The sequence below is a fragment of the Podarcis erhardii genome (genome assembly GCF_964252035.2).
Source record: "Podarcis erhardii genome assembly, chromosome: 9".
NCBI classification, from domain to species: Eukaryota; Metazoa; Chordata; class Lepidosauria; order Squamata; family Lacertidae; genus Podarcis; species Podarcis erhardii.
The window spans coordinates 6955150-7007777 of NC_138512.1; the positions used below are offsets into that span (position 1 = coordinate 6955150).

Genomic DNA, 52628 nt, shown 5'->3' on the forward strand with positions numbered 1-52628 from the left:
CATGGTCGGCCAATTGGTGCCAAAGGATAGAACATTTTTTATGTATGCAACAACAGCAGAAAGAATACTCATCGCAAAGTATTGGAAGACTCAAGATTTACCCACCCGGGAAGAGTGGCAGTTGAAGTTGATGGACTACATGGAATTGGCGGAAATGACTGGCAGAATCCTAGACCAGGGAGAAGAGGTGGTGGAAGAAGATTGGAAGAAATTTAAAGATTATCTACAGAAATATTGTAAAATTAAGGAATGTTAGAAAGATGATGGAATGAAGTTACATGGCTTTAGCGGAAATGTTATAAAGAATTAAGTACAATAGATTGTAAATGGATTAAAGGAAAAAATAATGTTAGAAGTTGTCAAGTTAAATGATAGGACAGAAAATTGAGGAAGATGGAAAGAATTTGCTGAAACAATTAATCGAAGTGGAATACAAAAAAAGGGAGGTGTGAGGAGGTCGCTGAAACAAGTAAAAGAAAGTTAATAACATTGAAAGTATTGGATGTGTTTTTTTAATTGTTTTTGTTTTATTTTTGTTATGTATATGTAGTATTTTTGTCTTTGTATTGTATTGTATGGTTTTGTTATGTTTAATTCTTTTTCTTTTCTTTTTTTTTCCTGTAACTTTCAAAACTTTAATAAATATTATTTTAAAAAAAAGAGAGAGAAGGGGCCTGAATGCGACATGCTGTCACCGTCTGGGAAGCTGAGGCTGTAGAAGAGGTGCCTCCAGCACCCAGAGTCAAGAGAGTGAAGGCATGCAGCTGAAAAATCATGCCCAAGCAATTGCAGGAATGCTTCCTCACACACAAGTCCAGCATGTGCGTGACAACAAGAATTTGGAACAAAGCACCTTGCCTATGCCAGGCAGGGCTGGGTACCTGCCGTGCCTCCTCCTGCCTGCTGGGTATCAGGTACCATCCTTGCGTGCCAGGCAGCTGTAGCTCTGCCTTACCCACTTGAACACACCCTGCTGATCTCCACCTGGGACTCTGGGCTCTTGAAGATAATTCTCTGCCACGCAAAACGTGCGCCACACTTCTCTCACAGCAAGAGCAAGTAAACAACATTGAGGGCTCCACTTGGAGTTGACTTATTTTCTCATGGGTAGTCACTGCAGTCCAGCTGGAACAAACAATCCCTTTCATGTTCAGTCTAGTAAATCAGGGCCAAAACAGGCATGGCAGATTTGTGATTGTATCTCTCTATTCATTAACATTATAAAGTTTCCAAGCTATGGTGAATATTGGATGGCATGCAATGATGTTTTACTCAGAGTGGGCCCGATGAAATTCATAAGCATGGCTAAGTTGTCCCTTTAATTTCAATAGGTCTACTCTGAGTAAAACTTTGTTAAACACCATCCTTTTTTTGCATGTGCAATCATGTGTTAATTGTTTTCTTATCTGCTGCAAGCTATGACTGAAACATTCAAGGCTGACTGTTCCTGAATGTAACTAAGCCCACAAAAGTGACTGGCCTCTGGCAACTTCCAGAGAAGGGCTGGGGAGAGGATTCCACTTGTAAGAACGTGTGGCATCTTCACTGGGGCAGAGAAGCCCTCTGCCACTCCCCTGCCGGTCCAGCTCTATGGGGGGCTCCCCTCGAGCCTGACCCAGAAGCTGCAGTGAGTGCAGAATGCTGCAGCATGATTGCTGACAGTTATGAGGCCTCTCCAGCATATCACACCTGTTTCATCTTTACTGGTTGCCAGTTTGCTACTGGGCCAAGTTCAAGGAGCTACTATTAGTATATAAAACCCTTAACAACTTAGGACCAGTTTACCTACAAGATTGCCCTACCCCACCTGTGGCCACTGGACTGCTTTGATCAGTGGAACTGGCAGAGTTTCAGGTCCCGCACAATACCCTCTCTGCACTTTTAAGAACTCGGCTGGCCATTTAGTGCAGCGGCACCTACACTTTGGAACTCCCCGCCTCTTGATACGAGGCACTGGCATCTTAGTGACATTCTTTGGATTGGACAACCCTACCCAGACATGTAGAAGGGATGTGAGTTTCAATCTGTTTTCTTTTTTAGTTTATTGCTGATGTTATCCTTTGAATGTTGAATCCTTTGAGAAGGGTTGTTTTTTTCCTGGCAGTTTTTTTCTCTTGGCAAACCGCTTTTGTAGCTGTCAAGCGGTTTATAAATTTTAGGATTATTTTTTTTAGGGCATTTTCAGAAAAAGCTGCTGGTGGCTCTCAGCTGTTCCCTCTCAGCTGCTCGCTCCTAGTTTGTGGGAGGCTGTATTTAAGGCGTGACGCGGGGGGGGGGGTTGCGTGCGAAGAAGGGCAACCTCTCCCCACTCCGCCGCTTTGCTCCACCCTGGCAGGCTGGCAGGCTGGCAGGCTGGCAACACGCGACGCGCTCCGAGAGGGCCTCCGGATCGTCCCCCGGGCTGGGCAAGGGCTCCTTCTCACGCAGCGGCTGTTGCGCAGCCTCGCCGCCGCCCTTGCTCCTTCGCGTGCGGGGAAAGGCCGCCGGCAGCCCTGGGAGCGCCTCTCTCCGCCCCTTCACACGCAGCTGTGCCAGCCCAGCAGGCAGCTCCCATCCTCCCCGAGCCCCGGCCGGGCTAGCGGGGGTTGTGAGCCACCTGCAGGGAGCGGGGGGTCCTAGCAGGCTCCCTCGGAAGGTCTAGGTTGGATGGCCAGCTGCGAGGAATTCTTAAACTGCGATTCTTGCCTTGTAGCGGGTTGGACTAGATGACCCTTGGAGTCCCTTCCAAATCTAGGGTCCTATGGTAATCCGTGCTCTGGATTATGATCATCATCTGTTTGCCAGTTTTCTTAGCCTCCTTTCTTTAGAGGAGTCCAGCATATATGAACAACAGCAATACGAAAAAATGCAATCCTTCATAAAACTATAAGAATAAATTTTTAAGCGTTTTTGTAAAAAATAGAGAGAGAGAGAAATAATATAGCCTCTTTAAAATTAATCTGAAAAGAGATAAGTCTTAATCTGGTGCAGAGAAAGATTGGCATGTGGACCCCAGTGGCACATCTCTTCCAAAGTTATTGGTTGGTTTGGCTTCACTCCAAAAGTAACAGGAGGATAATAAAAACCTTTATCAGGACCTATTAAAAATGGGATGGGCAACCTCAGGCCCAGGGCCCTTTGTGGCCCTCCCAGCTTCTATGCCTGGCCCTCAGGACTCTCCTTAGCCACACACCATCTCACGTGTTGATCAGTTTATTCTGCAAGAGTGATCATTGGTCCTCTTGATGCATTGCAATTCCGAAGTCTCAAGTTGCAGTTTCCCTTGGAAGTCCCCCCCCCCTTTGCTGACTTTTGAACCATGATGTCAGATTTGTGTCCTTTGGTGTAGAGACTGGCCTGTTTGTCATACAGAGAATGCCGAAGAACACCCGTTGACAGTTGATGCCACCTTGAAGAATGGGCAGCTGGATGACATTGTGGGTGGCATTATTAAGTCCCGTAAAAGTGTTGTCGGAACAAACGTAGAAACAGAGTTGACTCCTTGCAGGGGCCAGCTCCTGCACCCCCACCTCTTTGGCATTCTGTTGTTGCTGGTGAGCAATGAGGGGGCCGTTCACAAGCGAGCAAATAACTCAAATAAAATAAACAGTACAGGCCTATCACATTCCTACAGGCCTGCGAGAGAGAAGGTTCATGGTGTACGACACGCAGTGGGAAGCCTTTTTCAGGCAGAGGTCCGCATTCCCCTCTGGGACAGCCTTCGAAGGGCCACATGCCAGTCACACCCTCCTCTCTGTACTCCCCATCCAGGCATCAAAGATCAAGGACACATTTCCAGCCAGGCAAAAGTACTCAAGGAGGGTGCCAAGCAGGGCCAGTGGGAGGTTTGGCTTGGAGAGAGGCCTTTGCCCCCACCCCTGAAACCTAGGTCCCCCACCCCTGGTCTAGGATGGCCCATGAATCACTGGTGATACATTTGAGGAGCTGCAGCTGGGTCTGGGAACCGCAAGTGACAACCAGTGGCGTAGTGTGGGGGGTGCAGGGGGGGGCCGTCCGCACCGGGCGCAACATCTGGGGGTTAGGGTTAGGGGGCACAAATCCACGGGTTATGGGGCGCAAATCCATGGGTTAGGGGGCGCAAATTACTTGCCTTGCCCCGGGTGCTGACAACCCACGCTACGCCACTGGTGACAACGAGTGATGGTCAGTCATATTCTCTTCCAGGTGTGCTCTGTAATAGATCACTCCTGAGAATCAGTCTAGCCTTGTTCATCTGCTCTTGTTGTTTTCACTTTGTTGGGTAGTTTATTTACTTACTTATTTCATAAAATTAGGATATAGTGGTACCTCAGATTAAGTACTTAACCGACCCCCTGCTGAAAAAGTTTGCTGAGCCCTGCTCTATTCCATTTAACCTTGGCGAAGGATACAATCCTGAACGAAACATGTTATTTGAAGTGGTCATGTTGTTCCTCGACTGATACCTCTCCTCCCACCCTGACTCTGACACCAGTGTGAGAAAGAAAAACACATCCCAGCACAATCCAGTGTGATTCAGTCTCTTCATGTTCCTATGAGAAAGAACTATTGGGTATACAATGTTAGTTCTATTCAAGATAGACTGACTTAGGCTCATTAATTTCATTTTTATTTTATTTTTTAATTTTCTATATAAATATTACATACATGCCAAAAAAAGAGTACAGATATACAAATAATACAAGTTACCGAATACCAAAAAGCTACTAATAATAAGGAAAAAAAAGTGATACATATTGAAAAGAAAAGAAAAAGAAAGAAAGAAAGAGAGGGGGAAAATTAAAAAGGAAAAGGAAAATAGGAAAAGTTGACTTCCTTTGACCACTATCCAGTTTCTATGATCTCATATCTTTAGTTGTCTATAATCATTTTGCATTAATGGAGAGACTATTTGTTTTTGTTGTTTAGTTGTGTATGTAACCTGAAACGTATGTAACCCGAGGTACCACTGTATCATATTTTTTCAATTTTAATTGGTTATTTTCTTTTATTAGTAAGTCTTTACATCTGCCAGTTGGTATCTATATTCTTCCTTTTCACCCCCACCTCCTCCATTGGTGATAACAAATAGGGGGGTTTCCGTTCCAGCAGCAATCTATTTCTGTCCTAAACTTTGTATAGTGCTTTTCTGATGATATGGTTGAGAAATCCTTTGTGTATTTTGATTTTATTGTATCCCAAATATCCATACCATCCTACTCTATTATTGCACCCCTCTATATCAAGTATCTTAGCATTTTTTAGGATCATCCATTCTTTCAACCAAACCAGGCAGGCAGCTTCATAGTACAATTTTAGATCAGGGAGTGCAAAACCACCTCTATCCTTAGAATCTGTCAATAATTTAAATTTTATTCTGGGTTTTTTGCCTTGCCAAATTCTTTGAAACAATTGAGTTCATTAATTATTGGAATAGATTGAAAAAGAAACATCATTTTTGGGAGGACAACCATTTTCATTGTTGAAATTCTTCCCCATAGTGATAGTTTAAGTCTGTTCCCGGATTCCAACTCTTTTTTTATCTCACTCCAGACCTTACATAGTAAAGATTAATATTTTTCATGGTGATCCAGATACCCAGATACTTGGCCTTATTGGTCACTTTTAACCCTGTCACTTTTTCCAGCTCTGCTTTTTCTTGTGTGTCCAGATTTTTACCATTAGTTTAGTCTTCTCTTTATTAATTTTGAAACCAGATAGGTGACCTTATTCATTCATTTTCTCCTATGTTCCTAAAATAGACTTTAATGAGTTTTCGGTTGTTTTTATTAAATCATCCGCGAAGGCTTTAACTTTGTAGGCTCTTTGTCCCAGTTTTATTCCTTCTATATAGGCTCATTAATTTCAATGGGTCTACTCCAAGTAGAACTTAGTTGGCTACAGCCCTTCATTTTGGCAGCTACCTTGATGATGCAGATCAGTCCACTGCTGGCATCAGGGAAACCTCCAGGCTGTCAGTGTTTTTAGGGCAGGATTAAAGCGCTTTCCAGAACTCTCAGTTTGTGTACTGAAAGAGGATTAGAGCACATTGTCACCCTAGCACAACATTGCCACTTCTTGTGGTTTGGAAAATGACAGAGAAATTCTCTGGAAAGTGTGGGGTGAATGAATGGCATGCAGGCAGCTACGTACAGGATAAAAGAAATCTGAATGAATGGTCACCAGAATGATTGAGGGGGTGGAGCAACTCCCCCATGAGGAAGGTTGCAACTTTGGGTGGCTTTTCAGTTCTGAGGAAAGGCGAGTAAGATGGAAGTGTGTAAAAGAAGTATATAAAATCATGCATGACATGGAGAAGGTCCATAGAGAACAGTTTCTCTCCCTCTTGCATAACAACTAGAGTTCAGACATCCAATGGCTGAAGATTTAGGACACACACACACACACACACACACACACACAGCTGAATGCTGGAATTCCCTTTCCAGGCAATGATGACCACCAATTTGGAGGGCTTTAAAAGAGGATCAGATCAAAGATGGTGGAAGGCTGTTAGCCATGATGGCTAAGAAATGCTTCTGAAAAAGACATTCGGTGGAAACAAAAGACGCTATGCCCGTGGCTGATGATAATTGTTTGAACCCTTCCAATGGATATTGGAGGAGGGGGGGGGGGGAGGAAAAATTGTATGGGAAATTTCAAAAAATTGGAAAGAGGTAATATAATGTATGTAAAAATCCCGAAATACAAATTAAAAAAAGAAAGAAATGCTTGTGAATAGCAGCTGCTGGAATGAGGGAAGAACACCATGGGCATAGCCAGGATTTGTGTTGGGGGGTAGGCCTTATGTTAGGGGAGGGGCAGAACCGAGCTGTTAAGTATTTCTATTTTTTTATTTGATTTAGGGTGGGCAGCTGCCTCCGCTGCCTATCCTTAGCTACGCCCATGGAGAGCACTCTTGTGCTTGAATCCTGCTTGTGCGTTTCCCACTGCGGCATCTGTGTCCACAGAACAGAATGCTGGACTAGATGGGCCATCGGTCTGATCCACCAGGGCTCTCCTTATGCTCTTATGGTCCAATCAGTACAGTTCTGGGAGCCACAATTGAAGAAGGATATTGACAAGCTGGAACGTATGCAGACAAGGGCAACCAAGATGATCAAGGGCATAGAAACCAAGCCTTATGAGGAATGGTTGAGAAAGTTGGGTATGTTTAGCCTGGAAAGGAGGAGAGTGAGAGGAGATATGATAGCCATCTTCAAATATCTGAAGGGCTATCACAAGATTGTTTTCCGCTGCTCCAGAGGAAAGGAACTGAACCAATGGCTTCAAGTTACAAGAAAGGTAAAAGGTAAAGGGACCCCTGACCATTAGGTCCAGTCGTGACCGACTCTGGGGTTGCGGTGCTCATCTTGCTTTACTGGCCGACGGAGCCAGCATACAGCTTCCAGGTCATGTGGCCAGCATGACTAGGCCGCTTCTGGAAAACCAGAGCAGTGCACGGAAACGCCATTTACCTTCCTGCCGGACCTATTTATCTACTTGCACTTTTATGTGCTTTCGAATTGGTAGGTTGGCAGGAGCAGGGACCAAACAACGGGAGCTCACCCCATCACGGGGATTCAAACCTCCGACCTTCTGATCAGCAAGTCCTAGGCGCTACCCAAGACCCTTTATAAGAATGGAGATTCCAACTAAACATTGGGAAGAACTTTCTGAGAGTAAGAGCTGTTCAACAGTGGAACAGACTCCATCAGAAGGTTGGATGACCATCTATCATGGATGCTTTAGTCGAGATTCCTACATTGCCGGGGGCTGGACTAGAGGAACCTCAGGGTACCTTCCAACTATGATTTGATGAATGCACATTGTGATATACCCACCCTTTTAATAAACAGGACAAATGCTCAATAAAACCAAGATACAGTTTAACCTCCTTGTAAGCTTGGGACACGGGAGGCGCTGTGGGTTAAACCACAGAGCCTAGGGCTTGCTGATCAGAAGGTCAGCGGTTCGAAGCCCCACAACAAGGTTAGCTCCCATTGCTCAGTCCCAGCTCCTGCCAACCTGGCAATTCGAAAGCACGTCAAAGTGCAAATAGATAAATAGGTACCACTCTGGCGGGAAGGTAAACACCGTTTCCATGTGCTGCTCTGGTTCGCCAGAAGCGGCTTCGTCATGCTGGCCACATGACCCGGAAGCTATATGCCGGCTCCACTTGGCCAGTAAAGCAAGATGAGCACCACAACCCAGAGTTGGCCACGACTGGACCTAACGGTCAAGGGTCCTTTTACCTTTACCTTTAAGCTTTGTGGAAGCACATCAGGGTGGATGTTCCATAAACAGGTCATCCACAGAAGCTGTGAGATTGCTAGGCATTGAATACACAAGGCCAAGCCAGACTATTAGTCCATCTAGTATTGTCAGCTCCAACTGGCAATGGCTCCTAGTGGTCTCAAAGGAGGAGGCTTTCTCCCACCCACTACCTAATCTTTGAACTGGACTGGAGGTGCCACTGGGGATGGAAGCTGGGGCATTCTGCCCGCAAAGCACCTTTCTGCCAGTGAGCTACCAGCCACCCTTGATATTCCTGGAGATTTGTTCTTTAACACCAAAGACTATCAAAAAGATCGGCAGAGGGGATATGAAAGAGAGTTAAGGGCCTCGGACTTAAGATCTCCGGGTTGATGGACTTTTGGAGAACTGTTGGCAGGGGCCGAGACCGGGGAGGGGAGATGGTGAAAGAAAAATTGGGAATTTAAAGTGTATATATTGTGATATTTAAAAAAAAATTTTTTTTTCTTTTAATGAGAGATGGGAAAATCATCGAATGGAATCTTTGTGACCCTAGGGGAAACGTTTTAGAGAATAATTTCAGATATATAAGTTTTAAGGAGAAATAAGATTAAATAAAGTAAAAGTGGATGGCTAATAGGCGAATGAGAGAATGGAAAATTACAGTATATTAAGATAAGTTATAAAGATAAAAATAAAGATGAAGGATTTGCTGAAATATCTATTTGAATTAGAATACAAAGAGGGGAGGTGTGAGGAGGTCAAGGAGATAAGTTAAGAAAGGGAGTTATATCAAGGTTTAACTTGTTCTTTTGTCGTTTTTTGATTGTATCTTTTTTTCTTTTTAGCTGTTTTTGCTTTTTTATTTTTTATTATTTTTTTCTTGGATATGTTTTGTTTTTGTATTATGTGTTCCTTTTTGTAACCTTTTAAAACTTGAATAAATATTATTTGGAAGGAAAAAAAGATATTCCTGGTAGCGTTATAGAGGCCTCCTTTCATAAAATACGAGAGCAGGAAAGCACACAAGGAATCGTGCAGTTGACACATTCATTGCAAAGAAAAGAAAAGAAATTGTTTTACAAGACACAACTGACACTTGCAAGTCAATTGTGGAGGAACACTGGTGCCAGCCAATGGATTTCCAAAAAAGAACCAGTGTGCTTATTGGAGTAGCCACCGGGGTCATGATTTATGACGAAGGGCCTTACTCTATGGTGCTGCAGTCCTTCCTCCTATCTTAGCTTCCCATTAGGATTATGAGTCCCATCATCCCTGAACATGGGCTGTGCTGCTTGGGGCTAATGGGAACGCAGCAAGATCTGGAGCAGGGGTAAGGAATTTGCAGCCCTCTAGATGTTGTCAGGCTTCAGATCTAGTCAGCCTCAACCAGCATGGCCAGCAGCCGGTGGGGGTAGAAATTGTAGTCCAGAATCGCAGAAGCTCCAGTCCCAATCTCCTCCATTGGCCAGCACCGTTCATGAAGAATTTAGGCCTGGGTGACTGTAATGGGCCTCTTGTTTCAGCCTTGCTTGACAGTTCTTCTGTCCCTTTCATCTGGTGCTAACATGAACAGGTTCTGGAAGCAGGGTGTGTTCAGGTGTGTGAGACTCAGCCGCAGCCTGGCACGCAAGGCTGATATCTTGACCTCATTAACCCTGGGAACAAGCAGCCTCTCTCGCTTTGGCAGAGATCATGAGATAGACACAAGGGAGCCACTTACAGACAGCTGGCATGTTTGCTCAGAAAGGAATCCCGACTGTTCAACAAGGCCTACTCCGAACCAGTTAAGTGTGTGCAGGATTGTAGCCGCTGAGGCTGAAAAATTCAATGAAGCTGAATGGAGAAAGAGTCCAAAGAGACAAAGTCCTTAACACAGCACACCATGGAATGATGGAACTCACTTCTGCAAGATGTCCTGATGCCTGCCAATAATGACTTTGAAGAGGGGTTAGATTGGGCATAGGCAAACTCTGGCCCTCCAGATGTTTGGGACTACAATTCCCATCATCCCTAGGTAACAGGACCAGGGGTCAGGGATGATGGGAATTGTAGTCCCAAACATCTGGAGGGCCGGAGTTTGCCTATGCCTGGGTTAGATAAATTCATGGCAGACAAGGCTATTCATTGCTACCTGACATCATATTAACTGTGTGCTACTTGCAGTGTCAGAGGCAGTATGCTGGAGAACACAAGCAGGAGAATGTTGCTGCACTCCAGTCCCACTTGTGGGTTTCCCCAGAGGCAGCTGAGCCAGTGTGGTGTAGGGGTCTGAGTGTTCAACTGGGACCTGGGAGACCAGGGTTCAAATCTGCACTCAGCCATGGAACCAGACAACTGATTCTCAACCTAACCTACCTGTAGGGATTAAATGAGGAAAGGGGAAACCATGGAGAAAAATGCAATGAAATAATATTTTTTTAAAAACCTGGCTGGCCACTGTGAGAACAGGATCCTGGACTTGGTGGGCCATGGCATGATCCAGCAGGGCTCTGCTTATGCTCTTCTGCATGTGAAAGACTGAGCATGTGAGGACTGAGTTCACAGGAATGGCTACTGGCCGCAATGGCTGCATTTGACCTCCACTGTCGGAGGCAGTATGCCCTTGAGTGGGCACAAGTGGCAGAGTGGTCTTGCTCTTGGGTCCTGCTTGTGGGCTCCCTTTGGCGCAACTGGCTGGCCACTGTGACAAGAGGGGGCTGGGCTGCGTGGGCCTTTAATCCAGCAAAGCTCTACTTCTGTCCTTATTGGCTCTGCTGATGGGAGCTGGAGGCCAGCAACCTGGGAGGGGGGGTCACAGGTTCCCTATCCTTGTTGTGGTTTAATTTAAAGGTATATCAATAATGATAACCAACAGTATATTTAATCAAAACTATGTTTATTTTTTAAAAAAATTATTTCGTTAAAAAGTATTTCCACCCTAGCAAAAAGGCATTGATCTCTGGTGGTGCTTTGGGGGCTGTAGAATCAGAAGAATGCAGCCCGAGCAGTTTGGGACCTGGAGGAGAGAGCAGAGCCTCTAGGTCTGCCAGGGCTGGCCCAGGGGTCAAAGTTTATCAGGCAGCATCCCAGTTCTTAGAGGCCACAGTCCGCCCCCCTCACCCTTGGGTTAAAGTTTGCCCTGGTTTGCGTGAGAAGGCGTTTGGCTGCCGTTCATCAGGTTTCCCGTGCAAACACAAACAGGGACTGGGGGGAAGGGGGAATGGTCCTTGGGGCCGGGGAGGTCACGTTCGGGACAGGACATCGCGTGAGAGGAGTGGAGCAGGAGGCAGGACCAGGGAGGGGCTGTCGGCCTTAGGGAGAACCAAGGAGGGCAAAGTGCTCCCCGCATCAAGGCCACCCAGCACAACAGCCTTCAGCACCAGGACTGGGCTAGAGGTGACGACTTCATGCTTTCTTACATACATCCTGTAGACTGCTGCAAATTCTTATTGCACAGCCAAGCGATATCCTCCAGTTCATTCATTCATTCATTCATTCATTCATTCATTCTCAAATCAATTCCACACCTGTGGAGATCAAATGGGCTTTACAAAACAGCACGTTGATGTCAGCTATCCAAACTACAGACATGGTCTAGTCAGGCTGCAACTCTATGCATACTTTTCTGGAAGCAAGTCCAACTGAATTCGGCCTGACTTACTCCTGAGTATGAATGGGCAGATAGACGGGTGGATAGACAGGGCTGAGGTGTACAGTATAGCACTTAGAAGAACCAACGGTTTTGATGAGAGAGTCCTACATGTGCTTAAATCTCTCCTGCTGAGATTAATATCATTAAATATATATATATATTAACAATTTCAACATAGCAAATTATCAAAGCAAATCATCTTCATTATTCCCCCCCCCCATTTCCCCCTCCCTCCCTCTGATTTCTCATCCAGTGTTAACTTCTGCATATTATAAAACTGTATACAGTGGTACCTCGGGTTACATACGCTTCAGGTTACATACGCTTCAGGTTACAGACTCCGCTAACCCAGAAATAGTACCTCGGGTTAAGAATTTGCTTCAGGATGAGAACAGAAATTGTGCCCTGGCGGCGCGGCAGCAGCAGGAGGCCCCATTAGCTAAAGTGGTGCTTCAGGTTAAGAACAGTTTCAGGTTATGAACGGACCTCTGGAACGAATTAAGTACTTAACCCGAGGTACCACTGTACATCCTTATATTATCTATCTTCTATGTGAATTTGTGTATGTTTATTCAAAATCTGCCAAGGAGTCCAATTCATTTTGTTGTCTTTTTAAATAATTTGTGAAGGGTTCCCATTCTTCTTTGAAGTTACAGTTGTCTCGTAATTTGCATGTCAGTTTCACCAGTTCTGCATAGTTCATCAATTTCTCTTGCCACTGTTCTTTTGTCGGGGTTTCCTCATTCTTCCATCCTTGTGCAATCAAGACTCTTGCTGCTGTTGTAGCATACAGAAATAAATTCTTTCTTTTCCTTGGCAGGTCTTGTCCTATAATCCCTAACAAAAATGCCTCTGGTTTTTTTTTAATAAATGTTATTTTGAACATCTTCTTCAACTCATTATATATCATTTCCCAGAATTTTTTAATTTCTCTGCATTCCCACCACATATGGTAAAATGTCCCTTCCTTTTCTTTACATTTCCAACATATGTTTGACCCCTGTTGAGATTAATATCGAGCAATTACAGGTGCTCTCACACAGAAGCAAGTTCCATTAAGTTTACTGGCGCTTACCAACAAGTAAGCAGGTTTAGGGCAGCAATCCTGTGTAGTCTTCCCTGCCAGCAAATGCATCCGAACTCAGGGCACCCCTGGAAAGACATGTGCTTTTAAGATAGGCAGAATTACTCAAAAAATGTTCGATTTTGTGACCCATTCCCCCCAAAATGCTTTTATTTTTCTCACTTCTTTTTCTTTCATTTTGGAAGGACAATCTCCAAAAGGCAATATTATTATTTCCATTTTTCTCTGTTGCTAGAGGTATGCAAACGGTGGGCATGGTGTTGTGGGTTTTTAAAAGAATGTTCCACATTTTGAACTACTAAAACAAAATGCATCTAATCTAAGTAATTATTTGAAAGGGTGTGTGTGTTAAAATAATAAAAAAGCCATAAAACTGTTGGAAGGAACTCCTAGTGTCAAACCCCCTGCAATGTAGAAATATTTCACCCAAGATGGGGCTTGAACCCACAACCCTGAAATTAAGACAAAAATCACCTAATTGATGGAAGCTGCTTTTGGGAAGTGGGAGGGGAACGTAATGTGATGCTTTCAAAAATTTATGCCTTCGGTTCATAGTAAAGGCAGGACTGAAATCTATGCTCAGAGCGGTTCTTTGGAACTCCCTGCCAGTTGACACCAGGCAGGGAGGCGCCATTACTGTCCTCTTTTTGGTACCTGCCTGAAACATTTGTGTTTAGGGAAGCCAATTCAGACATGTAGGGCGTTGACAGGCGTTTTTAATCTGGCCATTCGCTTTACTGCTGATTTGAAACTAATTTTTTACTGTTTCAAACCAGGGGTTCCCAAAGTGGCAGGTAGCTCCCGCTGGGACGGGGTGACTCCAGGGTGGGCGCCAAGAGGCCATAGCTGTCAACGTTTCCCTTTTTCAAAGGGAAATTTCCTTATTCCGAATAGGATTCCTCGCACGAAAAGGGAAAAGTTGACAGCTGTGCAAGAGGCGGGGGGCGGGTAGGGGCGCTGGAGGTGGACAGGACGGCCGGGCGTTACGCAGCTGATTACCCTGGGTCAAGTTCATCACTGTGGTTGAATTAATTCACGTGAATAGTTTTAATTGGGCTTGGAATAAATGTGCAATTAATTAAAACAAAATTAAAAAATTCCTTCCAGTAGCACCTTAAAGACCAACTAAGTTAGTTCTAGGTATGAGCTTTCGTGTGCATGCACACTTCTTCATATACACTGAAACAGAAGTCACCAGACCCTTCTATATAGTGAGAAGGTGGGGAGGGGTATTGCTCAGAAGGGTGGTGGGAATGGGTGATTGGCAGATAGCTGTGATGAGCCTGTTGACGACTCTTAACGACTGCAATAGGAAAAAGCAAGGGGTGAGAAGGTGAAAAATGGCTTTGTCATGTATAATGAGATAAGAATCCAATGTCTTTGTTCAGACCAGGTCTCTCCATGGTTTTAAGTTTGGTAATAAGTTGCAATTCAGCAGCTTCTCTTTCCAGTCTATTTCTGAAATTCCTTTGTAATAGAACAGCTACTTTGAGATCTTGTATAGAATGTCCTGGGAGATTGAAGTGTTCTCCTACTGGTTTCTCTGTCTTGTGATTCCTGATGTCAGATTTATGTCCGTTTATCCTTTGGCGTAAGGTTTGGCCTGTTTGTCCAATATAGAGAGCTATGCACACGAAAGCTCATACCTAGAACTAACTTAGTTGGTCTTTAAGGTGCTACTGGAAGGAATTTTTTTTATTTTGTTTTGACTATGGCAGACCAACACGGCTACCTATCTGTAACTGTGCAATTAATTGCCACTCTCTTGAATTTCATCGAGCTATCCCCTTCGTTCAAGCCGCTATGCTGAATGCTTCTTATGTGGGCGGGGGCTGGATTTATGGGGAGTAAGGGGTCCCCCCCCAAAAAAAGTTGCGCCTCGGCGCTTGGCTCCGGGCGCCTCTGCCTCCTCCCTGGGGCTGCTTATCTCCGCGCGGGATCTGCCTGCCGTGCCACTTGCGCGCCCCTTGTCACGCCAGCCGGGCCCGCCGCCTTCTCGGAAGGGGTCGGAGCCGCCCCTTTCCCGGATCGCTTCCCGAGTTTGTTTCCAAGGAAAGGGAGCGAGGCCGAGGCGCGCCCGCCTGCCGCGCCGCCTTCTCACGCGAGGCTGGGCGCGCTCCCGGGGCACTTCCGCGTCCCCGATCCGCCCGGCTCGCTTAGCGCGCACGTGGCTCTCTGCCGCACCGCCAGCCCGCGATCTTCTCCAAGGAGCTCGGGGGGGGGGGCGCGTGGTTCTTCTCCTCCCCCTTTCATCCTCGCAACAACAACCCCGCGAAGGAGGCGAGGCCAGGTGCCCGGCAACCTTTTCAGACCCAGGACCCACTTAGCCCTTTCTCAAGATCTCCCTGTGCTTTCGCATGGCGGTGTGGCCCTGCTGCGTCCCGTCTTGGATCGGGCCGCGTCCACGAGTGGGTCCCGACCCACCAGTTGAAGACCCCTGAGTTAGGCTACCGGTCAGTGGCTGGTCCAAGGCCACACGCAGCAAGCCATCAGAGATTTGAACCCAGGTCTCTCCCAGGTCTTAGCCCTACGCTCTAACCACTATACCACACTGCCTTTCCCACGGCTTGGGTTCCCATTGCAAGGTTGTGGCAGGCATAGCTCTGCTCTCCAACAGTAGGAAATGACCAGGGTGGTGAGCTCGAGATGACTTGGGAGGAGGGCAGGCTTGCCTAAGCCAGGGCCAGCCCTGGAAATGGCCAACTCTGTTTTGAAGGCCGAACTGTTCCACAGCCTGGGTGTAGTCACCAAGAAGGCTCTGTCTCTTGTCCCACTCAGCCATGCCCCCCAGCCATGCCCCCACCCTCCTACTACCAGCCTTGCCTGTGTGCTTGTGAAACATGGACCACTTATAAACGCCATCTCCAACTCCTCGAAAGATTCCATCAACAGTGTCTCCGAAAAAAATTACACATCACTTGGGAAGAGAGGTGAACTAATGTCAGTGTACTAGAAGAAGCAAAGGTCACCAGTGTCGAAGAAATGATTCTTCAACATCAACTTGACTGGACTGGTCATGTTGTTTGAATGCCTGATTATTGTCTTCCAAAGCAACTACTCTATGTATTCTGAACATAAAAATGGGAAGCGTATTCCTGGTGGTCAACAAAAGAGGTTTAAAGACTCTCTCTAGGAAAATCTTAAAAAAATGTAGTATAAACAGTGACAACTGGGAAACACTGGCCTGCGAGTGCTCCAGTTGGAGAGCAGCCTTTACCAAAGGTGTCGTGGACTTTGAAGACGCTCAAACTCAGGATGAAAGGGGAAAACATGCTCAGAGGAAGGCACGTTTGGCAAACCCTCACCGTGATCAACTCCTGCCCGGAAACCTATGTCCCCACTGTGGAAGGATGTGTGAATCCAGAATTGGCCTCCACAGTCACTTACGGACTCACTATTGAGACCATGTTCCTGGAAGACCATCTTACTCAGCTACGAGTGATTGCCGAAGAAGAAGAAGAATGCAGAGAAGGGCCTTCTGATGAGTGGAGAAGGTGGTATGGGAAGAAGCAGTCCCTGAAGTGTTGTGGGCCCTAAGCCAGGTAGGTCTTTAGTAGCTAATCACCTATGCTTTGACTTCTGCCTGGAAGCAAAGTGGCCACCAGTGACGCTCTTGAAGGATCCTTGGGACATCCATGTGATTTATCAGCTCTAGACCATTGGCCACTAGAGGAGAGGCAGCTGAATGTGTGAACTTTATTGACACCACAGACAAACAAGACAATATGGATACAGGTAGGTAGCAGTGTTGGTCTGCCGTAGTCGAAACAAAATAAAATTATTTTTTTTAAAAAAATTCCTTCCAGTAGCACCTTAGAGACCAACTAAGTTAGTTATTGGTATGAGATTTCATGTGCATGCACACTTCTTCGTGAAAGCTCATAACAATAACTAACTTGGTTGGTCTCTAAGGTGCTACTGGAAGTAATTTTTTTATTATTTTATTTATTTTATTTTGTTAAGACAATATGGAAGTTCTGCCCATGCCTTTATATCAGGGACAGGAGCTCAATCACGCACATAAAAAGTCTTGTCCACAGATAAAAGAGCTGCATTGGATGTGCAGAAGTGTGGTGTTGCGGTGTGTGTGTCAAAGACCCATTACTATTTCTGCAGTGGGGTCTCTGTCTCCAGAGCGGCCCGATCCGCATGAAAAGGGAGCTTTTTACCCACTGGATGCTCGGAGACCTGTGCAGCAAGGCCCGTTCCAGCTGGTACTCTGCATTCTGGCCTCCATCCAGGAGAAACCGGAGCTGTTCCTCAGTTGGGGAGTCCAGTTTGGGGAGTGTGGGGGACTCCTTTGGAGGGGAGGCATAGAATACTTAGTTGGGCATCTTCCAGGCAGCCAGCAGCGCCCCCTCCCCGCTCCTTTCTTTCCCCACAATAAACGTATAAAAAGATCTTGGAATCTTGCCTTATTGCCTCGTTTGCACAAGTTTCTTTTAATATTTCCCTTTATCCCTTTCGTCTCCTTACTTTCCACTTGACCATATCTCCTCAATTGCTTCCTTCCTTTGGCTGGAATACTTGGTTAGTCTTTTTTTAAAATATACATTTAATAATGGAAGCATGAAACTGAACGCGTGGAATGCTCTAAGGGACATTCCGACGACCGGCATTCGTTGAGCGCGCGAACAAGGCTACGACAGGATCTGATAAACTGGGAGGGGAATGGGGGAATTTCTTTGCCGGGTTCCCAATATGTTGAAAAGCAATAAAATCAATCCTCAATGGTTCCTTTTAGTTTGTTCACATTGTCTGCAGCCGGGCCAGGGGGCTCAGGACTTAAGCCCCCGCCGTCGGGGCGCAGCTCCTGCGCAGCGAGTGTCGGAGCGCAGCGGGTCGGCTTCCCTGGCGCGAGCGCGCAAAGGGTTGCGAGGACCCGGGCAAAACAAAGTTTTTCGCTGCGTCCACGTGACCCGAGGGCTGCCGGCCAATCAGAGCCTGAGGAGGCGCTTATAAAGCGAGCCGAAAGCGGTGCTTCGGGGAGCGTGTTGGGAGAGGAGGCGGCGAGTGAAGGCATCCCATCCGGAGCCAAAGTGGGCATCGCGGGCAAAGCTGGTCTGGACGGAGCGGTGGAGACAGGCTGAAACTTCTGATCGGTGAGCTGAGCACTCCAAGGGGGCTTCTCCTCCTCTTCCAGCCCCAGTGCTTGACCCGGCAAACGGGCCAGATCTTCCTTGCACGTCTGAATGTGTGCATGCACGCTTGCCTGCTGATGGGAAGGACCTTTTTTTGCCTGTGGCCAATTTACCTTTTCTCCGAGTCGTCTTTCTAGGCAAAACAATTGCTATTAGAACTTTTTGTTTAAGAGAGAGTTGGTTATTCCTAACCCACAATGATTATATGTTGCACTCACATATTATTATTTTTTTGCTGCGGAACTGAAATCATAGAATTATAGCATTGTAGAGTTTGAAGGGATCTCAAAGGGTCATGTAGTCTAACGCCCTGCAAACGTTGGCTGTGTGCGTGTGTAAGGCCTTATTGATTTAGAGGTGGTTTGACAAAAAATGCCCCTGGGCATGCACAGAATGCCTTCTAGATGCCACTCAGAACAAACCTGGTGGATGCTTCAGATCAGCTGAGAAATACAGAGAAAGGGTAGGTTGCAGTGCGAGCCTGTCCGTGCTGCACCCTTATTTTAAAAAAGACCCACCACATGCTATGTAATGATTTTTTATGAGAGATTTTTTTTTTAGATGGTGCCTCTCTTCAGGGAATGTGTGAATGGTTTTCCATGTATGCATGATCTGGATGTTCTGTCCTTGCTACAGCCTGCAAGCCTGGTCTTGGGGTAATTCACATTTCCCCAGCACAAAATGAATTGCTGGTGGGAAGATGTGGCTGTTGAAGTTATGAAATTTTGTGCTCTTTTTGTGTGTGTGTCACGGGCACATGTTGGATGGTGACACAACACAGTCTTCAGGTGAGCACCGAAGTCCTCCTTCCCCCTCCCTGGGTCATTTTGAATCCTGGGACATTTTGTTATTCTGTGTGTGCCTCCTCCCAGTGCCTTATGGTTTCCTAGTACCGGTACTTGTCAGTGCTGAAACAAATAACCTTGCTTGTACACGCACAAGATTATTTCTCACCACCATAAGGCAAGGAGAGATGTGGGGATATAAAAAATGTGGATCAGGGCCTATAGTACTCTTGTGTTGCAATAAAAAGAGATTAAACATATAGAGACATATAGAAAAGCCATCACAGGCTGTTCCCATTTTAAATACAGAATCATAGAACTGTAGGGTTGGAAGAGGCCCCCAAAGTCATCTCCTCCAATCCCTTGCAATGCAGGAATCACAGCTAAATAAGCCATGACAGATGGCCATCTGACCTCCCTTTAGAAACCTCCAAGGAAGGAGAGTCCACTACCTTCCAGTTTCTTCTGACGTCCAACAGCACTTACCTTCAGCAGGTTCTTCCTAAGGTTTAGCTTGAACCTCCTTCCTTGTAATTTACATCTGTCAGTTCAGGTCCTACCCTCTGGGGCAGCTGAGAATGAGCTTCTCCACCTTCCCATCAGATATATGTAGAACAGAAGCAGATCATGCGTGCCTCCTCTGAGTTTACTTTATTTCATTGCGTTTCTAGCCCACCCTTTTCTCCAAGGAGCTCAAGATGGCACACATGTCCCGCCCCCATTTAATCCCTACAACCCCCCTGCGAGGTAGGTTAGGCTGAGGAGCAGGGACTGATCCCCAAGGTCACGTTCAGTGAGCTTCAGGGCCAAGTGAGGGTTTGAACCCTGATTTCTCAGGTCCTAGTCCAGCGCTAACCACTGTACCATGCTGGCTCTCAGAGCACGTTTAGCTTGAGCTTGGCTCTGGCAATGGGTGTGGGCAGTCTAAGGAGGGGCAGGGTGAGGGTACCCTGCATAACTTCCTGAGGTTGGTTTCACACCAGTGGGGAATATGGTGCCCTTGAGAAGTTGTTAGGACTCCAGCTGGCTTTGGCCCCAGCCAGCTTGGCCAATGGTCAAGGGTGATGGCAGTCATCTTTCAGCAATGTCTGGAAGGACGCAGGTTCCCTACCCTGCAAAAGAGCCCAAGGCTGCAGTCCTAATGATGCCCCAGGAGAGGAATTATCCTCTGGCCCTCCAGGTGCTCAGAGAATTGCAGCATCGGAAGGTACCCTGAGGGCCATCTAGTCCAGCCCCCTGCAGTGCAGGCATCACAACTGAAGCATCCATGACAAATGGCCATCCGTTATTCAGCTTGAAAGTTGAGTTTGGAGGAATTTCAGTCCTGAAAACACTCCTGATGTCGAAAAGCAAGTGCAGTTCAACTTCTGCAGTGTTAAGATGGTGCTATAACCATCGGCTATTTGGTCCCTGCACTTACTCACAATGCTGTTTCTCTCCCGCTCTTCTCTTTCTCTCTGCTTGTATTAGGACACTTAAATCTAGGAAGATGAAGGCAGTGTTGTTGGGTAGCCAAAGCATTATGTCTCCTTCAGAAATCCTCCTGGCCATTGCGCTTTTCTGCCTGCTCCTGGTTGTCATCAAATCCTTCCGGCAGCAGATCCCTCTGGGGCTGAAGCAGCTCCCAGGACCAAGGGCATACCCGCTGATCGGCAACGTTCTGGAGCTTCAGAAGAACCCTCACCTGGCCCTGACTCGGATGAGCCAGAGATACGGGGATGTGATGCAGATCCATATCGGCACAAGGCCAGTGCTGGTCCTGAGTGGGCTTGAAACTATCAAGCAAGCCCTGGTGAAGCAAGGAGAAGACTTCTCGGGGCGCCCTGACCTCTACAGCTTCCAGTACATTGGGGATGGCCAGAGCTTGACCTTCGGCAGGGATTCAGGGGAAATGTGGCGAGCGTGCAGGAAGCTGGCCCAGAACGCCCTGAAGGCCTTCTCGGTTTCTGCCAACCCAACCTCCTCCACTTGTCTGTTGGAGGAGCATGTCTCCAAAGAGGCAGACTACCTTGTCATGAAGTTCCAGGAGCTGATGGATGAGAAAAAGAGCTTTGACCCCTACCGGTACCTGGTGGTCTCTGTGGCTAATGTAATCTGTGCCATGTGCTTCGGGAAGCGTTATAACCATGAAGACCAGGAACTGCTCAGTCTGGTGAACCTGAACAATGAGTTTGGGGCGGCTGCTGCTTCCGGGAACCCGGCAGACTTCATCCCTGTCCTCCAGTATCTTCCCAGCCATGCCATGAAGGCCTTCAAGGACCTCAACCAGCGCTTCACTGCATTTGTGCTGAAGATAGTTAAGGACCATTACATGAGCTTTGACAAGGTATGTTTGTGTGTGTGAACCATTCAGTTTGGAAAGTTTCATCCTTGATTTCTGGCATGTATTCCTGGACCGTCACCAACATGGTAGAAGACCGACCAGGGCATTGCAATGACTTGCTTGCCCATAACCTGCTGCAGGGATAGGCAACAGGGTGCCCTTCACCTGCCATGGTCCAACAACATCTGAACAAGTACCATGCTGCCCACCCAGACTTTAAAAGATTGTATTTGTTGACGGAGCCATAGATCTCCACACAGTAGATACACCAGATTGCATGTCAATGTGTGGCTTAACACTTGCAAAGGAAGCTATGTGATGCCTGGGTAACTGGCCCATGCAGAATAGAAACCACAACATGAAATTTAACCCATATTCTGACATCTGAATTACATCCCATGTATCAGCTATGGAACAGGGTGGTGTCTACAGGGTTGCAGATGGTCTCCCATGCAGGCAGTGTCTAGACCTCGACCTGCTTAGCTTTAGGAAGATTGGTATGCCTTGAAGCATCCTGCAGCCAGGAGAGCTACAATGAGCTCTTGTACTTGTAGCTTATTCTGTAACAGCTCATGGTAGATCATACGCTTTGCTTGCAGAAGGGTCAATCGCTGGCGATCCTAGCAAGAGGATCAGGAAGCAGATGATGGGAGAGACATCTGTCAGACACCCTGGAAAAGTGCTGACAGTCAACAGTGGGCTATTTGTTTATTTTGTTTATTAAATTTATATATCAGCCTTCATCCAAGGACCACAGGGCACTTTACAGTAAAAAAACACACAAAAATACACAGCATAATAACCATCAAAACAACATCCCCCATAGTTTAAAAGACCACAGATTGTTTAATTAGCTAAAGGCCTGTGAGAAGAGGAATGTTTTTGCCTAGTGCCTGAAGGTATATAGGGAAGATACCAGGTGAGTCTCAATAGACAGGTAGCCTGACCTGATATAAGGGACAGATAGGTAGCCGTGTTGGTCTGCCATAGTCAAAACAAAATAAAAAAATTCCTTCCAGTAGCACCTTAAAGACCAACTAAGTTAGTTCTAGGTATGAGCTTTCGTGTGCATGCACACTTCTTCAGATACACTGAAACAGAAGTCACCAGACCCTTCTATATAGTGAGAAGGTGGGGAGGGGTATTACTCAGAAGGGTGGTGGGAATGGGTGATTGGCAGATAGCTGTGATGAGCCTGTTGACGACTCTTAACGGCTCATCACAGCTATCTGCCAATCACCCATTCCCACCACCCTTCTGAGTAATACCCCTCCCCACCTTCTCACTATATAGAAGGGTCTGGTGACTTCTGTTTCAGTGTATCTGAAGAAGTGTGCATGCACACGAAAGCTCATACCAAGAACTAACTTAGTTGGTCTTTAAGGTGCTACTGGAAGGAATTTTTTTATTTTGTTTTGACTGATATAAGGGAGTTTTATATGTCTGTCTTCTAACTGACCGGGATTGGCTCTGCAGTAAGAGACTTGAGGACGCACGACATTTATCCTCTGGCTTTGTATTTCAGGAGAACATCCGGGACATTACTGACTCCCTGATCAACCACTGCGAAGATAAAAAACTGGATGAGAATGCAAACATCCTGCTTTCAGATCAGAAGATTGTCAGTATAGTCAGCGATCTTTTTGGAGCTGGTAAGAATCTGCTAATCCTTTCAACTGTCTCCTCCCTCCTCCACCTCCCATTGAAGTTATCGTGCACGCTGCTTAGCAAAAGAGGAGATTTGCTGGATCAGCCTATCTAGTTACAACCATTGGTCATTATCATTTGATATGATGTTCACACCAATTCACCAAATACAAGAACAGTAAACTGTAGCTTCAGATCTCCGATCCATTTTGTGAAGTAATGCATTGGCTCTCCTGTCTCTGTATCTTAACAACTAATTCAGAGTCTGCATGGTTTTGATACTTCAGTACAGAGAATGGAATCTTGGAATTGGGCTCCTAGACAATGTGTTGCATTAATGTTCAATAGTTTTGTACCTGATGCTGAATATTTCCCCACTTGATCCCTGTCTAGGTTTTGACACAGTCACCACTGCTCTCTCCTGGTCCCTCATGTATCTGGTGACGTTTCCAGAAATCCAGAAGAAAATGCAGGAAGAAATAGGTAAACCCAGGCACTCCTAATTCAAGCGTTTCAAAACTATGTTTGCCCCAGGCTAAATTTGAATCCATCTTATTTTCTGCCTCTTTCCGGAAACTGCAGACCAAACCATTGGCAGAGAAAGGAAGCCCAGGCTGTCAGATCGTTCCACATTGCCCTACACAGAAGCTTTCATCCTGGAAATGTTTAGGCATTCCTCCTTCTTGCCTTTCACCATACCTCACTGGTAAGGCTCACACAATGCAGGATTGGCAAGGGAACAGTTTTGGCCTGGTGTGTGTGTGTGTGTGTGTGTGTGTGTGTGTGTATTATTATTATTATTATTTCCCATCTTTCCTCCAAGGAGATAAAGGTGGTGTACATAGTACTCCCTGCTCCATTTTATCCTTGCAATCCTGTACCCACTTACCTGGGACTGGGAATGAAGTTGATAGGATATACCCGTATTTTTTGCTCTATAACACGCTCCAGACCATAACACGCACCTAGTTTTTAAAGGAGGAAAACAAGAAAAAAAATATTCTAAACGAAATAGTGGATATATGATTTTTGTGGTTCATGGTGTAGCCACAGACATGTGATCTGACAGTGAGTTTGGAGTAGCCCAATGCAAAAATCCTGAGGATCCATGTGGATCCATGCTTTGTAACCACGGAGGAGGGAAGGAAGGGGAACCATGGATCCCCTGCTCACGACTGCAGCAGATCCCCCCCCCCGCCGCCACCCACAGGCATTCGCTCCATAACACGCACAGACATTTCCCCTTACTTTCTAGGAGGGAAAAAAAGTGAGTGTTATGGTGCAAAAAATACGGTATTTCCAGACAGGCATGTATAGGATTGTACCATTAGCAGCTGAAAAGATTGTGTCAACTTGTAAATCTGCCCCGTCTCCTAACTTACTGCTTGACTTCCTCCATGCTTGTCTGAACTCTGCTTTCCTAAATCATCTCACTTTGAATTAAGTTTAATTATACTTTATTCCAGAGAGATACATGCTTTAGTATTGCAGTCATCATTCAGCCCATGCCACCTTTATCACATAAGAACTAAACACCTGCAGCTTCTTGTGCATGTATAAATTGTGTTCTGGTTCCTCTCCTTGTAGCACGACCAGGGACACAGCACTGAATGGCTTCTACATCCCAAAGGATCTCTGCGTCTTCGTCAACCAGTGGCAAGTCAACCATGATCCGTAAGCATCTCTGGAACCCGCTTTGTAATGCATGGAGTAGAGCTACCGTATTCCAGTTTGCCCCAAATAAACAGTTTTGATTCTCAGTGCAAATCCTGCATCCCTGAGATACTTGGCTCTGGATAGAAAAGCTGAGGCTGTAACCCAATGGTGTCGAACCTCAGCCCTCCAAGCCTGGCCCTCTGCACCCCCCATCTGAGTTCTCCCTGGCTGGATTGTGTCATTGTGTGCAGAAACTAGCCTACTTATAAATGTTACATTAATTATTCTTCCCACTTTTGTCCTAGCCATCAGTGGCATGAAGCCCCTAGAAGGCTGTCCACAAGGAAATACAGCCCACAGGCCCAAAAGAGAGCCTTCCATTCCCCTGCTATAACTATTCCCAGTTTCAAGCAGCTGGATTTACTATTGGAGACACCAAAATGGGTGCTTTCTCCAAACCTCATATGAAATGAGAGTCTAACCCAGGGATGTCCAAAGTCCGTTTTGGGACCCTAATCCGGCCTACTGGCCAGTTTAAACTGGCCCCTGTGGCAGTTTATTTCTTGGGGTAAACTCTTAAAAAAACCTCAACAACTTCAGTCCTAAAAAAAAAAGGTCAACAACTTTGGTTGGCTCTCACGGCCCTTCACTTCATCAATTCTGGCCCTCTTTGAAAAAAGTTTGGACACCAATGGTTCCCAAAATGGGGGGCAGTGAGACTCTAACCCAGTGGTTCCTTGGGGAATTACCTGTGGGGCACCAAGAGGCAAACGGGGGCACCGGAGGTGTAAATGACAGAATTGGAAAAACTGGCGTCACTGGATCAAGTTCATTTTTGTTGAATTAATTAAACTGAACAGTTTTAATTGTATTTTGAATAAATGTGCAGTTAATTGTTACTGTTCTGAATTTTATTGTGTGGCTTGTGCAAACCACTATTCTGAATAATTCTGTTTGGAGGGTAGGGCAGGGGTCACTGGGAAAGTGTTTCTGGAACCAAGGGGGTGGGGCCCCACCAAAAGTTTGGAAACCACTGGACTAAAACACCTGCTCTTTGCTTCTTCAGGAAGCTTTGGCGAGATCCTTCTGCCTTCAACCCAGAACGGTTTCTCACAGCTGACGGGACGGGAGTAAACCGAGCAGAGAGTGAAAAGGTTCTGACGTTTGGTCTGGGCAAGCGGAGGTGCATTGGAGAGAATGTTGGCAAGGGCGAAGTCTTCCTTTTCTTGACGACCATCGTTCAGAAGCTGGAGCTGAGTGTGTGCAGCGGGAAGACAGTGGACTTAACCCCTCAGTATGGACTCACAATGAAACACAAGGAGTGTGAGCATTTCCAGATTAGACAGCGTTTCTAAGGACCAGTGGTGGCATCTGGGAGCAAAGAAAGATTGGGACGACCGGGGAGGAGGGATTCCTACCCTGCCGTATCTGTAGCTTGACTTAGGAGTGGGTTGGTCACCCAGGCTGAACTGTGGATTGAGGCTGTATCAAAATAATAAAAGTGGGCAAATTATATAGGTTGGGTAATGGCATGAGGCACTGTAATCATTTTCATTTAAGTGACTTGAAACAAACTGTGCCCTAGGTGGGCTTGTATGGCATGGAATAACTTCTCCGATTTGACCATAATACTGTGGTGGCTTTGGTCATACACTAAGACTTCACTGGAAGAGCCTTTCTAGGATGCAGACAAGTAACTGAGAGGTTATCGTGCTTGTTGTACAAACATGCATTTAAGAGGAAGTGGAGAGGCATGTATGTACCCATCAAATGTTGCTTCCTGAAGGCCTTGTTAAAAGGGGCAGTGGACTCACACTTTTATAAACCTTTACTACTAACAGAACATTGTAACCAGATAATCACACTTATATATACATACTAATAGCAAACTCAGCTTCATACTGTGGGTCCTTGCATAGCAAAATGGTACCAGCCATGCCTAAGATGATAAGAACTAGCAAGCTTGGGTTTGGGATCAAGAGTTTGCAGAAATAACACAAACTTTAGAAAAATCCCTGATGAATCCACAGGCAAACGAGAACAGTGTCTGATCAGTAGTCACAGAACTTTGACAGCACGTTGAAAAACTAGGAAAGAGAAACAAAGGGAATATCCTTGAAAACTTCAGGAATATACTTTAAACTGCAACATTTTGTTGTGGGTCTCACTTGTGTTTACTAAATGCAAGTTGTGCTTCATGAATAATTCTCATATAGTTAAGTATTATGATGCTGTACACTGAGAAACTCAATAGTAAAGAAATAAAATCTGTTCATGGGGCTATCTATAGAGACATAAGGGACAGAAAGGGGACTTGGTCCCAGAACATCTCTACATCTCTTGTCTTCCTTGAAATCCCTTTTCCTCTGCAGGCACTTTTGATGTGAAAACAGTAGTCTGATCTGACTTTCCTTCGGTTGGGGGTGAGGACTATGTGTGGCTGCCAAACTCTAGGCAGGAACTATATGTGTACAGTGCTGTGTATATTGATGATGATGTATAAATAAAAATAGCTTTCTACAAGAATTTCAGGCTTGCAGTTATCTTTGCTTGTTCAGCTTAAATGAAAATCTGCTTAAATAATTTTAAAGGAATCAAAAAGCAACTAGAAAACTCTCAAAAATATTTTATTAAATGTGTATCTCACACCAAGAAATCTTCCAGTTTATCTAAAACTGTTTTACAAACATATATATATAAAAACACGCCGATAGAAGACATTTAATCCATAAATGAATGTTTTGCTCAACACTGAAATTCAGGGATCAATGGCACAAACCCCTCTATATAGACTGAAGACCTGCCTGATCTGGTGCGCAGTCCTTTTAAACATGGCAGCAAGGGATTGCACAGAACGAGACCCACCTTGACCTAAACTATTGGTATGGCATGGAAGACGAAGAGCAGACTCCATTTGGGGATCTCTCCCTCATTACAGTTGATCAGGTATATGAAGACAAGCAGCAAAGTCAGTCCTCAGGGAATGTGCAGGCGACCTTGGAATGGACAGCTCACGGAAGAACCCCGACCAGACCTAAGAGGAGGCGTGTAGTGGTGATAGGGGATTCCCTACTGAGAACAGAAGCAGTGATCTGTGGGCCTGACAAGATGTCTCGGGAAGTGTGCTGTCTCCCCGGGGCTAAGATCCAAGATGTAACTGAACGACTGCAAGGAATCATATAACCCACTGACAAATACCCCTTCCTCTTGGTTCATGTGGGAACCAATGACACTGCAAGCAATAGCCTCCAGAAGATCAAAAGAGACTACGAGGCTCTGGGCAGGAAATTGAAGCAATTAAATGCACAAATTGTCATCTCATCTGTCCTCCCAGTTGAACGACGTGGCCCAGGGAGAGAGGGAAAAATAGTGGAAGTGAACAGCTGGCTTCGCAAATGGTGTAAACAGGAACGGTTTGGATTCTTAGATCACGGACTGCAGTTTCTTGAAGATGGACTTCTGGCAAGCGATGGGCTGCACCTCACAACGGTTGGGAGGAATGTTTTTGCCAAAAATCTCAGAAACCTCATCAGGAGGGCTTTAAACTGACTAATATGGGGGAGGGAGACAGTGCTCCTGAAGGTAGGAGTCTATCAATTGATGAAGATGATCATCCAAATGTCATAGACCAAATGGAGCAAACAGCACGCAGACCTAGTGGCGGGAGGAAAAAATCCTTAAATAAGAGACACGGGGGAATGATTAATGGACTTCAATGTCTGTACACTAATGCGCAAAGCATGGGAAATAAACAAGATGAGCTTGAGCTCTTGGTACAGCAAACTAAATATGACATAATAGGCATCACTGAAACCTGGTGGGATAAGTCCCACGATTGGAATGTAATAATGGAGGGATACAATCTATTTTAGAGAAACAGACCAGACAAGAAAGGAGGAGTGGCGGCGTTATATGTCAGGGATGTGTATACCCGTGAAAAGATCCAAGATTTAGAACCTCAAAGCCAAAGTGAGAGCATTTGGGTCAAAATTAAGGGAGAGAAGAATAACGGTGACCTCATTGTGGGAGTTTACTATAGATCCCCAAGCCAAACGGAGGACATAGATGATGCCTTCCTGGAACAGATGGCCAAGCATGCAAAAGGAAGGGAGATAGTAGTAATGGGGGACTTCAATTACCCGGATATTTGTTGGATGTCAAACTCAGCCAAGAGCATAAGGTCAAACAGATTCCTCACTGGCCTTGCAGACAACTTCATTGTCCAGAAAGTGGGAGAAGCAACAAGAGGAACAGACATTTTAGATCTGGTCCTAACCAATGTTGATGACCTGGTTAGTGGGGTAGAAGTGGAAGGATCATTAGGCGCGAGTGATCATGCTCTTCTGAAGTTTACTATACAGCGGAAAGGAGCAGCCAAGCATACTAGGACTCAATTTCTTGACTTTAAGAAAGCCGACTTCATAAAACTTAGGGAAGTGCTGGGTGAGATCCCATGGACAGTAATACTAAAAGGAAAGGGAGTTCATGATGGCTGGGAGTTTGTTAAGAGGGAGATAGTAAAAGCACAACTTCAGGCAATACCAATGAGACGGAAACATGGAAAGTGCCTAAAGAAGCCAGGGTGGCTATCTAAAGAACTTTTAACTAAGTTAAGATTAAAAAAGGATGTGTACAAAAAATGGAAAAGGGGGGAAATCACCAAAGAAGAATTCAAACAAATAGCCAGCACGTGTAAACACAAAGTCAGAAAAGCTAAAGCACAGAATGAACTCAGGCTTGCTAGAGAGGTTAAAAGTAACAAAAAAGGCTTTTATGGGTATGTTCGTAGCAAAAGGAAGAACAAAGAAACAGTGGGGTCACTCAGAGGAGAAGATGGTGAAATGCAAACAGGGGACACAGAAAGGGCTGAACTCCTCAATGCCTTCTTTGCCTCAGTCTTCTCCGATAAAGAAAACAATGCCCGACCTGAAGAATTTGGAGCAAATAATTCAGCAGAGGAAACACAGCCCAGAATAACTAAGGACAAGAATACTTGGCTAGTTTAGATGTATTCAAGTCTCCAGGGCCAGATGAACTGCATCCAAGAGTATTAAAAGAACTGGCAGATGTGATCTCAGAACCACTGGCAGTCATCTTTGAGAATTCCTGGAGAACAGGCGAAGTTCCGGCAGACTGGAGGAGGGCAAATGTTGTCCTTATTTTCAAAAAGGGGAAAAGAGAGGACCCAAATAATTACCGCCCAGTCAGTTTGACATCAATAAAAGGGAAGATTCTGGAGCAGATCATTAAGCAAACAGTCTGTGAGCACCTAGAAAGGAATGCTGTGATCACCAATAGTCAGCATGGATTTCTGAAAAATTAGTCATGTCAGACTAACCTGATCTCGTTTTTTGATAGAAGTACAACCCTGGTAGATGAAGGGAACGCAGTGGATGTAGCCTACCTTGATTTCAGCAAGGCATTTGACAAGGTGCCCCATGATATTCTTGTAAAGAAGCTGGTAAAATGCGGTCTTGACTATGCTACCACTCAGTGGATTTGTAACTGGCTGACTGACCGAACCCAAAGGGTGCTCATCAATGGTTCCTCTTCATCCTGGAGAAGAGTGACTAGTGGGGTGCCACAGGGTTCTGTCTTGGGCCCGGTCTTATTCAACATCTTTATCAACGACTTGGATGATGGACTCAAGGGCATCCTGATCAAATTTGCAGATGACACCAAACTGGGAGGGGTGGCTAACACCCCAGAGGATAGGATCACACTTCAAAACGACCTTGACAGATTAGAGAACTGGGCCAAAACAAACAAGATGAATTTTAACAGGGAGAAATGTAAAGTATTGCACTTGGGCAAAAAAAATGAGAGGCACAAATACAAGATGGGTGACACCTGGCTTGAGAGCAGTACATGTGAAAAGGATCTAGGAGTCTTGGCTGACCACAAACTTGACATGAGCCAACAGTGTGACGCGGCAGCTAAAAAAGCCAATGCAATTCTGGGCTGCATCAATAGGAGTATAGCATCTAGATCAAGGGAAGTAACAGTGCCACTGTATTCTGCTCTGGTCAGACCTCACCTGGAGTACTGTGTCCAGTTCTGGGCACCACAGTTCAAGAAAGACACTGACAAAGTGGAACGTGTCCAGAGGAGGGCAACGAAAATGGTCAAAGGCCTGGAAACGATGCCTTATGAGGAACGGCTAAGGGAGCTGGGCATGTTTAGCCTGGAGAAGAGGAGGTTAAGGGGTGATATGATAGCCATGTTCAAATATATAAAAGGATGTCACATAGAGGAGGGAGAAAGGTTGTTTTCTGCTGCTCCAGAGAAGCGGACACGGAGCAATGGTTCCAAACTACAAGAAAGAAGATTCCACCTAAACATTAGGAAGAACTTCCTGACAGTAAGAGCTGTTTGACAGTGGAATTTGCTGCCAAGGAGTGTGGTGGAGTCTCCTTCTTTGGAGGTCTTTAAGCAGAGGCTTGACAACCATATGTCAGGAGTGCTCTGATGGTGTTTCCTGCTTGGCAGGGGGTTGGACTCGATGGCCCTTGTGGTCTCTTCCAATTCTATGATTCTATGATAATCCTAAAGGAACGATCCTATACACAAGAAGCTGGTGTAAAGCAGGCTGGCATGAATTTACACCAGATCCAAATTCTGTTCAGCAGCAGGGCTACTGCTGGCTCAGCTGGCCAAAGCCTGGCAAAGGAAAACAAGCTTTTAACATAGTGTTTGAGCTACACCATCCTTTCTGCAGACAGAAAATTCCAGGTCACAAGACTAGGTTGAACGGACTTAGAATCCAGCCCAAGTAAAACTCTGCTTTTTCAGAATTTATGCTACTTTACGATCATTATCAGCTGCATTAATATGAGTTATGTTTACACGAAGCCGCTTTTAATTGATTAATTAATTAATTAATTAAGCAGTATATGAATATTATGGAATAAATGAGTGTAAAAAGCCGCAAATCAGTTTACAAAACAGAAAAATCAAGAAAAAGTCACAACCCTACTTTAAAACATGCAAAAGTTAAAAATACCTAAAACAGATTAGCATTACCTCGGTGTACAACGCTGGCAGTTTACTTAGAACTGTCCGCCTGGGTTTCTAATTCCGCCTCTGTCGCGCGAAAACTTTCACGTGATGAAGCGAAGGAACCCCGCCTCCCGTGGCGCCGCGGTTAGTGCGCCCGACGGCGACCCGGGAGCCCGGGGTTCGGATCCCGCGCGGGACGAGGCTCACTCTGCAGTGCCCTCGGGGCCAGTGGCCGCCTCGCTCAGCCTAGCCTGCCTCGCAGCGAGGGCTGCCCGGCGGGGAGGGAGAAATGAACGAGCGAGAGAAGAGCCACTAGGGCCGCCGCCGCCGCCGCCGGAGCGGAGCAGACGCTCCCCCGCGGCACGCTCTGCGCATGCCTGAAGGAAAAGCCCCGCGTGCGCAGCGGCGCAGGCGCATTCCCCACGGACGCTGCCTCAGAAGTGCAGAAGCAGCGGACGGAAGTGACGTCGGGACGCCTGGCGCTTCCGGTGTGAAGAAGAAGCTCTGAGGGGGGAAAAGCGAGTGAGTGAGTGGCCGGCCGACCCGTCGAGTGGCCTCCCTACCTTCTCGCTTCTCGCCTCGTTGCCGGGAAAGGCCGAGGGAGGGAAGCCGGGGGGGGGGGCTGACTCTGGCTCTGCGAGTGGGGGGAGAGGAGCGCCGGGGCCTCTTTCGGGGCCCTTCGGGAGCAACGGACGGGGTCGCGTGAAGGGGAGGGGCCGCCGTCCCCTGCCCCCTCCCTCCCCCCCCGCGCGAGCGGCCCCTGCAAGCCAGCACAGGGGGTTAAAGGGAGTAGGTGACGTCACTTCCCCTCCCCCCCCGAGCCCCTGGAGGGATTCATCCTGTCAGTTCTTTCATTTCCTTGTTTGCCCTCAATCTAACGTGGGCGCCGTGGGCGTCCCTGAAGCCTGGCAGCAGTTAGGGAGGCGCGCGAGAAAGCGGAGGGAGGGAGTTCCCTGCCCCGAGGAGCTTACAAAGCTTACAGAGCTTTCTTCAGGTTGAGGGTTAGCTGTTTTTTTTGTTGTCGTTGTTGACCATGTTCATGGTGTTTCAGAGGGAGAGTGATGTAGGCGAAGCGGACAGGTAAGCTCATCCTGCTGTGGAGCTCTGCCCCAAGGAGCTAACATTGGAACAAAAAGTGGTTGGTCCTTTGGCTGCTCCTGGGCGAGAGGGCTATCGCCACAGTGGCCCTGCTCTGACTGCACGTTCAGAGGCAGTAATGCTTCTGAATCCCAGTTGGGGTGAGGGCTCTTGTGCATGACTGCGGCTTGTGGGTTTCCCACAAGAAGGATCTGGTTGGCCACTCGGAGAACAGGTTGCTGAACTAGATGTGTGGGCCACCCCCCAAATTGGCCTGATCCAGCATGGCTTTACTTATGTTCTTATAGAAACTGGGAGGGGAAGGTGCCCTTGTGCTCAGGTCCTCCCTGTGGGCCTCCCATTGTGACATTTGGTTGGCCACTGTAAACACATAATACTGGACGAGATGGGCCTTTGGACTGATCCAGCAAGGCTCTTCAGTTCATTCAAGTCAAAGGATTCGTAACAATAGTAATCATTATTGATAGCAGGGTATGATGTTAAAACAGCTTAATAATAATAATTAGTTCCCCAGCTACTCTAGGCAGCTTGCAGCACATAAAAAATTGTAAAACATCAGACATAAAAAAAATCCTGATACAGGCCTTAAAAGTGTTTCAGAGCAGCAATGACTTGACCGTTTGGCCCTGAAGGCTAAAAAAAAGGAGCCCCTTGAGTTTTCAGCCACAAGCCTGGCCTCTGCAACTGAAAAACCCTTGTCCTCTGTCCCAGCCAGCCACACTTCTGAAGGTAACAGGACAAAGAGCAAGACCTCTGATCATTAATGGCCAGCAAACTCAAGTGGGAGAAGATGATCCTGCTAATAACCTGACTCCAAACCACTTACAGGTTTACAGATAGTAAGCAGAGTCTGGAAACTAGCTGGAACCAGCATAGAGATGCCTGACGAACTGAATATAAGATGCCTGACGAACTGAATAAAATGTGAAGGAGGAAAAAAATAATTCTAACTTTTATTTTTAACTTGACTAGTTGGTAGTGTATCCATTCTGGTTGCTCAATTTACATATATTGTATTCATTCATTGTAGTGATATTTAATGTTCTAAAGTACTGAGAAAGTACAAAGGAGTGATAGCCAAGCCTTGGAGTGGTGGTCAGTGTTATGATGCAAGGGAAAAAAATCAGACTACAACAGCAAACTTTATCCCATCTTTTTCACTTTCATTTTGCAGTGATCAGGGAAAATATGGCTGCAGATTGGCTTGGAAGCATTGTCTCAATCAACTGTGGAGAGAGCCTGGGAGTCTATCAGGGAAGAGTGTCTGCTGTGGATCAGGTCAGCCAGACCATCTCCTTAAAGCGGCCTTTCCATAATGGTGTTAAATGTTTGGTACCAGAGGTCACCTTCAGGTAAATGGCCCATCTGTCTGCTTTTTCTAGACTCTGACCATTTAAGTGTTTGAGACCAACCATGAAAAACTGCCATGAGCTGGTGGGGGAGGGGGGCAATGCTGATATGTTGTTCACAACCACATTTTCTTATTCCCATGATTCTGGCTGATGATGCCAAATCAGTACATAAACCAGGAGCTAAGGTGCTCTCAACCTCCAGGCCAGATTAGGCTCGTCGCTGCCATGGTGCAGTTTCTCCACTGTATCTGCAATACCTTTGCCCTGCTGTGTTTTCTGTCTGTCTGCCTGCCTTTCATATTCTCCACATTGCAATCCAGCGGTCACAAGAAGAAAATGAGAGGGAGAGAGACCTGGAGCCTGGCAGGTGGGTCACACGCATATAGGTCAGAAACCCAACCATGGAGCACAGTATCATTGGAAAAACCCTTTTAAGTGCTGTTGTCCATGCTCTGGCCCCAAGTCCATATGTTTCCTGCCTGGCTATCAGTCTCTCTCATTCTCTTTGCAACAACTGGATTGTAAGTTGGGTGGGGGAAGAAACAACAACTTCTGATGCCTCTATAAACAGTGAAGACTTGCAGGGATTGTAGAGAATGATATGGGACCAGGAGGATTGTTACCAGCCCCTTTCATATGAATGGATGTAAGAGAGAATGAATGGATTATGTAGCAGCGGATGGGTGAAGTAAGTAACAGGGAAGGATTGTCTAAGACACTGCCCACTTTGGCTTCAGCCCTGCCCACTACTGTCATGCAGCCCCCGAAAGATAATCCCCAAGGAGCTTTAAACATACTCCAATGTAAAAAACATTTCTTTTTATTGGAACTTTTTTTTTTTAAAAAAGGATACATATCACATTTGAAAAACTGGAGCCATCTCTTAAAAGATCTTGATATACTGGCTGGTAACTGGCTAGACAGTTAAAAACAAATCTTGGTGATGATACTTGCATGCCTTCTTGTTCATAGTAGTTGTTTTTCCCCTTTTTAGCAAACTCTTTAAAAAAATCCACCCCAAACATACTGAATTTCCTTCGCACTAACAAGTGTGATGGTTGGGGGTGCAAAGATGTTCAATGAGCCAGATGCTTCTGGCTGATTCCTTGGATACTGGTATCTACAGTTCCTCCTGGCAGCCCCCTGTGCTTGCTAGAGATCTTAAGTGAATTTTATCTCTCTTTCGTAACACTATGAATGTCACCCAATGCAGCTGAATGTTGGAAGATTCAAACTCTACAATTTTATAAGTCTTTTCTTAAATTGTGGCATCCAGAGCTGGACACAGGACTCCAGGTGTGGTCTGACCAACGCGGAACGGAGTGGGACTGTTACTGTGGTACCTCTAGATACGAACAGGATCCGTTCCGGAGCCCCGTTTGCATCTAGAATTAAATGTAACTAGTGACGTCGCTTTTCACCGCTTCTGCGCATGCGCATTACATCATTTTGAGCGTCTGTGCAAGCAGCGAAACCCGGAAATAACGCGCTCCGTTACTTCCGGGTTGCCGAGGAGCGCAACTCGAACGCGCTATTCAACCCGAGGTATGACTGTACTTCTCTTTTTTGCTGCTGCATCACACTGTTGACTCATGTTTAGCTTCTGATCTACGAAGGCCCCTAGATGTTTTTCACATGTACTACCAGCAAGCCAAATGTCGTCCTATCTTATATTTCTGCAGCGAGTTCTGCCTGCTTAAGTGTAGAGACTGACATTTGTCCCTATTGAAATTCATTTTGTTTGTTTTGGCCCAGTTCTCCCATCTTTTAAGGTCATATTGAATCCGGATCCTGTCTTCTCCGGCCTTAGCAACCCCTTCCAGTTTGGTGTCATCTGCAAATTGGTTGCGCATCCTCCTCCTTCCTTCATCTAAGTTATTTATAAAGACATTTAACAACATTGGGCCCAGAACAGAATTTGTATTTGTATACAGTGGTACCTCGGGTTACAGACGCTTCAGGTTACAGACTCCGCCAACTCAGAAATAGTACCTCGGGTTAAAGACTTTGCTTCAAGATGAGAACAGAAATCGCACAATGGTGGCACATCTAATACATGTTAAATTTACAAAAGGCCACAATAACAAGTGTTCCGTGGCGAAATGAATTTTTTGTACCAAGAAGCAAAATTCTGTGGCAAGGTTTCTAAACTATTGTCATTAGAATGCTACAACTTGCTTAGCATTTAGACAGTTATGTCTGCATTGCCTGCATCTTGATTTTTTTTACCCCTATCTTTGCACTCCTAAGGACTGCAAACTTAGTAATATTAGAGAAAAGGAAAAAAGAAAGCTAATATACTGTGAATGGTGAATTGGTTTCCCGGTACCAAGTACCTGTGCCAGCACGAAATTCACACAACCCTTGTAATGCTTCACCATCAATAATACCGAGCTGAAGATACCAGTGTGATAGTCTGAAAGCTGAATTTTTAGACTGAAATGGAAGACGTTGTTATACTTTTCGTTATTTTCCTCCACCCACTTGGATTTCTTCCTAATGTTTCATTTTTTTACTTCAAATCTAATGAATGTGTCTAAAATTTCAGCTATGAAACTTCTATGATAATTGGCAATATCCCACTGAATGCCGGTCACTGGGTGGAAACAACCAGCTCAGTTATTGCCTTCACACCTTGTTTCTGAGCTTCTCATGAGCCTCCTGTTCATCTCTGTGGGAAATGCGTGCTAGGCTGGATGGGCCTTTGGCTAGCAGGGCTCTTGCATACTCTTTCTCCTTCCCTTCCTTCTTGTCCCCAAATATTAGAGTAGTTCTACCAGGGGGTATTGACTGTATGGTATGATGTATTGATGTGCATAAAAAAAATTGCTAATAATTTTTCAGCATTTATAATATAACTGATGGCTTGATGAAGCCTGCTTATATTTCATGATGTGATCAATTTGAAAAACTGGCTCTTTTCTCATATCTGCTTAGCATATGCCAATTCCTGAAAATTTGATGGTACTTAGTTTTTTGCGGTTATTGCCTCTTGTGTAACTGAAGTATCTGTTGTTACTGGCACCGCTTCTAACACAGTTTTACACCTGCTAAACTTGTCAGCTAGCTGGTGCAATAGATCAGGGCTGGAGAAGCTGTCCAAGATGTTGTTGGACCCTTATCTCCCATCAGTGCTGGTTAACATGGCTGTAGGTCTGGAATGATGGGAATTGGAATATCCTGGTATCTGGAGGATCACAGCTTCCCTATGCCTGATGTAGAGGTAAGCACTATTGCAAAATCACACCTTGTTTGGGCCTCTTCCTTTCGTTTAGGGCAGGTGACATTACTGAACTGAAGATCCTGGAGATTCCAAGCCCTGGTGATAATGGGCAATGTGGAGACTTTCAGCACACTGACCTTTGTATTCCTGGCATTGGATGTCCAGGGGGTACCAGCCAGAATGGCCCAGGCAAATTGCTGAAGAAACCTGGTGCTTCTAGTAGTGCCCCACAGAATATCCCCAGGCGAACAGATGTTAAAAACCAGGAGGTTGCCATTTCTCCCCAGCAGCAGCAATGCTCCAAGAGCTATATGGACCGGCACATGGAGTCCTTGAACCAATCCAAAGGCTTTCGCCGGAGGCACAACTCATGTGAGTACATTGGTCACATAATACTCTTTTTTCTCTTTGTCCTGAGCATGCGTTGTTACTTCCATTCTTGTACCCATTTCCCTGTCTGGGAGCTGAAATGGGGCCTGTAAGCTGGAAGTACATTTAGAAATCAGGGTATGAAGTTTTGTTACTTAAACTGTTTTTAATTCTGAACCTTAAATTGTTTTATTTTATTTTATTTTATTTTATTTTATTTTATTTTATTTTATTTTATTTTATTTTATTTTATTTTATTTTATTTTATTTTAATTGGTTAGGCTTATATACCGCTCTTCATCAAAAGTTCTCAGGGTGATTTGCAAGATAAAAATGCAAGATAAAAGAACAAATATTTAAACCAGAAGCAACAAAACAATGACCCCCCCCAAGCACATTTAAAATGTGTTGTTGTAATCTGCCTGGGGGGCTTCTGAAGAGCAGATACTAAATTTAAAACAGTATAGAAATATATACAGATGCTCAAAAAGTGGGCTCTAGCATTGGCTTACGGGTCATCTACTTCTACCAGCCAACGTTTGGGGAGGGTTACAGAGCTTCCTTTCAGAGTAGCGTACTGACAGCTTCCAAAATCAGTGGTAACTCTTGTGCTCCCATTTCCCCTTCCTGGAATGGCATGAGTTTGATATAATGGAGCACGCCAGCAAGGGAAGGGAGCCCCTTGCTGGCAAGACATGTTTTGACTTAACCTGCCAGATTCCAAAGATGTGTGCAGCTGTCCTGAAGCTGGGCATGTTAGCAAGGAAACAGGACCTCATCATGCTCATGCCCACCAGTCCCTCTTTTTTGTCTAGCCTTCCATCAGAAGAAGACTTGGGATTGCAGCACTCAAATAAGAAAAGGGAGCCGTCCCTTTGCTAGTGCACTCCAGCGGTCAGTCTGCCCACCTGTCTTCCAAAGGTGACTGAGCCGCTGTACCAAGACTCATTTAAAACATAATGTCTGTCATTCTCTTTTGTTACAGATAGGTAGCCGTGTTGGTCTGCCATAGTCAAAACAAAAAAAATTCCTTCCAGTAGCACCTTAAAGACCAACTAAGTCGCCATAGTCAAAACAAAAAAAATTCTCTTTTGTGTCATGCCCCACCCCCAACATAAAAACCCCCCACCCTGTTTCAAGTGCCGAGAGAAGGATTTAACAGCTGTGGGATGGAATAAGAGAAGGCAGTTCTGTGATAGGTTTGCCCATTCTGGCTGTAATGAAATGCCATTTGTGAAGCTAGGCCTGTTTTCTTTGCAGATGTCCTAGGACTCGTCCTGACATACTTGATGAGGCTTTTATGATGTCATCAACTTGACCATAAAGGCTCATTAACATTTGCCTTGTGGGCAAATAGTCATGCTCATAGTATTCCTGCTCGCAGGAGTGTTTGGTCTGCAGTGGCTTAAGTGAGAAATGCCAGGTATCAGCTATTCATGTTTCATGCTCCTGTAAATGGCCGTGTAATAGGTGACCGTAATGCCTTCAGAGCAATGGCTTTCAGTACTTTAGTAACTGTCTTTTTGTTAATCCTTCACTTTGAAACTGCTCTTCCCTTTAACTTGAATCTTACTTCTAGTCAATGCTTGAATGTTCCTTAACTGCAGCCAGCCACTGCAGATTATAACCACCAATGTGTGTCTGTACCTACCTCTGCAAATGCGCCGAGCTGTGAAAACCAAATCTTGCTTCTTTAGTTTAAACTTGTTTGTCTCAGTCTTTCTAACTTGAAACACTTGCTTACTCTAGTTTCCTAATAAGTTCTATAAAACCGAGTTTGAAGGGAAGAAAATCTGGATCCCTTCATATGTTCTCTAAAAACCTCCCATCCATAGTTACTGTCAGCAAAATCAGAAAGGAAAGTTTAACTTAACATTAAGTTTAGTTTAGCAAGATTACCTAGTGAGTGGGAGTGCAAATGCTTCACTGACAGTTTCCCTGTGTTCTGCCATTGCTGCAAATTAACCACTTGTGGTAAAAAAACCTTTTGATCAAAGAGAACTCAGGAATGACTCTCATATTGAGCACCAAAGAAATGTGTTTATTCATGTTAGGGCTGTAACATGACTGCCTTGAGGTGGTGCAAACATTAAGCCTAAACCATAACCTTGTAAATTAGTTTGCTCTAAGGACAGGTGAGGGGCAGTTAGGACAATGCAGGAAGGGACATAATTCACAGGGAGAATGTGTGCCTTAACCGCAAAGAATAAACAGATTTATTCCTTGGCATCTTTAGATAAAAGGATCTTTGGTAATAAGACAGCTATCTAAGACCCCATAAAGCTGTTGCCAGTTAGAACAGCAGACACTGTACTAGGTGGAACAGTGGCTAATCTATGACAGCTTCTTATACTTACTCACTTCTCTTTGGTCCTGTGGTGAAAATAAGCAGTGTTTCTAGATCATCTCCTTTTCGAATCAAATCTTGCTTCTTTAGTTTAAACTTGTTTGTCCCAGTCTATCTAACTTGAAACACTTGCTTACTCTAGTTTCCTAATAAGCTCTATAAAACTGAGTTTGAAGGGAAGAAAATCTGGATCCCTTTATATGTTCTCTAAAAACCTCCCAGTCAGAGTTGGATGGATGGATCCTGTCTAGTTTCCCGACTATATTGCCCCGTCAGGGTTGCCTAGCTTTCAAGGGAGAAAAACATTTAACAGGTTGTGGAGAGCACAAGCTATGCAAATATCCAAAGACTGGTTCAGCTGTTTTATTTGCCACCTGTACCTGCACTGTGCATCCTCGTTCTAGGTTAGAATCTTGGGCATGAGGTTAAATAGACTAGAAGATGCTGGCTGTGAAAACCCAAGGAAGGTGATGCTGCAGTGTGGCTGAGTGTTATTATTGTTGGAGGTGGTGCCCTGCATTGAGTGAGCAGCTGTTGACCTTTAGATGCCCTGTAGCGTGCATGCTGAAGGCAGGGGCAAAGTTACCTCTTTATAATGCTTGTGCAAAAGGAATCAATAAATAATAGCATTGGGGTTACACAACAATGAGTTGCGTGCAGGGCTGGTACTGCCTGCTTCAGACTGGGGTTGGCAGGGCAGCCTTGGAAAGGGTTTTGCAGGAAGGCAGACGGCTTGCCAGAGGCTTCATGTGCTTGGCTTGTTGGCTGTAATGACTGAATCTGTCTGGGAGCCCTTGTTTACCTTTTCCAAGGGAGGGACTCCTTGGCTGCTGGCAGGTGGCCAAGCTGAATTCTCAGCTGTGCAACATCTGACATTACAACCAACTGTTCTAGAGGTAAGCTAGTCCATAGAGGAAATGCAAATGGCCCACTGAAGGCAAGCCCCTGTAAAGTCTGCTTATCAGCCCATCTACTGTTTTGACTGTGTTTAGCTTGGCTTAGAGGTTTTTTGTTGTCCCAGCATTTTGGCTGACTGCATTGTGCTGTGTGGAAGAGGCACAGCTTTACCCACTCTTAGTGGTAGGCCTGCTGAGCATGTGCACTTGGAGTAGTGTAACATAGCCTTGGTTGGAACACCACATCACACACCTCTTGAAGTCCTGAGTGGTGTAGGAAGGTTGTAAGTGCTTGCTTCAGAGCAGCCATTCCTTTTTCTGCCCACTGGATATAATAGTATTGGTAGGGCAGTTAATTGGTAGCTACTCACAGTGGATCCCTTGGTTTTGTGGCATAGCTTCCAGTTGTGAAAAGAGCATGCATCCTGTTTGTTAGATTACTCACTCCAATTGCTTTTCCTCATGTAGACCCAAAAGCTTCATGCAACCACCATCCCTGTCCACCTCTGTCAAAAATATAAGCCCTTTCAGAGCTTGACTGGTCCTTCAGGGACATAACAACATATTTATGGTGGCCAAGTTATGCAAGTGATGTCACTTTTGGTTGCAGCTGTCAGCAAGTTTTCAGAACTGGTTGTCAGGAGGGTAGATGACATGGCTGACCTCCACAATCATTGTGTATTTAACTCTGGTGGAGCTGGAGCTTGGCCTTCATTCAGGATGTCTCATGGGAGCCCATAGAGAGTGTTCTGACTATTGTTTTTCCTGCTTTTGTGGCTTGTTTTGTTCTGTCAGCATTTAGACTCCTGGCAGGCTGTCCACCCATCCCCTTTGGAATTAGCCACTGTGGGTGTTTTTATGTCCTTGTTTTTTGAGGGGGTGACGGAACTGTGAAGTAGAACACAGTTTATTTGCAGATGAGTCTGGAAATATCTAAACACTCAGTTTGGAGGTGGCAGCAGCAGAGTATACAGGCAGCTCCCCATTTACACAGGTGTTAAGTTCCGAGGCACCGCATGCGTCTGAAATCATGTATTGAAACCCATTGAAAACGCCTGCAAACATCCCACCCTGCTCTTTTAGTGATGTTTCAGTGTCGTCTTTATGATGTTTCTGGGCCACCTCTGGGTTCAGTGCGATGCATGTATACAGGCCTAGGCAAACTCAGCCCTCCAGATGTTTTGGGACTACAACTCCCATCATCCCTAGCTAACAGGACCAGTGGTCAGAGATGATGGGAGTTGTAGTCCCAAAACATCTGGAGGGCCGAGTTTGCCTATGCCTGCGCGTAAATGCCTGTGCATTTTGAATGCACGTAAACAGGGGGGCTGCATGATTGAGCTGACCTCTTTCTATCAGGTGCCTCCATGGGTGACTGTGCTTTGCTTTTCTGAACTCATGCTGTTGGATGAGGTAAGGGTGGAAATTTAGGGGCTGGAGAGACCAGGCAAGGTCTTCCTGGAAAACAAGTGTCAAACCATTTCCTAGATGTCCATAACTTTTGGTTGGCCTTGGTAGCCAAGCCAAAACTTGAGTTTGCTAAGATCTTTCCCTGTGCCATTTCCCCATGTGATAATCCCCTGCTCTTTTCCCATTTGAAAGTTGGTGCTAGAAAGAGTGGCAGTGGGCTTCTTGGTTTAGCTGTGTGCCATCCATATGCTCTAAATGTCTCTGGCAGTGACTCCCAGAGAGCCACTGGAAGAGCAAGACAATACAGAGCAACTGGGCAAGATCAACAGTTTTTCATTGATAATGTTTGAGTCATTGAGGCAGAGTGAACTATGTTCTGAAAGAAACAAGAATAGGCTGGTCAGACAGACAAGTCTCATGCAGTGTTAGAAACTCGGATGTATAAGCTAGGTGTCAAATAGCATCCTAAACCTAGGTTACGGTCCCCAGGAAGTTAGACTAGATGACCCTCAAGGCCCTTCCAACGCTACAATTCTATGATTTTGTGATGCCAACTACATTGCCTGACTGTAGTTTGCTCTTACAACAGTTCACATGTCCATTGTATGCAAGGAGAAACACACACAGTGGAAATGGAAATGGAAATGGTGTAAGCTATAGATTAAGGCAGAGGTTTTTAAAATGTTGTCTGAGTTCCATTTGGGTGTCCTTTGGAAAGGTTGCAGAACAGTCAAATATCTCTGCACTCAGCCCTGCACTTACTTTCCTTGATGTGATGAATTGTCAAAAGCTTAACAAGGCTCTAGCCCTGGCCTCATAATTCAGTGCTGGTTTTGATCATGATAGAAAAAAATGGGAAGGGGCAGCTCTTCTTCAAGGAAGAAGGGTAGGGGGATGCAGGGTGGCACCCACATGAAAAGTGGGTGGGGCCACCCTCAAACTACAGTTAAATGGACCTGGGGAAGCCGAGCCAAACCTGTGGCAGAGGTGTCTGTCCTCCAGTGCACCTTGAAAGAATGTGCCACCGCTGCCCTGGTCTACTGCCAGAGCCCAGCCTGGCCCTGCAATGGAGACGCGCTTCTCAAGGCGGCCTGGGTGGCCCAGCGTGGCTGTTTTGAGGCACCTCATGAGAGATGGGTGTGCAGGGCTGATCAAGCTCGGCAATGTAGGCCCAAGGACAAACACGCTTTGCCCTCTTTCCTCCTAGGCATGTTTGCTTGGAAGTAATCCCCTTCATGTCCAGAAGAGCTTTCTTACCCTCAAGAAAGTGTGCCTACAGCTTGTGCTGTAGCACAGAAGCAAAGTTTGCTACCGTGCGAGCCAGTTAATTCTTGTGGGAGTACAGAAGAACAATACGTGCATCTTTTGCTGCACATGAATCAGCAGGCTTGTTGAAGATGTCAGTTGCCAACCTGGTGCTCAGAAATCTACACCTGGTTACAGTTGGACCCACACCAGTAGAAAAATGCACCTGACGCTTGGGAAATTTCAAACACTGGCCTTATGGGCAGTTTGAAACACAATGTGGTGGGTGGCTTTGCATCACTTGGCAAAATAGTCTAGAATCCATCTTGTGCAGTCAACAGTTTGTGTTCTTGGTTTTCATAAACATCTGCTTTCCTTGTTGACTAATTCTTGAATTGCCGTGTCCTTTACTTCAGGGTCCTCCAGTAGCCGCCATCCAAACCAGGTGACTCCAAAGAAGAGTGGTGTGAAGAATGGGCAGATGAAGAACAAAGACGATGAGTGTTTTGGGGACGACATTGAAGAAATCCCAGATACAGATTTTGATTTTGAAGGGAACCTGGCCCTGTTTGACAAGGCAGCTGTGTTTGAGGAGATTGACACTTACGAGAGGAAGAGTGGGACTCGCTCAAGAGGCACTCCAAACGAGAGATCTGCACGCTATCGCCATGATGAGAATATCTTGGAATCTGAGCCTATCGTGTATCGCAGAATCACTGTGCCCCAGGCAAGCAAAGAATTCTGCACTGGTATGCTGGCTTTTTAAAATTGAACACAGCAGCTTCTTTGAGGGATGATTTGAAAGGGAATGTCTGTTTAATACAAATGTGGCTGTTCTGGTTTTTATCTGTGCTGGGCCACTTGCTCTGTGCTGCACGGCCCTTTTTCTTTCATGGATTGGATCAAAAACACTCCGTCTCCCACATAGGTAGGTAAGCATGCAAAGATGTGACTGTTTGTGAGTGTTTTGGCTTTAATATAGAACTTTCAGGGCTTCACATATATTCACGTAATCTTTACAGCAGCTCTTCAGAGCAGGCCAGTAGCACCCCACATTGCAGGGGCTGAAGGGGCGTTGGCTGATGAAGAGGGATAGTGGGTTTGGAACAGGTTATGCTGTGACTTTCATGGCTGAGGTGAGACTTGAAGGACTGGCCTCTTGGTTCACAGGTCATGCCTTTAGCCACTGTGCTGCCCTAGCTTTTCCTTTTCTGGGCGTCCGTCCTTAAAATACTTGCATTCATTGCAACTTTACTGCCATAGTTGCTGCTCATATTTGGATTGGATTCAGCTGTTTTTGCCACCTTCTCTGAGCGAGGTTTGAATCCAAGTCTCCCTGGTTCTAGCCTGACAACTTTAGCTCACACTTTCCATATGTTGTTGGACTCCAACTCCCATAATCCCCAGCCAGCATGGCCAGTGGTCAGAAGGGATGGAAAATGTACTCCAGCAACTTCTGGAGGGCACCAGGTATGCAGTGTGAGGGCAGGGTGGAATTGCTACACCATGCTGGCTGTCAGTGCTGGACCCAGACGCATCCCCAAACCCTGAACCTTGGTGACCCCCCAAACAGTTAGACAATGGTGACACTGACCTCCTTTGTAAGCTACTGGAAGGATTATTGCAGCCAAGCTAATGGAAGGATTATTGCAGATAATAATAATAATAATAATAATAATAATAATAATAATAATAATAATAATTTTATTATTTATACCCCGGCCATCTGGCTGGGTTTCCCCAGCCACTCAGGGCAGCTCCCAACAGAATATTAAAAGCACAATAAAACATCAAACATTAAAAACTTCCCTGAACACGGTTGCCTTCAGATGTCTTCTAAAAGTCAGATAATTGTTTATTTCCTTGACATCTGATGGGAGGGCTGGTGCCACTACCACCACAGGGCTGGTGCCACTACCAACAAGGCTCTCTGCGTGGTTCCCTTTAACCTCACTTCTTGCAGTGAGGGAACTGCTAGAAGACCCTTGGAGCTGAACCTCAGTGTCCAGGTTGAACAGTGCAAGAAAGTGTTTCTTATAAAGGAATAATGATGCTTCTGCTTTGTTACTGTTGCTTGTAACTATTAGGTGGCATTGATGGGGACAAGGCAAACCCCAAACAGCACAGCACTTCACAAGAGGAAAAGGAAATGAGCAGCCATGAGGGTGGGAGGCAGGGAAGGAGCAGAACAAGGAAGGAGTGGGCAATGTCCCTTCCAGTGTTCTACACCAGGCTATGTGAGCTCGATCTGCTTTTATTACCTTAATTATGGAATAATACAATCCACCTTCTAACACAAGTGTAATTTGAGTCTGGCTTTGATCCAGCCCTCATTTGCGGCACTATTGTTGTTTTCCAGAGTTACACGCTACCTCTTAGATTGCCTTCCACCCTGAGTTTATTTAGCACGGTCTGGTCTGGTTTTGATAAGCCGGTCTGACAAGTTGTCCTTTGCGTGAGTGAGGAGAAAGGAAGTCCTCTTGGTACTTGCACGCTCCTGCCAAAGATCAATTAGGGCAAAGTGTAATAGAGCTCTTGCTTTGCTGGGATTGCATGCAACAATGCTGTGTAATCTCACACCTTATCTCTCCCTCCACTTCAAACAACATCCCCTTGAATGGGGGAATGCTGAGTATGGAGAGTTCCCAAAGGCAAACAGACACTAGCAGAGTGGGCACGTGGTGACACCCATGCGGCTCCTCTTTTCTTGCATGTTGTGGTGCCCACCCAGCAAAAACAAAATGCATCCTTTAAATGTGCGCAATCCTGCAAAGAAGTTCTACACACAGAACAGTGCCCTTATGCAGCTCCTATTTATTTCTGCAGATCTTGCTCAGGAGAACATCTCAATGTGATGGCACTTCTGTCATCCCTGTTCGGATGTTTCCTTGAAATAAGTTGATCCAATAGTGCATAGAACTGATCTGCAGATTTCTTAGAACTATTTGAAACTCTCTCTTGAAAACCTTCTCTCTTATTTGTTTTCATGCCTGCCTTTATGGAACTTGCTACCACAAGATGTGATAGCTACTAGCTTACAGAAAGCTTTGAAAGGGAATTGGGCAAAATTTAGGATATATCAGAGCAGCTACTGGCTGTGTTGGGGCCATGAAACTTCCATGTTTGGAGGCAGCACTGAATGCCAGTTACTGGGCAGGGCTGTTGCATTCTTGCCTTGCTTGTGGGGCTTCCTGGAGACATCTGGGTGATCACTGGAGGAAACAACACTCTGGTCTAGATGTGCTGTTCAGATCAAACAGGACAGGGCTGCTCATTGTTTTATTTCTAAAAATACTTATATGCCATCACCGTTTCTAAAATGTTCAGAATGCAGCTTCTTTATCAGCTTTGTTGCAAAGTAACTGAGCCGGGGGGTGGGCTGATTACTGTTACTAGGAAGGAAGGAATATTCCACATGGTACAAGACACAGAAGTTGAAAGGATCTGACAGGAGTTAGCCAAGGCCTGGTTAGAAAACTGTGTTGCAAAACTTGAAAATCACCTCTGTGCATCGCAGATCAGGTAGTGTGAGTTCAAACCTGGGAATATGTTGCCCACCCCCAAGACATAGCTGTCCCTTAAGCTATTGCTATGAGAGTCTTTGCTTACAAGCAAAACACTACTGCCAGTGGTGTAGCGTGGGTTGTCAGCACCCAGGGCAAGGCAAGTAATTTGCGCCCCCTAACCCGTGGATTTGCGCCCCCTAACCCGTGGATTTGCCCTAACCCCAGATGTTGCGCCCGGTGCGGCCGGCCCCCCCTGCACCCCCCACGCTACGCCACTGACTACTGCTGAACCTTGTTTGAAAAGGAAGGAGGCTGGTGAATGCAGTGAGACTAGATTGACTTTGAATGTTCTGGGTTTTTTCTCCAGACTATGGACCACCCTGAAGCTGGTTAAAATAACACACTAGCATTAACATGGGTGCTGCATGCAATAAAACTGATTAAGGCAACACAATTATCTTAATTGGTTCTTAACATGCAAGGTCAAGTTGTGTAAATCAGTTTGCCTCTCCCATGTCGGTCACTGGGGCTGTTAAAAAAACAAACCAAAACCTTGACATTTCAACTTCAGTTGGCCCTCCGTGGAGTGGGACTCCGCAGAGCTCTTTGTTTATGTAGAGCAGGTGTAGCCACCATGGGTGGACTGCCAATCCCATCAGCCCCAGCCAACTTGAACAATGGTAAAGGATGATGGGATTTGCAGTCCAAGAACACCTGGAGGGAACCCTGTTTTTGAGTGGCTAGCCGCTTTTCTCGCAGGACTGATACAGCCTCATTTAAGGATTCTGTGTTGCTATGATGACCTAACCATCCTTGACTGGAAGAATGTTCCACTGATTTCAGTAGAATGCGTAGCCAAAGAAGGGTAGATAAAGAGGATGTGTGCCGTGTGGCCACTGCCTGTCAGAGCAGACAGCTCTGAGCTAGCTCTGAGCAGTACTCTTTCCCTATAATAACTGCATACACTGGGGTCATCCACATGGCTGTGAGAAAACACACTCCTGTCTACATAGATTTGGGACTCCTGATTGTACTTCCAGGTGAGTGTTTCTAAAAAACATGTGCATGCGTGTGTCATTGCTGAATATCTGTTGCGCTAAGCACAGCTATACTGAATCTTTATGGTGAGAAGAGCTAGAGGAAAGCACAACAAAACACATACTTATGGAGAGCCATATGTCGGTGGTAAGAACTTAAGAGCCTACTGGATCAGGCCATTGGCCCTTCTAGTCCAGTACCCTCTTCTCGCAGTGGCTGAAAAGTTGCCTGTGGGAAACCTGCAAGCAGGATTCGAGTGCAGGGGCTCCCCTCCCCTCGTGGTTTCCAGCAACTAGTATTCAGAAGCATTGCTGCAACAAACCGGAGGCTGAGCCTAGCCGTCATGGCTAGTAGCCATCAATAGCCTTATCCCCCCATGAGCTTGTCTAATTTTTTTAAGTCATATGAGTTCGGTGGCCATCACTGCCTCTTGTGAGTGGGAGCAAGTTCCATCACTTTAACTCTGCAGTGCACGAAACACTCAGCTTCATTGGATGCCCACAAGTTCTAGCGTTAGTCGTAGAGGGCTTGCTTTATGTGCTGAAGGTCCCAGGTTAAGTCCCAGTCCAGTGAAGTATAAATTATACTTGCTTTCTCGTATTGCACTCTATTACATCCTGCCTTTTTTCCAACGTTGAACCCAAGGCAGTGTGTCTGTGGCGCCTGATCAAGTGCCAGATCAGATCCCCCGTTCAGGCACTTGATCAGACCTAGACATGCTTTCTTCCAGTGAGGTGGTGGCCTCTGGTGCCTTCAGACCCAGAGCCCTTGGAACACGGATAGCCAAGCTGGGAAAGGCTGCCTGAGACATTGGAGTGCCCAGTGCCTTTCTAGAGTAGATAGTGGGCTTAGATAGGTTTGGATATATGGCAGGGAAGGATCACCACTCAGTGGCACAGCAAAGGTTTATTCCTTGCAGCTCATGCATCCTGCCCTGGGGATGGTTCACTGTCTGAGACCTGCCAGCTTGTACTGATCAAGGTGGGTCAACAGCTGGGCTTTATATAAAGCAGCTTTTTGTACTTCAGAAGCTTCCGTTTACATCTGCATGAAGTTACAAAGGACTGATGAGCACAGATTACCATAAAGCATATCATGCTTCATTTAATTTCTATAGAATTTTGAATCTTGAAGGTTTCATCAGCATTTTTTTAAAATACAATTCTAGGCACACTTCAAGGGGTGTGTGTGTGTGTGTGTGTGTGTGTGTGTGTGTGTGTGTGTGTGATCTCACCAGAAACTTTGCATTTTGAATGTTACTAGATGTTACCCTTCTGTCTTCCTCAGTTTGCTGCACTAGCCTTTGGTATCCTATAATCCCAAGACGTGACATGCACACTTACGATGCAAACCTCTCTCCTGTAGACTTGTTTCCATGCTGGTGTATAGAAATGGGATCGCTGACAGGTTAACTGAAATTTATGTGAGTTATATAGCTGTTGGTTGTGTCTATTTGTCCCGAAGCCTCTGGGCAGTTGGGTGACCATGTTTAGAATGGTCCAGTTCTTAATGCAAAAACTGAGCATGTGAGTGCTGTTTCAGGCTCAGGCTCTGGACCTGAAGAGCAATGCTGTTTTTGCCAAGCATCTCCTAACAAATGGCTCCCTCCCTCTGCATTTCAGACTCTGGGCTGGTCGTTCCAAGTATCTCCTATGAGCTTCACAAAAAACTTCTTTCGGTGGCAGAGAAATATGGGCTCACCCTTGAACGGAGACTGGAAATGACGGGGGTATGTGCCAGCCAGATGGCTCTGAGTCTGCTCGGAGGGCCCAACAGGTAAAACACCTTTCCTAGAAAGTAGCAAGCCTCAGTGGATTTTGCAGGCTTCCTGTGAAAATCACAGAATTCTAAATGACATGACCTGCCATGCTGCAAGCCAGTCTAGCCATATGGCTATTATTGTGGATTGGAAGCCTGGGTCTTGGCTTTGAGCTGTTCTTGGTTCCCTGCCAATCAGACACAGGAACTGTGTTCAGGGTGTAATTCCTTGTAGTGCCTGGGATGGCTTTCTTTGTGAGGCACCTGGAGCTGATTGGTTAACTCATCCGGTGTCATCTGCCTTGTTAGTTCCTGCTCAAGGCAGGCCTAGGCTTTGTGGATGAATTTCTACAAGGGCTTGAACTTACAGAGAGTGTCCTTGGGGTCCTTACACCTCTGTCATTCTGTGCTGGGCGTTTGGCTCTGAAAGAAACTAGCCAAGTTAGGGCTTTGTCCCTAAGAACTGACTCTAGGTCTACTTCGTTTGGAGAGCAGTTGTTCCAGTCCCTCCATGCAAGATTACCTCAGAGCGACCTGACCCAGGAACTTGTTTGGCAGTGATGCAGCCTGGCTGATTGCAAAGCAGAAGAGAAAACTGGAAGTTACACAGGGATTGTGAGATTTAAACATTAGATTTTTATCTCTCTTGATCATCATGAAAACATTGTTATTCCAGTATTTTAAAAGCCACTAAGCAGTTTCATTATTTTAAAACCTAGCTTTCTAATCAGCAATGCTGCGTTTTCATGCCCTTGTGACACTGCAAACCTTTGCATGCTTAGTTGGAAGAAAACTGCATTTGAATTCAGTGGTGTTTCTTTCTGAATAAAGAAAGAATTGTTTGGGAAATTATGGAGTGATTGAAGAGTTATTGTGACTCTTGTATGTCTTAACTTCTGAGCCTTGGTTGCATGCATCTTAAATATTTTGAAAGTATCTCCTCTCCCATTAAGAAGGCAAGTTTTTGTTCGAGGAAACGGCTTGTGATGTTTAAGACCCTTTGTACATCTAACTTTCAGGTTGAACCCAAAAAACATTCACCAGCGACCCACGGTTGCCTTGCTGTGTGGCCCTCATGTGAAGGGGGCCCAGGGAATCAGTTGTGGCCGGCATCTTTCCAATCATGATGTGCATGTCATTCTATTCCTTCCCAACTTTGTCAAGATGCTGGAATCGATCACCAACGAGCTGACACTATTTAGCAAGACCCAAGGCCAACAGGTGTCCAGTGTCAAAGGTGAGCCGGGTACAGCCATGGATCGTTTTTCTAAATATATAGAAATAAGTTATTTGCTATATTGCCAAAGCCTCAAGTCAGCTGAATAAAGAAAGATGAAAGTGTGCACTGGCCCAGTCCATGTGTCCTGCCAAGCTAAATCATGGCTGCTTAGCACAAGCACACAGCTTCCAAGAAAGGAAATAGCAGTTGCTTTTCTGTTAGCAGAAGAATCTAGTACTGCCGTCTCCCCTCCCCGCAGACTGAAGTGCTGCACTTTTGCCACTGCATCCTGGCTTTGTATAGGTTCTGGGGGTCAAGTGATGGAGTGGGACAGGTTGTAGATGCTAATGTGATCTTTGTGGGGCTGTGGAGGCAACCTCTAATGCAGCAGCGCCATCTACTGGCAAGGAGCTAAGCTATTTTTATACCCACTGGACTTGTAGGGAACACTTTAGTTGGAAAGAGTTGGGTCAGTTGCACAAGCTGTTAACCAAATCCTGGGGCTTTGAAATACATGTCTATTTTAGACTTTATTCAAAAGGAGTTTTGAAAAAGTTGTAGAGGACAGATCTATGGGTGGGTGTTAGTCCTGCTGTCTGTAAGGGACATTCCTGTTCATAGGCTGCCTGCCTTTGGGGCCCAGCTGCTATAAAGCACAAACAGGAGAGGAGCATTGCCTGCATGTCGTCTTCTGTGAGCCTCCTAGAAGCATCCTGCAGGGCTCTGCTGACGGCTGGGCAGCCTGCTAGAAGAGTCTTGGGGAGGCTTTCCTAAAGTCCCTTATAAGGTTTCTACTTGACAAACATGTAAAGTGCTCTCTTGTTCCTCCCGCTCCCCAGATCTTCCAGACTCACCAGTTGACTTGGTGATAAACTGCTTGGATTGCCATGAAAATGCCTTCCTGAGGGACCAGCCTTGGTACAAGGCTGCTGTGGACTGGGCCAACCAAAACAGAGCCCCCGTCCTCAGCCTGGACCCCCCGGTGAATGACATGGAGCAAGGGATCGACGCCAAGTGGTCTCTGTCCCTGGGGCTGCCACTGCCCCTAGGTGAGAGGGCTGGGCGCGTGTACCTGTGTGACATCGGCATTCCACAGAAAGTCTTCCAGGAGGTGGGGATAAACTACCACTCGCCTTTCGGCTGCAAGTTTGTCATCCCTTTGCACTCTGCCTAAAGTGGGGGGTGGGTGGGGTGGGCTTTGGCCCCGAAGAGGAAAGTGGGGTAGAACCGCCTCGAACCGCACGACTGATCCTGACCATATTAAAACTCTTTGAAGCCTTAAGGATGTTGGAAGTTCTCAGCTGTGTTTCTTTCAAGAGAAATATCAGTATTGAGGAGAACCAAGAGGGATCGTGCTCCTCTGAGCCTTTGATGCCCTCCTGATGCCATGAAGGAACGCAGAGGCAGCTGGTGCCTTCAACCAGCTTGGCAAGTTGGTGGTGGGAGGGCAGGGTGTGTGCTTGCTTACACATGCAGGTGCCCCTGCCCGTTCAGATATGCAGCTGACAGTATGGTTTCGTTTTTCCTTTCCCCCCCAGGACTGGCAGGGGACATGTGTCCCCCTTGCTGATCATGTGGGAATGAGGGCTGTCCTGCTGCCACCAGGGCACCCCTCTCTTGTGCAGCTACAGCCCCGTCTCTCAAGCTATATGGTACCTTGGCTTGCTCAGCCTAGGCAGGTGGT

General features: G+C 45.9%; 2 protein-coding genes across 5 annotated transcripts; both read left to right on the forward strand.

Annotated features, from left to right (window-relative positions):
• The first annotated feature begins 17877 nt into the window (after positions 1-17877).
• On the forward strand, positions 17878-27010 carry CYP1A1 (cytochrome P450 family 1 subfamily A member 1). The gene is made up of 7 exons (XM_081876344.1): positions 17878-18034; positions 20329-21184; positions 22707-22833; positions 23222-23311; positions 23411-23534; positions 24416-24502; positions 25551-27010. The coding sequence occupies exons 2-7, from the start codon at positions 20348-20350 to the stop codon at positions 25837-25839; spliced, it is 1554 nt and encodes a 517-aa protein (XP_081732470.1). The 5' UTR covers positions 17878-18034; positions 20329-20347; the 3' UTR covers positions 25840-27010.
• A 4890-nt stretch (positions 27011-31900) lies between these two features.
• EDC3 (enhancer of mRNA decapping 3) lies at positions 31901-52226 on the forward strand. Of its 4 annotated transcripts, none has more exons than XM_081877477.1 (7): positions 31901-32005; positions 33756-33933; positions 37209-37528; positions 43840-44172; positions 49590-49743; positions 50745-50962; positions 51784-52226. In XM_081877477.1, coding segments are annotated over exons 1-7 (1539 nt in total). In that variant the 5' UTR covers positions 31901-32004; the 3' UTR covers positions 52119-52226. The 4 variants fall into 4 exon arrangements, with proteins under 4 accessions (XP_081733603.1, XP_081733604.1, XP_081733602.1 ...); XM_081877478.1 differs by having other exon boundaries at positions 31926-32009; XM_081877476.1 differs by having other exon boundaries at positions 31927-32013.
• Positions 52227-52628: the final 402 nt, after the last annotated feature.

Coding starts and splice junctions, on each gene's coding strand:
- EDC3 (XM_081877477.1), top strand. Junction 44,173..49,589: donor AAGCAAAGAATTCTGCACTG/GTATGCTGGCTT, acceptor TCTGCATTTCAG/ACTCTGGGCTGGTCGTTCCA. Junction 50,963..51,783: donor ACAGGTGTCCAGTGTCAAAG/GTGAGCCGGGTA, acceptor CCCGCTCCCCAG/ATCTTCCAGACTCACCAGTT.
- CYP1A1 (XM_081876344.1), top strand. CDS start 20,348: ATGAAGGCAGTGTTGTTGGGTAGCCAAAGCATTATGTCTCCTTCAGAA. Junction 22,834..23,221: donor CAGCGATCTTTTTGGAGCTG/GTAAGAATCTGC, acceptor ATCCCTGTCTAG/GTTTTGACACAGTCACCACT. Junction 23,535..24,415: donor CCTTTCACCATACCTCACTG/GTAAGGCTCACA, acceptor CTCTCCTTGTAG/CACGACCAGGGACACAGCAC.